The sequence below is a fragment of the Solanum verrucosum genome, unplaced genomic scaffold (assembly GCF_900185275.1).
Source record: "Solanum verrucosum unplaced genomic scaffold, falcon-dt-bn FXZP01000261.1, whole genome shotgun sequence".
Lineage (NCBI taxonomy): Eukaryota > Viridiplantae > Streptophyta > Magnoliopsida > Solanales > Solanaceae > Solanum > Solanum verrucosum.
The window spans coordinates 694,390-762,429 of record NW_026019969.1 but is presented as its reverse complement, the minus strand read 5'-3'; the positions used below and the strand labels follow the sequence as shown (position 1 = coordinate 762,429).

The 68,040-nt window shown below is 34.6% G+C and overlaps 11 protein-coding genes, 1 non-coding gene and 1 pseudogene across 15 annotated transcripts in view; 4 read left to right on the top strand and 9 right to left on the bottom strand.

Moving 5' to 3' along the window:
• The window catches only part of LOC125816113 (subtilisin-like protease SBT1.1), a 3,541-nt gene extending 935 nt beyond the window's left edge, over nt 1-2,606 (top strand). Inside the window, exon 2 of the mRNA XM_049495706.1 lies at nt 241-2,606. Coding sequence (XP_049351663.1) covers nt 246-2,543 — 2,298 coding nt within the window. The 5' untranslated portion in view covers nt 241-245 and the 3' untranslated portion in view covers nt 2,544-2,606. The remainder of the gene's footprint in view (nt 1-240) is intronic.
• A 2,025-nt stretch (nt 2,607-4,631) lies between these two features.
• Nucleotides 4,632-5,474, bottom strand: LOC125815453 (uncharacterized). Its single transcript, XM_049494925.1, has 2 exons — nt 5,295-5,474; nt 4,632-5,234 (listed from the first exon to the last, which is right to left on the bottom strand). The coding sequence occupies exons 1-2, from the start codon at nt 5,343-5,345 to the stop codon at nt 4,851-4,853; spliced, it is 435 nt and encodes a 144-aa protein (XP_049350882.1). The 5' UTR covers nt 5,346-5,474; the 3' UTR covers nt 4,632-4,850.
• On the top strand, nt 5,291-16,002 carry LOC125815452 (phospholipase D beta 1-like). The gene is made up of 10 exons (XM_049494924.1): nt 5,291-6,682; nt 7,373-7,489; nt 8,133-8,327; nt 9,433-9,681; nt 9,778-9,846; nt 10,178-10,325; nt 14,469-14,617; nt 14,765-14,932; nt 15,216-15,413; nt 15,622-16,002. Exons 1-10 carry the CDS (start codon nt 5,582-5,584, stop codon nt 15,913-15,915), a joined length of 2,688 nt encoding a protein of 895 aa, XP_049350881.1. The 5' UTR covers nt 5,291-5,581; the 3' UTR covers nt 15,916-16,002.
• A 350-nt stretch (nt 16,003-16,352) lies between these two features.
• Nucleotides 16,353-17,195, bottom strand: LOC125816232 (transcription factor TCP9-like). The gene has a single exon (XM_049495809.1). It carries the CDS (start codon nt 17,193-17,195, stop codon nt 16,353-16,355), a length of 843 nt encoding a protein of 280 aa, XP_049351766.1.
• A 2,757-nt stretch (nt 17,196-19,952) lies between these two features.
• On the bottom strand, nt 19,953-25,031 carry LOC125816209 (peroxisome biogenesis protein 16). 2 transcript variants are annotated; one of them, XM_049495791.1, is made up of 8 exons: nt 24,676-25,031; nt 22,392-22,449; nt 21,854-22,070; nt 21,461-21,759; nt 21,105-21,373; nt 20,465-20,532; nt 20,290-20,351; nt 19,953-20,174 (listed from the first exon to the last, which is right to left on the bottom strand). In XM_049495791.1, the coding sequence occupies exons 1-8, from the start codon at nt 24,742-24,744 to the stop codon at nt 20,113-20,115; spliced, it is 1,104 nt and encodes a 367-aa protein (XP_049351748.1). In that variant the 5' UTR covers nt 24,745-25,031; the 3' UTR covers nt 19,953-20,112. The 2 variants fall into 2 exon arrangements, with proteins under 2 accessions (XP_049351748.1, XP_049351749.1); XM_049495792.1 differs by having other exon boundaries at nt 22,375-22,449; nt 24,676-24,788.
• Nucleotides 25,032-27,067: 2,036 nt separating this feature from the next.
• LOC125815716 (ubiquitin-related modifier 1 homolog 1-like) lies at nt 27,068-29,507 on the top strand. Its single transcript, XM_049495260.1, has 4 exons — nt 27,068-27,224; nt 28,681-28,756; nt 28,867-28,949; nt 29,230-29,507. The coding sequence occupies exons 1-4, from the start codon at nt 27,202-27,204 to the stop codon at nt 29,345-29,347; spliced, it is 300 nt and encodes a 99-aa protein (XP_049351217.1). The 5' UTR covers nt 27,068-27,201; the 3' UTR covers nt 29,348-29,507.
• A 616-nt stretch (nt 29,508-30,123) lies between these two features.
• On the bottom strand, nt 30,124-30,204 carry TRNAL-AAG (transfer RNA leucine (anticodon AAG)). The gene has a single exon. It is a non-coding gene; the product is annotated as a tRNA-Leu (tRNA).
• A 268-nt stretch (nt 30,205-30,472) lies between these two features.
• LOC125815984 (ATPase GET3A) lies at nt 30,473-35,705 on the bottom strand. The gene is made up of 7 exons (XM_049495564.1): nt 35,298-35,705; nt 34,669-34,793; nt 33,414-33,564; nt 33,129-33,239; nt 31,460-31,598; nt 31,059-31,174; nt 30,473-30,858 (listed from the first exon to the last, which is right to left on the bottom strand). The coding sequence occupies exons 1-7, from the start codon at nt 35,559-35,561 to the stop codon at nt 30,682-30,684; spliced, it is 1,083 nt and encodes a 360-aa protein (XP_049351521.1). The 5' UTR covers nt 35,562-35,705; the 3' UTR covers nt 30,473-30,681.
• Nucleotides 35,706-36,949: 1,244 nt separating this feature from the next.
• Nucleotides 36,950-47,375, bottom strand: LOC125816360 (SPX domain-containing membrane protein At4g22990-like). 2 transcript variants are annotated; one of them, XM_049495957.1, is made up of 11 exons: nt 47,347-47,375; nt 43,869-43,947; nt 43,286-43,406; nt 42,824-43,135; nt 42,516-42,620; nt 41,327-41,781; nt 40,302-40,603; nt 38,583-38,767; nt 37,904-38,094; nt 37,387-37,520; nt 36,950-37,286 (listed from the first exon to the last, which is right to left on the bottom strand). In XM_049495957.1, exons 2-11 carry the CDS (start codon nt 43,919-43,921, stop codon nt 37,048-37,050), a joined length of 2,097 nt encoding a protein of 698 aa, XP_049351914.1. In that variant the 5' UTR covers nt 43,922-43,947; nt 47,347-47,375; the 3' UTR covers nt 36,950-37,047. The 2 variants fall into 2 exon arrangements, with proteins under 2 accessions (XP_049351914.1, XP_049351913.1); XM_049495956.1 differs by having other exon boundaries at nt 38,583-38,773; nt 47,347-47,368.
• A 4,582-nt stretch (nt 47,376-51,957) lies between these two features.
• Nucleotides 51,958-53,018, bottom strand: LOC125816230 (uncharacterized; annotated as a pseudogene).
• Nucleotides 53,019-54,047: 1,029 nt separating this feature from the next.
• Nucleotides 54,048-60,865, top strand: LOC125815875 (uncharacterized). 2 transcript variants are annotated; one of them, XM_049495440.1, is made up of 16 exons: nt 54,048-54,212; nt 54,307-54,397; nt 55,096-55,270; nt 55,341-55,446; nt 55,684-55,766; nt 56,415-56,441; nt 56,568-56,734; nt 56,864-56,974; nt 57,889-57,969; nt 58,084-58,148; nt 58,576-58,632; nt 59,121-59,192; nt 59,295-59,543; nt 60,219-60,334; nt 60,496-60,591; nt 60,713-60,865. In XM_049495440.1, the coding sequence occupies exons 1-16, from the start codon at nt 54,162-54,164 to the stop codon at nt 60,855-60,857; spliced, it is 1,692 nt and encodes a 563-aa protein (XP_049351397.1). In that variant the 5' UTR covers nt 54,048-54,161; the 3' UTR covers nt 60,858-60,865. The 2 variants fall into 2 exon arrangements, with proteins under 2 accessions (XP_049351397.1, XP_049351398.1); XM_049495441.1 differs by lacking the exons at nt 54,048-54,212; nt 54,307-54,397 and having other exon boundaries at nt 55,334-55,446; nt 60,713-60,859.
• Nucleotides 60,866-60,873: 8 nt separating this feature from the next.
• LOC125815874 (membrane protein of ER body-like protein) lies at nt 60,874-62,210 on the bottom strand. The gene is made up of 3 exons (XM_049495439.1): nt 61,972-62,210; nt 61,597-61,808; nt 60,874-61,463 (listed from the first exon to the last, which is right to left on the bottom strand). The coding sequence occupies exons 1-3, from the start codon at nt 62,177-62,179 to the stop codon at nt 61,080-61,082; spliced, it is 804 nt and encodes a 267-aa protein (XP_049351396.1). The 5' UTR covers nt 62,180-62,210; the 3' UTR covers nt 60,874-61,079.
• Nucleotides 62,211-64,100: 1,890 nt separating this feature from the next.
• On the bottom strand, nt 64,101-67,472 carry LOC125816312 (UDP-galactose/UDP-glucose transporter 4-like). Its single transcript, XM_049495898.1, has 7 exons — nt 67,042-67,472; nt 66,115-66,143; nt 65,806-66,010; nt 65,094-65,336; nt 64,873-64,974; nt 64,692-64,799; nt 64,101-64,557 (listed from the first exon to the last, which is right to left on the bottom strand). The coding sequence occupies exons 1-7, from the start codon at nt 67,165-67,167 to the stop codon at nt 64,300-64,302; spliced, it is 1,071 nt and encodes a 356-aa protein (XP_049351855.1). The 5' UTR covers nt 67,168-67,472; the 3' UTR covers nt 64,101-64,299.
• Between the last annotated feature and the right edge of the window lie 568 nt (nt 67,473-68,040).

Sequence of the window (68,040 nt, the reverse complement as noted above, 5' to 3'; positions counted from 1 at the left end):
CTTGTATATATATTAAAAAATTAAAATAAATATATATGTATATTAACTTATGAACCTTCTAACAAAATTGGGTGAAAATGCCGTTTACACTAGTTATGTGGGTTCAAACCCGACTATCTATCTTTTGTCCTAAAATTTAAAACCCCCAAACTCCGCCTCTGTTCAAAACATATTATAAATGAAGTGTTGTATGTGTGAACTTTTCTCATATTTTTCTAATTTTGTCCCCTGTTTGGCCAGTGAAGATGAACTTCAGAAACTGCATGTTTTTGTTAGCATGTACAGTTTCAGTGATTTCATCTACTTTAGCAGAACGAGACATATATGTTGTTCATATGGACAAGACCAAAGTCAGATCATTAGACAGTAATCTTGGGATTTCCAAAAGATGGTATGAAGATGTTATTAGTTCTATATCTGCTGATGATAGTGAAGAGGAACAAGAAGAAAAGCCTCCTCAGCTTCTCTATGTATATGAAAAATCCATTTCTGGTTTTTCGGTGAAACTCTCCAAGAAACAACTTGAATCACTAAAACAAGTTGATGGATTCCTTACAGCTGTGCCAGATGAAATGTTAAGCCTACACACAACTCATTCACCTCAGTTTCTTGGGCTGAAAAGTGGCAGAGGACTTTGGAGTGGTCCAAATTTGACCTCTGATGTGATCGTTGGGGTGATCGATACTGGAATTTGGCCTGAACATGTAAGTTTCCATGATTCTGGCATGCCACCGGTGCCTTCTCGTTGGAAAGGCAAATGTGAAGCTGGAGCGAAATTTGCTCAATCAAATTGTAATAGAAAGATTATTGGTGCAAGGATTTTTCCCAAAGGATATGAAGCTGCTGCAGGGAAAATCAATGAAAAAGAGGATTACAGATCACCGCGAGACTCACAAGGACACGGAACACATACTGCTTCAACAGCAGCTGGAAATCTTGTCAATGGTGCCAACCTTTTTGGTTTGGCTAAAGGCTTGGCTGGTGGTATGAGCTATGGATCAAGAATTGCAGTTTACAAAGCTTGTTTCATGTTAGGCTGCTCAAGCTCTGATGTTTTAGCAGCTATTGATCAAGCTGTTATTGATGGGGTGGATGTATTGTCACTTTCTTTAGGAGGCTTGCCAAAGCCATTTTATGTTGATAATATAGCTATTGCTGCATTTGGTGCAGTCCAACATGGGGTCTTTGTTTCATGTTCAGCAGGAAACTCAGGGCCTTTGAATTCAAGTGTTGGCAATGCAGCACCATGGATTATGACTGTTGCTGCAAGCTCGTTGGACCGCAGCTTTCCAACTACCGTCAAGCTTGGAGATGGACATGTTTTTAAAGGGGCTTCATTGTACACAGGCAAGCCTACAATGCAATTGCCACTTGTTTATGGAAGAACAGCAGGTGGGGAAGGAGCTCGATTTTGCACCAATGGGACACTATCTTCAAGATTAGTCAAAGGCAAGATTGTTGTCTGTGAGAAAGGAATCAATGCCAGAGCTGAAAAGGGAGAGCAAGTGAAAATAGCTGGTGGAGCCGGAATGATTATGGTAAATAGAGTTGACGAGGGCGATGAACTTTATGCCGATGCTCATGTCCTGCCTGCCACATCCTTGGGAGCTTCAGCTGGCATTACTATTAAGAATTACATTAACTTGACAAAAACAGCCACAGCTTCAATCAAATTCGAGGGGACAGTTTATGGCAATCGCGCACCAATAGTGGCTGCCTTTTCCTCTAGAGGACCTAGTGCAGCTGGACCGGATATTATCAAGCCGGATGTTACTGCTCCAGGTGTGAACATATTAGCTGCCTGGCCTCCAAATATCAGCCCATCAATGCTAAAGAGCGATAAGAGAAGTGTGCAATTCAACATTCTTTCTGGCACTTCCATGTCTTGCCCTCATGTCAGTGGACTAGCTGCATTGCTTAAATCTGTCCATAGAGATTGGTCACCAGCAGCAATCAAGTCAGCACTAATGACAACTGCTTATACCCTTGACAAAGAAAGAACTCCAATTGCAGATGCTGTTTCCGAGACTTCAATATCAGCTACACCATTCGTCTTTGGCTCAGGACATGTTGATCCTGAAAGGGCTTCTGATCCAGGTCTTATCTACGATATCTCAACCGAAGATTACCTACATTATATCTGTAGCCTAAACTACAACTCTTCCCAAATAGCCCTTTTGTTGAGAGAAAATTATACTTGTCCTAGTCATTCATTTCAGTCACTTGGTGATCTAAACTACCCTTCTTTCGCTGTACTTTTCGACAGCAACAACCAACATCTGATCCAGACATTTAAAAGAACTGTGACAAATGTTGGGACCCCCAGGAGTACTTACAGTGTACAAGTGAAGACACCTTATGGAGTATCAGTTACTGTGAAGCCAAAAATTCTGAAATTTCAGAAAAATGGTCAGAAACTGAGATACAAAGTGAGGTTTGTTACAAGGGGAAAAAGGAGTCCTGGTGATTCAACATTTGGTTCACTGACTTGGATTTCAAGAACACATATAGTTAGAAGTCCCATTGCTGTCACTTGGCAGTAACTCAAAGGGGTAAATTTGATGACAGCATCCAATTCTTGAAACTGTCAATGTATTCTTCTGAATAAACTAACTATAGTATAATCAAATACTGTATTGCAGTTTCAAAGAAAAGGCAAAAAGTTAACCTTATTTGCCAAAGGAGGAGCCTAACACTCTGAAACATTCAAGGGATTTTCTTTCTTCTATTTGTGACATTTGAACTATTTCCCTATAGGGTCACTCGATCTTATCTAAGTATCACGAAAGTTGCTAAACTATTTTTTGTCAATAAAATGACTCAATTTTACCTTGAGTAGACATTTGGTCCGTGATAGAAATGGAACTTGCTTAAACTTTGTTGTTCTCCATATTTTTCCTAACCATTGTTATCGACACTACTATTAGCTATAACCATTAGTCACCACAATGATCAATCATCCAACATCAACCATCACCACCGCCACTAACTACCAAAAACCATAGCTAACAACTGTATAAATTATTTTTCTTTACTTTGTTGATAATATTAGATTGCTAAGTGACGAGAGGGAGTTGTTCGGATGGTAAGCACCCCTCACTTCCAACCCGAAGGTTACGAGTTCGAGTCACCAAGGGAGAAAAGGGTGGGAGCTCCTAGGGAGGGTAAAAAATAAAAAAAATTAGATTGCTAAGTATTTTATTTGAGTTTATATTTATTAATTTTAATAAAGACAAATTTCTATATTCAGATGAGAAAATGAACTAAAATGAATGTTATTACATTAGTTATTCTTCAAATTTTAGTATTATTTCTGAATAATCATATGTATTTTTAAAGTCAAACTTTTTAATCATTACAAAGAAAATGCAGGCCTAATACACTTCGATTTGGCTTTTACAACATATCATATTGACCGTTGATTAGCCTAAAATAAAGAAAAGCCCACATATTCATAAAGTACGTTACCATTACACCACTTAGTTAATTTTTAAATAATTTTAGAACCAAAAGTAAGAGCTAAAAGTCTAAAATTGGTTGAACTCATCAACAGTTAGATAATCTAACTTGTTTAATACTCTAATTAAAAACTAAAAATACAATAATCAATTAAATTAAGTGGTTTACCAGATACTTGAACAAGTGTCGCCATCACAAGACAAATCTAAAGATTTTATAATGTGACAAAATTAAACTCAATACAAAATTCTCATACTTTGATTTTTTAATCGGTATAAATTTGTTATTTAACTTGATTTTAAGTGATATTTATGTTATTTATTTTGAGTATTTACAAATAGATATTCAAATAGAGTATGAAATTGAAAAAAATAGACGCACGGGTTCTACGCGACATACATGCATAACGTCACGTAGGACACATATATCTATTTATTACTCCTTTCGTTTCTTTTTACTTGTCAAATTTTGACTTGACATACCTATTGAGAAAATAATGATTGGTATAGTGAGTTTACCATTTTATCATTATTAATTGATAGAGTCTCAAATATATTTATTCAGTACATTTTTCAAAAACATTAACTCAATGTTAATAAATTGAAATATAATAAAAAAATGTCTTTTCTTAATTTGTCAAAAATGATAAGTATAAAGAGAAATCAAATTAGGAAATATTTGACAAGTAAATATAGATAGAGGAATTATTGAACTATATACAAATTTAAGTGTTCAAAAATTAGGGAACCATATATAGGTAAGTTGAATCCAAATTAAATGACTTTTATTATGCCTTTTTAATGTTATTATTTGTAATTTCTTCTATCCTTGTATGAAACTGCCAGCAATGACGCTGTTAAATGAATTGAAATGTGCAAAGTAGCAGAAAAAGTCTCTCACCGTCAAAGAACCTTTCGGACTCTGTCAAGATAACGGCACCCACCCTGAATCCCTGTCATTCTTCAATATCGCCGAAACACCTTACATACACGCACAAATTCGCCATTTTTGTGGCACAAAGTTCAATTGCTGTCCTTTTTGGGAATCTTCTCCTTCTCACCTGATCCTGTTATTCTCTGTGATCTTTTTCTTTTAAGTAATTACTCATAAGGTACTTTCTTTTCTTGATCTTTTGCGTTTCATTGCTGTATTAGCTTCTAGTTTTTCTTTCACATTATGAATATATTTCAAGATTCAAGGATCCCATTTGATGAAATCGATTTCTTCGCATGATCAATTTTATGCATTTCGTCTAGAACATCTATCTTTGGCAATCCCCTCTTCCTAAAGGGGCAAGGAGGTTTGTTTAAGCCTTGTTTCTTGTAATGGTGTGTTGAATTTGGGTAAAATTCAGGATCTTGGACAGACCGTCTTGTTTCTTGATTTATTGTTTAGGTTTGATCAGTTTGTATGTTAGCGTACACCAAAGAACAAGAATAGTGCAACCTGGTAGTGTGTACTGATGGACAATTATAACAATTCTTCACATTCATACCCACATAACACTGGTTATGGGTACCCTCCACCACCTTCAAATCAACCATACCCCCCTCCCAGTTCTGGTGCTTATCCTCCACCAGGTTCTGGTGCATATCCTCCACAAGGTTCTGGTGCATATCCCTATCCATATCAATCCCCTCAATATCCTCCCCCTTACAACACACAACATTCTGGTCATTATAACTATCATCCCTATCCATCAGCTCCGTCAGCACCTCCAGCTCCCACTCTCCATCACTCCAGTTCTTTCGACTATGGTTACCCTTCGCCATCACCTTCAGCTCCCACTCTCCATCACTCCAGTTCTTTCGACTATGGTTACCCTTCGCCATCACCTGGTGCCTCTCCTCCCTATCCACCCCATGCATATCCACCTCCCCCAACATCTACTGTGCCTACTTCTGAACATCAAGGCGGTTACCAATATGCTTCACCTCAGCATTATCAACATTCCTGGCCAGAAAGGCCTTTGGAGAGCCAACCATCCAAAGTTCATGACTCTCTCCAGCGCCAGGATAGTGTTTCATCTATTAGTAGTTCTGGGGCAAGCTATGATTATGGTAAAGATGACTCCTCCACTCGCCCTTCAGCTTATCCACCAATACATGATCTCGTTGCAAATATGAATTTGTCTGAAAATCAACCTTCACTTTCTTCTCCTCCTGCCCCTGCATCAGCATCAGTTCCTAGTTCCCCTGCAACTTATCACTTGGGGCCGAACCCTGTTTCCGCAAAGTACAATGCTCAAGGGAATATTTATGGACACCCTAATTCATCCTTTTCAAGGTGGGAAGTTGAGTCAGCAAAACCAACCTATCCAACTTCATGTGCTGAACCACAGAGTACTCAAGCTATGCAGGTTGTGCCATTCATGCCTTCTAAAACCTCTTTAAAAGTTTTGCTCTTACATGGAAATCTGGAAATTTGGGTATACGAAGCAAAAAATCTCCCAAACATGGACATGTTCCACAAAACCATTGGGGATATGTTTGGGCAAATGAGTAATAAGATCACAAGTGATCCATACGTCTCAATTAATGTAGCTGATGCAACGATTGGCCGGACTTATGTCATAAACAATAACGAAAATCCCGTGTGGATGCAACATTTTAATGTCCCTGTTGCACACTATGCAGCGGAAGTACAATTTCTTGTCAAGGATGATGATATAGTAGGTTCTCAGCTTATGGGGACAGTGGCTGTCCCGCTAGAACAGATATATGGAGGGGGTAAAGTAGAGGGGTTCTTTCCGATCCTGAACAGTAGTGGAAGACCTTGCAAGGCTGGAGCAGTTTTGAGGATATCAGTCCAGTATTATCCAATGGATAAATTAAGTATTTACCATCATGGAGTTGGTGCTGGTCCTGAGTATTATGGGGTTCCTGGAACTTATTTTCCACTGCGGATGGGTGGAACAGTTACTCTGTATCAAGATGCTCATGTGCCTGATGGATGCCTTCCAAATGTGATGCTTGACTATGGAATGCAATATGTACATGGGAAGTGTTGGCGTGACATCTTTGACGCCATACGCCAAGCCCGACGGTTGATCTACATTACAGGTTGGTCAGTGTGGCACAAAGTCAAACTTGTTCGAGATGATGCTTCTGTTGAAGGTTACACTCTAGGGGATCTTTTAAAGTTAAAGTCACAAGAAGGTGTTAGAGTGCTGCTTCTAATATGGGATGACCCTACATCAAGAAGCATCCTTGGCTATAAAACGGTAAATGATAACATAATTATTTTGAACTTCTGGCTTTTTTATGTGCATAAAATTAATACTCAAGCATCATCTAAATATTAGATTAAATTTCAGTGCCTTAGGTTGTTATCAACAACATGCCTCAGATATAGGTTTGTTTATATTCCTTTTCCAAACAATCATTTAAAATGTCTGGAGAAAAGATTATGTGAAATCGTACATGTATCCTATACACACATCATCTGCTTATATGCTGTTAGTTACTCAACAACCCTCCTACTCAGAATTTTAACCATTAATCAGTTAAAATACTATTATATACATTCATAGACAATTTATTAATAAAGTAAATCAGAAGCCTGCTTTAAGTTAATGTTCTGTGGCTGCCAAGTCAAAAAACAGTCAAGGGAAAGTTTATCTTTTTTCAGCCTGTAAAACTAGTGCATCAACTAAGACAACTGGAAAGAATCCATGTCCTGGACGTGCAAGGTAGATTGTGATTCTGTTATACTTACAGCCTATGCATATCTTGATATCCATTTATTTCAGTAAGATTATTTGATGATGGACTTCTAGTTTAGCATTTTTCAGCAATGCTAATAGGTGGTGGCACTCTAACCAATTTCTGTTTTTATCTTGTTGTTATTTGCTGTAGATTGTCTCCAAAGGCGTCATTAATTGTAGTTTCTAATGCTTAACTTTGAGCTGCAGGATGGTGTTATGGCAACCCATGATGAAGAGACTCGCAGTTTTTTCAAGCATTCTTCTGTGAAAGTGCTGCTTTGTCCTCGAGTAGCAGGGAAGCGCCACAGTTGGGTCAAGCAGAGGGTAAGTTAGATTTTGACATTTCTTTCCATGGTTCTTTGTGTGGTAAGTTATATGAGACCAGTTATCAAAAAGATTTACTTGAGATCAGTAGCCCTGCAGGAATTCTAGTTTAGAATTATTGCCACATTGAGCATCATTCACTGTTTTAATACATCTAGAAATGTTTATACTTGCATATTTGTTTTTGAATTAGCTTCCTTGTTCAGTGGATGGATAACTTCCTTTTTCCATACTGTTTTTACTGAGCTTATAGTTTCTCCTAGTATTAATCCCATATCGTCTTTTGTATGCGAGGACCATCTAAGTAATACCCCCCCCCCCCCCCTCAAAGTAAAGTTTGTTCGAACTATAAATCTCGTTTGACTGCATTTCATTTCTTCCTTCCCTCTATGTTTCTTTGCTGGCATTTTCTGGTGAAGGTGTGCCCCGAGTCCCTTATCATGTGGATAGAACAATTTTGTTTGATATTATTTTTGTATGACATGCCTCTTCCCAGTAAATTAAAAGAGTTGAAAACTTTTGCTCGATACCACTAAGGTACATTTGATGATGTCTGATGCTGTTATATTGCTGGACAACTTCAATTAAGTTAATTTTCTTAAATACTCCATAAGACTAATCTTTTGTGAGTTTTGGTCTGCAGGAAGTTGGAGTAATTTATACACATCATCAGAAAACTGTGATAATGGATGCTGATGCCGGCAACAATCGAAGAAAAATCATAGCATTTGTTGGAGGACTTGACTTGTGTGATGGGAGATATGATACTCCGGAGCATCCTTTATTTCGAACATTAAAGACAGTGCACTCTGAGGACTATCATAACCCTACTTATGCTGTAACTTATCATCCTTAATATCCTTTTTCTTGTTTTCAGAGACATTCATTGCCGTTGTTAATTTTCTGATTTTCCACTGCATATTCGAGTTATATGAACAAGTATGACAATCTTCGCAATGAGTTTTTCTTGGGTAATTGCAAGTTCTAACTATATAGGATTTGTCAGTAATACGGACAGTACAAAACTTGCTTATTTTTTAATTCTTTAGGATTCTCTTACCCCAAGGTATCAATACCTTTCTTCAATATCTTTGAGCTTGGCCAACCCTAGCTATTGTAGAAATAATGGGTGTACATATCTACAATAGTTGGAGTATTTTTTTTGTGTGTGAAACTGAAGCAGTTTAGGTTTTCAACTAGTGAATCTTGTCTTCTTTAAAAGCTTATTTAGTATAAGAACTGTTATATATTATGATAATGACCATACATCAGGTTATTGTGATTTGTGGTTCCTGTACCAAACCATCTAGTTGAAAATCTCTTCCTGATTTCGAAATGAAAATCATTGTTCCCCTATTTTGATGTCCCTGTTCAACAAGTTAAATGAGAACCAATTTTTTCACTGGAGTAATATAAGATCTGACTCTTCGTCCTTATTTCCAAATAATATTAGAAATACATTTTCGACTACTATCTTAATGACCATGTCTGGTCAAAGTACGGTCTAGCATTTAGAAAATTGAAGACTGTGATTTAGACCAATACTGTTAAAAGCTTGTACCATTTTCAACCTTAAGATCAGATTAAAAATTTTGGCCAAACGAAGAGAATGAGACTTGTCTTTCTACATCTTCCTCTGTTGACATTCAGTTTCTTGCCTTAGTACTTATCCTTAGTCTATATAATTCAATTTTGCACCAGGAGAGGATTTTACATACTGATCCCTAGTGAACTGCATCAACTTAATTTGTTTTACTAGGCTTTACAATCACAAGTTGAAAAATGCATCTTCTGATGAAAACTTGTCTTATTACTTACCTTTCATTGTGTTTTTTCCCTTTTTGATATATTTCTTGGATGAAGAAGTTGTCTTCTCATCAATTACCCTTTCCCCCCTCAAGTAACATGTTTCTAAGATAGTAATCCATACCTGTACTTAACAGGGGAGTGTAGCTGGTTGTCCAAGAGAACCATGGCATGACTTGCACTCTAAAATTGATGGTCCAGCAGCATATGATGTTCTCACAAACTTTGAGGAGCGCTGGTTGAAGGCTTCAAAGCCTCATGGCATTAGAAAGTTGAAGACGTCATTTGATGATGATTTGCTTCAAATTGGAAGAATGCCTGAAATTGTCGGTATTTCTGATGCTCCATCTGTGAGTAGTGATGACCCTAACAGTTGGCATGTACAGGTTAAGTGATTAACTTAATATCAACAACTTAGAAGTTTAATTTGTGTGTTGTCTTTGATCTTAGAGTCATATATTCTTTTTTCAATCATTAAGCAGATATTTCGTTCAATTGACTCGAACTCGGTCAAAGGCTTTCCAAAGGATCCTAAAGAAGCTACAATGAAGGTGAGAAAGATAGATGGAAGGATTGTTTGCGTGCACCAAAACATATACTCCTTCTATCCCAATTTATGAGATGCATTTTCTTTTTTAGTCTATCCGAAAAAATGATACCATTCTATATTAGAAACAATTTAACTTGAAACTTCCATTTTTCCCTTAATGAGGTAATTTGTACCCACACAAATATTTATGGCTTGTTTTAGACCACAAGTTCCAAAAGTATTTCTTTCTTAAACTTGGTGCATAGTCAAAGTGCATCACATAAGATGGGACGGAGGGAGTACTTATTTACTAATTTAAAGTAAACTCGTTTTTTTCCCATCTTTTTTTGCAGAACTTGGTGTGTGGTAAAAATGTACTTATTGACATGAGCATACACACAGCATATGTGAAGGCTATTCGTGCTGCACAACACTTCATTTACATCGAAAATCAATATTTCATTGGTTCTTCATACAACTGGACTCAACATAAAGATGTTGGTGAGAAGCTGTTTTTATGCTGTGTATAAATATTTTCCAATTTCTGAATACATCGAAAAAGCAAATTCGTTATTGTCATTTGCTACTTACTATAGAAAAGCCGTCGGAGTAGATTTAAAAATTTGTTATTCATGCTCAGCGGTGGCAAAAACATTAGGTGAATTCTTCTCATATGTTCCAACCCTTGGTTGGCAAAGTTTGTCGGTGCCTGTGCTAGTGGGAAGTAGGCACCCGATAGAATAGTTGAGCTATGCTCAAGCTGGCCTGGACACCACCGTCATCATGAAAAGATAAAAAATACTATTCGTGGCCTATTTGCATCTCTGAGTAGATACTCCTACTTTGTCACAATAACTTTATGGTACCTTTACATCCTTGTTACCCACTAATGGATCCAATGTCAAGCTCATTCCTGAGTTTCAAGTCCAATCAACTGCATATGCAGAGGATTCTTTGGGAGGACAGCTCACTATGTGGGAGACAGTGGGTCTTTGGCACACCGCAAGGATAGTGAAGGAACTAGCTGGAGATATAAGAGTTTTGGCAACAAATAATGGCTGGGTTCGTGCATAGGTTCTGCAAGTTTTTGTCTGTTTTTTTAAAACTGGTAACCTTACTCTATATATCCACAGGTATACTACAACCAAAAGTGAGTTGCCCTTCAAAAGTATTACAATCTATCAAAGCTCAAAACTATATCTGTTGCCTACAAACAATCTAGAACATCAAAGATGTCTTCTGTTTGAGTTAATAAACTATGTTTACACCAAAAGTAAAATAGAACTAAACACTTCAGAAGTTTTTGTCTGATGTTGCAGGCACACAAGTATGGATAGTAAATTCTGATGCGTCTAACTGTTTGTATTTGCTAGTTATCTCTTTTTGGTAGTTGATTTTGATCCACTAAAGATTACTTGTGGAGACTCCTGCATGAATCACGTAAATAACTTACGTCCTTGGGTTTTGACATAACCAGCTTTAGGTTATGGCTAATATATCATCTTCTTCCTAGTCCTTTTGTATGCTTGTCTTCTTTATTATGTCGGGCTTGGAAGGGTTGGAAATGAAACAAAAATTCTTATACTTGCGAGATTAGATCTGATAGATTGACATGTTAAATTGAATTTCGGCTTCCCCTTATCTAACTGAAAGTCACACATAAGGATATAACTTAGCATTTGAGACTTAAACCAAAGCATTTGCGGGGTGCATTGGGTGATGCCACAAAATATTGGAGGTGTCGTGTAATGCTGGCAGACTCCAAAAATGAATAGAAGATGGATACAGATATGCAAAACGACTATTTAGTCAGAGAGGAATAAGAGATGCTTTGCAGATCAAAAACATAATTTTTTCCCCTAAAGAATATAGATGCCTACAGATTCCATACTTTTGGTGTAGGAGTTATATGATAGATAGTATGTCTCATTATTTTGATTTTCTTGACTTTGAGGGAGTGTAATTGTAACAAGCAATGTTGTAACTCCTTTTTGGAGTACCTCCTTGGTACTCTATTAGGGAAATTTATCTTTCCTATTGTTATTTTACCAATACACCTAGACCCAAGAGGGGGTAAATTGTGTCTTGCCCAATTTTTGCAAGTTAAACGTAAGAAAACTAGACACAAACAGAACGTGAAGTGTGGAAATTAAAGTGCACAAGTAGTTCTATGTGGAGAACTCCTTACTCAAGGGAGTAATGAAACACGACCTACACTTGTAGGATTTACCTCAAAACATCATTGACTTCAGGAGCGGTTTTAGGTTACAATTCTATAATCAAAGGGACTATAAACTCTAGTACCTTTTTTTTTGAACTGGTAACTTTTTGTATTCCTCAGCATTAAGGTATGTTGGCCACCTCCAAAAGATGATTACAAGAAAAGAAAATACAAAAATACTTAGATCCTATGAAGTCCACTAATTGGATCTCATCATCTATATCTTGTTCTTTACACCAAAAGCCTGGAGTAGTAATTACTTTCCATTTGATCTTCTGTATTGTACACTCCTTTCCTTAAAAAATTCTTTGATTCCTTTCCTTCCATACAGTCCATCAAATACATGCTGGAACTGTTCTTCACCATCTTTTCTGACTTCTACTGCCTCCTCTTTTGATCCAACAACTTAGGAGGTCAGAAGTGTGTTCTGGCATTCCAGTATTCATTGACTATGTTAGTAAACAGAGCCCACACCTGAGCAGTAACCTTACAGTGCATGAATAGGTGCTTGTTAGTCTCCAGAGCCTCTTCACAAAGGAGGCATCTAGATCCTAAGTTGATGCCTCTCTTCCTGCACTTCCTCTAAGTCCCCAATTGTATAGTCTGTTCACAGAAAACATCCCATCATTGTGATGTCTCCATGCTAATTTGTCTGGCTCTAGAGTAGTACCATGAAATCCACCGATCAAAGCTCAAGAACTCCACCACTCTATCAATCTCCCAATCATTAATCAACCTTCTGAATACTAGGTTCCAACCTTGTGGAAACCACATCTCCTCTAATCTGCCATCAGGGTTTGTGCATATTGGGAAAAGACCAGGTCCCTTAGAATCCCATTGCCACACCCCTCATCTGTCCAGAACTTGGTTTTATCTCCTCTGCCCACAATAATCTTTGAGCTGCTTTTGAGAGCCATCCACAAGTTCCTTATGGTCCCCTACAATCAACCCAATTGTAGCAATCCATTTCAATACTATCTCCTAGTCTACTCTAGGAACGAATGAACTTCACAATTGATCATCTACAATAATACTTCTGAAAAGCAAAATAGGTTACAATTTAGAACCAAACACTCAAGCCTAACCAACTCAAGAACTAAACAACTTATTCTTCTGGAACAGGTTCTTTTGTTGAGTAGCTTGAATCAACACCTTCTTGCAATGACTGCTATTTATCAAGAGTAATAATTGTATTTGTGCGAAATAGAACTAGCCTCCAACAACCACAATATGGTGCTTTATATAGGAGTGAGGTTGGTCGAATTCTCTTATACTTTATTCTTCAAAACCAAAAGTATTTTGGTTAAGGAATCCAATCCTACTTGGACTTGGTTGCCTCATTTGCTTTGACCTCCACATGTTTTCTCCTATTTCTTAATTTCTTTCCTTTTGTGCAAATGTATCAACATTTTCTTGTTTTTCACGAATTCCTTGATGCAACGTGTGTAGCCCATGAACCTAATTCTTCAAGAATCCAACTTGCAATAGGAATCAGCTTTGCAGCTTCTGATCAGCAGTCTTCTAAAAACTTTGTTCTTACGATATCTACGTAGCATTCCTGGAATCCAGTTAACAACATAACCAATAACTCACTCCAAGAGACCTGGTTCTTTTGTAGTTGTTTGTTTATTTATCAAAACCAATTTAAGCTCCGCTCAACATATATATAAGGATATTATAAAAAAAAAAACATATATATAAGGATATTACTTACTCCCTCTAACACACTTTCCTTTTTAGTCAGCCCTTAAAAGAATGACACATTTCCTAATTTGACACATGTTTAATGACACTATCAACATTTTACCCATATTGGGTCCCACTTATTTGGCAAAAATTCCAAAAAAGATGTACTCTTCTATTTAAAAATTCATTTATTATAAGGGTAGTTTTGGAATATCGCTAAGTCTTTCCATATTTCTTTAACTCCATATCTAGTCAAACAACACCACATAAATTGGTACGAGGGGAGTAGCATTTTGAGCATAATCCTAAAAGACCGGGAAGTGAATATTTTCTGGAGAGATAACTCAGAAGGTATTTCAGTAATGAAAACAGGGTAAGAGGCATATTCCTTTTTTTTTGGTGTGTGTGTGTTGGGTTTGGGGGGGTGTTGCAGTGTCAAGAGGGTAAGAGGCCTTGCATCATATGAACTAAGCGTGGTGTTTAAGTGGAGAAGCGCAGAGAGGCGGGCCCATTGTCCCCGAGTTTCGAAGGTTGCGGTTGGTCCTAAGAGTAGGACCCAGACGGATTTGTTGGTCATAAAGAAAAAGTGGTATTCCACTAGTCCAACACTAATGGTGCATCTTTATTTGGCAAAATGAGTCTGCCTTTTAACAGTTTTACATATCTTGGAAAGTAAAATAGTTATCTTCTGGTAGTCAGCAATTCCAATATTTGAATTACCTGTGTGCTGCCTGCAGGTGCAAATAATCTGATTCCCATGGAAATTGCACTTAAAATAGCTGAAAAGATAAGAGCACATGAGAGGTTTGCAGCATACATTGTCCTCCCAATGTGGCCAGAGGGTAATCCAACTGGGGCTGCTACACAGAGAATACTATATTGGCAGGTAAAGCTACTTAAAGTTTAAATTGCTTGAGGAATTGTGCCATACTAAGGAAGATAGCATATGCATTCAGCTTATTGAATAATCAGCTGCTCTCAAATTATTACAAGTTGTGTTAGTGAAACCCCATGTCTCTATGTTGGTTTGCAGAACAAGACAATGCAAATGATGTATGAGACTATTTACAAGGCTTTAGAGGAGGTTGGGCTTCAGAATTCATACTCTCCGGAAGATTATTTGAACTTCTACTGTCTTGGTAACCGTGAGGCTGGTAAAGTTGAGGGAAATGAGAGTCCTAGCGCAGCAAACACTCCTCAGGTACTTGCAATGACCTCCATTATCCTAAATAAAGAATCTGAAAAATTCTATTTATGTCTTGACAGTTAGTCCACTTACCTATTTGTTGAAGTTTCTCTTTATTTTAATTTTATTAAAATTCTCTTTTCTTTTTCCTAATTGGCCATTGCAAGATGTTTTTTTTTTTTTTTTTGAAGTTACTAGCTCTCTGGCAAGTTTCCTCCTAAAACTGTGCCCTCGACCTGTCGTGCACTGCATACTATTGATCAGTGTCAGAGTTAATGATTTGAATATGTTGTTGCAGGCGTTCAGCCGAAAATCCCGTAGATTCATGATTTATGTTCATTCTAAAGGCATGATTGTGGATGATGAGTATGTGATATTGGGATCTGCAAACATCAACCAGCGCTCTCTGGAGGGCACTAGAGACACTGAGATCGCAATGGGAGCATATCAACCTCATCATACATGGGCAAGAAAACAGTCAACACCCTATGGACAGGTGATTAGCAAATTCAATATTTGTGCTGAATAATTTGGTTACATTATCATTCCAGGAAAAATATTACTTAAACATCATATGATACTTTTTTGATGTGTGTGCTAGCTAATATTGTATGTATTCTAGGAAGCTTAAAGACTTTTTTTTTTTGTGTGTGTGTGTGTATCTGATCCGTTTACTGTCGTTGGTGCAAATTTATCTTCTGCAGATTCATGGATATAGAATGTCTCTGTGGGCGGAGCATCTTGGAGTTGTTGAGGATTGCTTCAGACAGCCGGAGTCATTAGAATGTGTAAGACGGGTTAGGTCCATGGGTGAATATAACTGGAAGCAATTTGCATCTGATGAAGTAACAGAAATGAGAGGGCACCTCTTAAAATACCCCGTTGAAGTTGATCGCAAAGGTAAGGTGAAGAATCTTACGGGATGTGCAAATTTCCCAGATGTTGGTGGAAACATAATAGGATCATTCCTGGCAATTCAAGAAAATCTTACCATTTGATTTCCCTTTTTTTTTCCTCTCTTTATATCACCCGTTCAGATTTTTGAACCCAGAAAAAACTATACATCCCTGATTGGGGTATCTCCAGCAGTTTTCAATCTATTCAATACAGTTAGCAGTTAGGCAGAGGAAGATGGTGATTGCGTTGAGTATAGTAGAAGTTGTACAGTTCGTTTTTTAAAATTTTTAGATGATTTTGAGAATCTGTACTAGCTACAATTTGTGAATTTTGGTCATAGATTGAACTATTAATCTGAGGAAATTTTAAAGCAACACTTATCATGGAAGAAGAGTTGTACTGGCAGTTGAATAAAGTGATCATTAGCATTAAATTCCAGTGTGGCCAATAATGAACAGTGAATTTGGCGCGATCATTCTAGACTCTCGAAATCTCACTTGTGAAACTATACTGGTATATTGTTGTTGATTCAGCGCGATCAACAATGACCGAACGAGTAGGAGGAGGAGGAGACATTGGTAGCAGAAGCAGGAATGAGTGACGCACTTGGAACACCCAAGAAAGTAGCTGCTGGCCTAACACTAACACAATTCACCTGAGCTGCACTTTGCCTTGATGATGGTATCAATGGTGTTTGCTGAATTAACCAAACCATTGACGGTGCTGCCATACTCGAGTTTATTCTCGCCGGAACGGAAAACATTGATCCCACTGGCATTATTGTCTGAGGTGATACTATCGACATCACCGGAGCTAAAATTGTTGCCGTATTGTTCGGTAATTTTGCTTCATTTTCCCGAATTGCATGATTATTTCTTTGTTTAACGTCGATAAATTTAACGTTACCACAATCACAACGTTTGCGTTTGCCTGTTAAAGTGTCATTATTTTCAGTGGTGGGGATTTTGGTGGTGCCGTTAATTGAGACGGCGGTAACGCCAGTGCCAGTGGCGGAGATGATGGACGGTTCAGCACGTTCTAAGAGCCACTGAATAGTTTCACCGTCGTTTTTGTGACCGAGTTCACGAGTAAGCTGGAAGACTCTGGCGGCGCATGTTGCCGGTATTCTTATCCTCCGCCCTCCTCCGTCTACCTTCGTAGGCCGATCCGCATCATTTCCACGCGGTGGAAGCTGTGGTGGTGGTGGTACCGACGGTCTCGGTTTTGGGGTTGGTAGTGTGACTTTGATAATGGATGGAGCCGGTGATTTCTCAGCCATGTCATGAGGCTCTTGCTTGGGAGATATCAATGGTGGAGCCACCTGTCGCCGCCACGCAGACGATGGCGCTGCCGTGAAGGACTTAATGTTTTTAGATTCCATTAGAGATACGCAATGTGTTATAGTGATGCGCTGTGGACTGTTTGCGCAGCTTACCTTATAAATAGAATGAGAACGGAACACCAATAAATGGGATAACTTTTTTTCAAACGAAAATAGCATAGATGAGTCAAATATTTAACGAACAATATAAATGAGCATTTTCTCAAAGTTTCCTGACATATTTGAGTTTTTTTCCTATAAAACAAATTAGGCCCTAGTTAATTAGGTGCCATCTCTAGTCTAGTTGATAAGGGGCTAAGAAGTAGAGCAGGGAGTGGGGTTATATAGTAGTAATGGTTTGTAGGTGATGGACCAATCTAGTACTTTAATGTGATGAGAGTGGTCCATCATCTTAACCTCTAATTAACTAAGATAAGATTAAGTTAAATCTATGAATCAATTACATTGTAACTTCTGATCTCACACTCAAAATTTTTAAAGATATGAAACTTCTTGTTGATAGGTTTCTATCACTTCAGTTTTGAAACTTAACCAAGTTGGTCTAGGAAATCAACCAAGTGTGCATTTATTCATACTCGATATTTACATCAAATTCCATCTTCTACAAAAAGCAAATCTAAAACGAAACAAAACAAAAAAGAATGCCACCAACATCTAATAGGACTTGTAGTTGGGTATGGCTCACCTACAAGACCAAACTCCATCATATATAGGAGAGTTAGAGTGGGGGACTTAACCCCTCTACTATATGGTCCCAAACTGTACTTGTAGCCCACTCCTAACTTAGCTAAGCCACGCTTAATTAAGTAATCTTTATACTATCATTATGTTTAATCGATTTTAACATGTTCCTTGCTTTATTTTTTTTAATTTGCATTCAAATTAGCTATGGCATGCACCTGTTATTGTACACCACTTTAGCCAAATGATATAAATATCTAACAACAGATTTAAAAGGGTAAAACAGTTATATGAGTATTTGAAAAAAGACGCAAATTATATTATCATGCATATTTTGCCCATTCCCGTGTTTGATATTTGTTTTGATGCTTAATTAATATGAATTTTCACTAAAAAGTCATATTTTAGGTGATAAAGCATCATAATCCAGATTCGTGATGAAAAATCTTACTTTGAAATAATTTAATCCGCAAACTAAAACCAAAGGGTTAATTAATCATAGGTGAGGACAAATTTTACCAGCAATAAAATCTAGTTACCTTTTAGTTTTAGTTACTTCCTCACATCATAGAGTCGGTCTTCACGCTCAAAAATTACTGTCAAAATTTTCAACTATTCACCAAGGATTCCAGTGAAAAAAAGTTTCATTAAATTGTTTTATGATTCAAATATAGTATGTTTCAAGCATAACTCCTTTTTTTTCACTCTCTAATTTATGAGTCGTTTCCACATCAACTAATTAAAAGATAATTATGGATTACCCCATCTATATTAAATGAAATTAAACTAAAAAATAATGCAAGTTACTAATGCTAGTATAGATATATTCATCAGACTTCCGTCTATATAATTTAAATGGAAAAGGTTCAAATATACCCCTGTACTATAAGAAATAGTTTATATATACCATTCGTTATACTTTTGGGCCAAATATACCCCTCCCGTTATACTTTGGGCCAAATATACCATTTATCCATTAAATATATGGATCCCAACCTTAGAATAAACATGTGAAAGGTTGTGATTAATTTTAAAAACCCAGATCATTTTTATTTGGTTAATACCCAAAATACGTAATTACATAAAGGGTTTGAGATTAATTAAAAGGACCCAAATAATTTCTGTCCCTGCCAACAAAAAAAATAACCCATAGCCCAACCCCAACAAAGCTTCAAATCTCAACAATGGAGTAATGTAAAAGTTGTTTTCTTCAAATCAGTTTTGATCACTTCAATAACAATAATTTTCAATACTCGGTTGATTTATAACAACTTTCAATCACAAACTTTAAAAGTTCATCGGCCACAAATTCGAAAGGCAAAAATTCAACAACTTTGTTTTCAACTTCTCCACCTAATGTGCATTCTAATTTTAGCACATCAATCCAAATCAATGGAGTTTCAAGCACCACCTTAATTGAAATTTCAAAAACTTCACCATTGAACTCAGATGATAAACTCAACAAGAACAATATAACACGCAATTTTTTTTTAATGTTCTGTATTTTAGAGAAAAAAAATGGGAACAGTAGTTATAAAATGAGTCTTCATGTATCAGTTGAAGCTAATCAGTTGACAATTTCGTTTTGATTTTGTTTGACTTATAGATGGATTTAGCAGGAAAGTATATTAGTGAGTTTATTTGGGTATTAACCGGATAAAAGTGATATGATTTTTTAAACTTGATCTCAACCTTTCCCATGTTTATTCTAGGAATAGAACCCACATATTTAACGAATAAAGGGTATATTTGGCCCAAAGTATAATGGGAGGGGTATATTTAGCCCAAAAGTATAACGAATGGTATATTTAAACTATTTCCTATAGTGCAGGGGTATATTTAACCCTTTTCCGTAATTTAAATCCTTTTTAAATAGACAGCCAGCAATAGCATTTAATTGCTGCTCCATCTGATGCAGGCTGCCTATGTTGCTCTAACTCTTCAAATCTGTCAAATAGTGTGTGTCAGATTCTCCAAAAGTATATATATTTGGATAATCCGAAGGAGTACGACATCAAAAAAAGTATATATATTTGGAGAATCCGAAGGAGTACGACATCAAAAGTGAAGAGTCCGCACAGCTGATGCAGCATGGAACCTCAATGCACTTGTGGATAAGAACAAAATTATACACCTTTATTAGTTCTAAATTTCAACATGCTACACCTTTTTAAGATTATGATATCAAAATGCTACAACTGAAGAAAAAAAGAGAAGTTTGTTCCCCATTGTCAAATAACAAAGAATGCATAAACACACATTCAGTAGCTTCCCTTCAAGAACCAGACATGTAAGTGTATCTAGTCTGGGCTCCAATAAGGAGTTCAATAAGTTTTTCTGCACATGATCAAGGAAAAAACATTTTTGTCAAGAAGGATAATGTCAATTTTTACTTCAACGATGTCAAATGAATCAACTTTTGAAACTTGGTAGGAAAGTGCATTAAAAATACCTGCAAAAAATCCAACTATAGGAACAGGTTCTACAGTCTTTTGAGTGCTTTCAAGTCTTCGCCTGAAATAATTTTAAGGCGTTAGCATTTGCTTTGATCCCCATTTGGTTATCTTTTCTGCTGTTTTCTTATATGAAGCAATTAACAAGAAATTAAAGGAAAAGAGTATCTTTACCGGGTGTATTTGGAGAAAAATGGATCTCGCATGAGGTAAAGCACCCACAACAGCTTCCTTCTTTTTAACTGCAGTGTTTGGAGTAAAACATATCATTTAATGAAGAAAGTTATATTGCTGCAATAGATAAACTCAAAAGCTATTGAACAAATCAGTTGGATCTTGAAATGGAATAAAGGGTGTGAAAGCAAGTAAGAATTGGAATGAGAATCTGCAGTTTCCCCAAGACAAAATAAGAAACACAGATTGATAAGTGAAGGATTCCTAGTGGAAAGGGCTCTCCTCCTCAGGCTGGAAGTACGAATCACCAAGGGGGGACTGGGAAAAAGACACGTTTAGCCCCCAGGGAGGTGGGGTATTTGCCATATCAAAAACATAAGATTTGCTGCAGATTGGTTCAAGAACTGTGATTTCCAGGACAGTCAAGACAGAGTGAGAGACACCAAATAACACGCTGTTCCATCTACCATTGAAAGAAATGTGTCTGAAGCAACAATGCAGAATGCTTAATATGAGATTGGGTAACCGGAACACATCTTACTTTTCCTTTTCGAGGGGATAGAGGCCTTCTTTTATTTGGGGTGAGGTGGGGGGTATATATATACAAAGATTCTGTGCAATGATCTATAATATTTCTTACCTCATCCTTCTCTGATCTAGAAAATTGAAAATGCTGATCTTTCCTGCTGTCTTGGGACATTGTTGTGGCTGATAGCATGCTGTTTCCTATGAGATCCACAGCCAAGGAGATGAACCAAGGAAACCATGATTGTGTTCCATACTTCCTTACCAGCAAGACATATATAAGTGGTCTTAGGACAAACATAGTCTCCCCAGTCACAAATAACCCTCCACGAATACCCTTCTCAGATAAGAAGGTTGACAGACTCGGAGTTCTGATTATCTTAGCTGTAATAATATAAGGAAGCTAACATATTAGAAAATTATGGCGTCATCATCAGAAGTAGTTTGAATTTAACTGAAACCAGCAATTACCTGGAGGTTCCAAAATTGCTTGCTGCTGTTGAACCCTGTGCAACCAAGTCGGCTCAGAAACCATCCTAGCATTCTGACCAAAGCTACTCAAGGCAGACATTGCCCTACCCTCAAGATTCCACGAGTTCAAACCCTGAGGGTGATTGACACCCAGTCCTTGATTTTGGATAGGCTTCCTTAAGTGCCCCATGTTTCCTTGGGGACTCAAATCATCTGAATGTTCCAAATTCTCAGTCTCCCCACCTTGCAAAAGCATTTTATATCCTGTAGTTCTGAAAGCAGCCAGTCTCACGCACACCCTGGCATCCATTCAAAACAAATTGTTATATTTTAATAAAAAATTATCAAATGTTTAAGTAAATAAGCTGCGTTAAAGTTAAATATATCACTTACTTGGCAGCCTCTGTAAGAGCAATCAAATTCCATTTTTTATCTTCGCCATAGAGCTGCTCAGCTACTACTTCAATTAATGTTTCCAAGTCTCTCAACAAAGTAAGGCATAATGACAAAGGGAGAAACGAAGTCTCTGCAGAACTAGTATGCACCGACGTTGGAGTTGTCTCTATAATATGCTCATTTACTGTGGTAACCATTCCAAGGATCGAGGAGACTGCCAAAAATAGGGCGCAATAAATATACATAGCCATGTGAGGTAGGAAAACCAACATAGCTAAACCAATTACTTATCTACATTACACGGCGCTCACGAAAACACTTACAAAGGGTAGTAAAACATTATATTAAGAGAATTAGAAAACCCAATATGTGCAAAACTTTCACAAGATGAAAGCAGAAATATTAACTGCCAATTGTGCATTACTTTCAAAGAAGATAAGAATGGGGTAGACTTATTTTGAAAAGAAACAATGTATTACGCTGAGTTTTATAAGCAGAAAGAAGAAGCTCAATGTTACCAAAATTTCAAATAAACCTGCTTCTGGCCCGATTTCTGATGCAGCAAACCGCTCTGGAAGAAGCCATGTCATTCCCTGGTCATACATTGGAAACGAGATTATCATTTATCAACATCTACTAGATTTTCATCAAATTGATGATTAAAGTGTGCTAATGAAAGTAATGGCAAACCTTATCAGTAAAAGTGAATGACAAAAACTACATGGTACATCATTGCATGAACCAAAGGTAAAAAACAAACAAATGTTTTAAAAAAGGAGACCAGGCAAATTTTGGTAATCTCTGCTTTATGTTCTGATCAGGCCACTATACTAAACAAAATGGTTAATGAAAAAGAGAGAGAATACATGTCCTTTTTTAATGATTGTCTTTATGCTAGAGTATATTTTTAGCAAAAGAGGGAAAAAATGTTTGCTTCATTTGTGTAAAAGTAAGATCTTTTAAAAAGATGGGACCCCCTATGTTTGCCATCACTCTGGCACTTCCTTCATATCACCTGTCATTGGTGAAGGTTTAGCAAGTGAAGTTATCAGTGAAAAGCATATATCAGAAAGGTATCTCTGTCATGACTGGATCTCATCATAGGAGAGTAGTGCAGAAAAATGATACTCCCTCCATTTCAATTTGTTTTCCTGGTTTTTGCAAGCACGGAGTTTTAAGAAAGTAAAGGAACTTTTGAATTTTGTGGTCTTAAACAAAAGATATGTAGAATGTACCAAAATACCCTTTAATCTTGTGGTCTTAAACGTACCATGTGAGTGGTTAGAATAAAAGAGTTGCCAAAAAAAGGAAAGAGACCATTTTTTAAAAATTAACTAAAAAGGAAAGTAACACAAAGAAATTGAAACAAAAGGGAGTAATATTTTTCAATGCCGTAGCAAAAGATTGACATGTTGTGATCTATTTCTTCAGTTTGATAGACCAATAGTCTAATTTACCAAAACTGATCTAATGCAACTCTAGGGGGGAAAGAATGTTCTGCTGCAATGGTAAGTCATCCGGAGTATCTTATACAATTTAAGACCTAATCTATGTTGCTTCAAGCTAAGAAAACCATTAAGCAAATAAGCATCAACAAGAATGGAAAAAACAACTTGTGCTGAATGATAAACATTTAAATCCTTAAGAGCATGCTGGAGATGAACTTTGGACTGCTTGGTTACTGTTTGTAAATCAGCGCCCAAGTAATTCTCCCCATATTGTCTTATATAAAAACAAATGTAATAAGACAAAGGCACCAGAACCCCTCTTTAATTAAAGATAAGATGCTCAATCTTATACCTATGATAAGTCTCCAAAATACATTATGGACAGCTCCTTGGGGCTGCTTTTTTCTTTTTGAATAACATAACCTGGTTAAAACTATAAATAATTTCCCAAAAGGCCCGTCTTTCCTCTTTCAAATTCTACTTTTTGAGAAAATGATAAATCTTTTTTTTTGGAAAAGGCAACATGGAATGATAATCTTTACAATCTTGACTTTTTCAATCCCAAACATAGGAATATATGCTTTTCATTTTCTCTTGATGATTGGCTCAACCAAGATAGAGTAGAGGAGAGGAGAGGTAGGGTAAAACATAAGAAGAAATTATAACAGCAGTAATATCAAAATTAACTTCAGGACAGAAATCATGTATAGACATCAGAGTTCCTTCAACTAACTAATCCCCAAGAAATATGCCTCACATGTTTGCAGGGTAACATTCCATAGCATCTTGCTAACAATCCATGGTTGTAACCAGTTTCATTTCTCGAGTTAAATTAGAAAAGCCTTCCAAGAGAAGTCTGAATGGAGATTGAAAACCAACCCTCTGTTACTGCCCGCTAACTATATCAAAACCTAGATGACGAAACAACCCGTTCTTCCTTATTTAAATCCAAAAGAAACATATAACCCCAAAAGAAAAAGGAAGCATCCAACTTAATAAAGATATTTTGGCTCATTAAGAATATTCAAACTATGCCTCAATCCCCAATTAGTAGGGGTCTGCTATACATATCCACTATACCATTTCATTCGAGACATGCCATTCCAATAACAAACAATTGGTTCATCAATAATCATCTTAAATTAGGAGCCAGCTATGTAACTACCCATACACCCACAAACAGTGCCAATCTGAAGCAGAATCAAGAATAGCTCTCTCTCTCTCACACACGCACAATTGCCACTAACAAAACTAATATCAAGATTGCAAGTTGACAGAAGCCAAATAATTAACTCCATTAAAAACCAAGATGCAAGAAAACACTTGTTGTAAAAGGTACTTAAAAACAATAAATGTTAAGTAGGGGCATACACTGGCTAGAGAACTCAATTGGCGGACATAATCACGATTCCTTCGGACCCATCTCTTGTAAGCCTCCATAGAAGCAGAAATTATGAATCTTTTTTACAAAAACAGTGTCTTTTAGAACAGCCCTCGATTGGCAGCAAAAGAAACCTAAATATTGAAGCCTTTCGAGGATTCAGATCAAACCCAGATGGATAATACGCTGACGGAATTGCCCTTTCTGCTGAAATTTACAGCAAGTTGCAGTCTGCTCATGAAGCAGCCTGCAGAGAAAACCGTCTCGAACAGATGAAACAAGAACAGAAAGAGCGTTGTGGGTGATGAGAGGTGTCGTATTGTTCAGTTACAGTAACCTTTTTTTATTTCCTCTTTCATTTCTTTGCATAATCCAGAAATAACTAATTTAATTTTAAAAAAATATTGAATCAAAGAAAGTTACTCGATCTGTCTCAATTTATATGACATTTTTCATTTTTGAGAGTCAAAAAGTTTGATTTGATCGGAAATTTGCATTTGAAATATTTAATTTTTTTGAAATAAAATTTATATATTTGTAAATTACGTAAAAAATGTTATTAATTGATAATTCAAAATGTTTAAAAGATCTATGAAAAATTTACTGTTAAAAATAGATTTATTTAAATCTCGAAATTTGAAAAATGTCACATAAAATGGGATGGAGAAAATAGTATTTGTATGCACCAAAAAAATGATTTCTTCTTATTTTTGCACAAGCACTATTATTTTCATTTTCAATTTCTAGTTTAATTTGTAATTAGTAATAACGGTATAATTCATGACAATATCTTTTAAATTTCACTGACCATTTGTATTGCAATCAAGAATATGGTAACTAAACAAATCAACAAGATTGATATAATATGGTATTGTAATTATTAGAAAATATTTATTCACATTCCATATTTATATTCAAATAATAATATAATAAATTATTATTTTATTTATTATACTTTAAGTGGCGTGCGAAGTTAAATTAGACCAAAAAAATAAACGGAGAGGGTATAAATTATAGTTGGACCATTAATATATCTTTTTTTTAAAAAAAAAAAAACTTTGAAGTTATCTGTTTTTTTAACATTTAAAACTTCCTTTTAACTTCTTTATTTCAAATTAATTGAAGTTAAATTAATTATCACCTATTTTAAAATATCTATATATTAAAGAAAATTAAAATTGAAGTCCTTCTCATCTCTTATTAGTTAGGGAAAAATACCTCAATGTTGATTGAATAGAATGTGTATGTTCGGTTGGTTTGACCCTATTTTTTCATTTACGTGAGTTTTTAATTTTTTTAAGTTTAGTTTAAAAAACACAACTAAATTATTCATTATTTTTAGTTTCTTATCCAAATTATTAGGAGTGTGAAAAACACACCTAAATTACCAGTCATTAATTTGCATAAAACATATTCATATTGATTAGACCTTGAATTTTCGTTCATGTGACTTTTTTTTCTTATATATATATTTCAATTGATTTATAAAGAGTGAAGTTATGTGTTTCAATTTCATCCGAGATTGTCACATGTGTTAGTTATGTGTTGTTACTTTTTGGCACGGATGGAATTGTTTTTCATGTGGCAATTCATGCGACTATTTTTTTTTGTTGTTAAAAGAGACTAATGTACACATTCTCATATATTAGTAGTGGAGTTTTTTGTCAAATTATGAGTTATTGTTTAAAGTGTGTTTGTCATCCTCCAAATAATTCAAGTATGAAACTAAAAGAAACTGATAATTTAGGTGTATTTTTTATATTTGAATTGATTACTTGGAAAAAATTTGGGAAAACTTGGGAAGTGATGTTTGCCTACATATATTTGCCAAGAATTCAAAGTTTCCAAATACTAGAAAAAACTAGTTTTTGGGCAAAGTTCTAGTATTTGGAAATATTAAAAAAATAAAAAATTACCCAAAACTTCTATATTTTTTAAAGATACCCATAATATTTTAATTTGAGTGACAAAATTGAAAAAAAAGAACAATTTGTTTAAGTGACGAAATTGAGGAAAAAGAACATTTTTTAATGGATTATAATTATAATCGAATCAATGACAAGTTTGAATATGAGATTAATGTATTTCTCTTACATATATTGTTATTGTATCAATTATGTTATAAGGTTATTTTTAATAGAATATACTCATTATAAATAGATAATACAAATTTATGAGTATTTTTAATAAATTTTAGAACTTAAGGGTTTAAATCATGTTTGTTGAAATAACCAAATATTTTTAGAAAAAATTGAAGTCAAGCACATGATATAATTTCACCAAAAGCTTGACCGAAATATTATTTGTCAAGAATAGTTGGGAACTTAGGGCCAAATGTTAGCTATATTTTGAAGAAAAAGTGAGGAAAGTGAAAAAGGAAGAGAAAAAGCTTATAGGCGAATAAAGAGCTCTAAAAGGCTGCCTGTTTTAGGTTTCAATCCTCCTGATAAACCCTACAACATCAAGCCATTTATCACTCTAGGGTTTTGAGATTTTCAAATTCCGTTTAATTAGAGATGCAACTGACTCTTGAATTCGGGTAATTTTTATATTTTTCTTTTATGTACTACAGCCGTATTCAAGTAATTATCCATATTTGATCCAATTCTGGGATGTAATCCTTGAAAGACAAGATTTTTAGCCGAAACCCTTTTTAGATTATTTTGTAGAGTGATGATTGCTGAAAGGGGAATTTGGATGGGTGGATTATGAATTTTAGAAGCTTAAGTTAGAAAACTTACGTTTGGGACTAAACAAATTGTTGAAAGATTCAATCTTGCTTGCAATATATGTGTCTTTATTCTGTTTCCTTGTAATTCCTGGCTCTTCCCTGTGTATGATATTTATAACTTAGATAGTCCTCTTAACTGCTCCAGAAGTTGATCCAATATGATTTCTATTTCCATGTTTGAGTGACATTAACAGTCTATCGAATGATGAAAATTGGAGATACTCATATAGTCAATTCCTGCTGTAATATCACTGTGTGCTTGTTTGTGCTATGCGTAAGAGGACTGTGTTTGAGTATCAGCATAATGTTTGCAAAAGATCATTTGCTTAAAGATAATAGTTTCAGTTGTTCGTGCATTAAAAGATCATTAAATGTGATATTTGAGATAATCAAAGCGATTAATTAGTATGAGCACGCTATGCTGATACTCAAACACAGTCCTTGTGAGCACGTTAGTTTGGACACAAGCAAATTGGGATCTTAAAATTGAAGTGATTAGCAGTGGCAATTTAATAAACAATGAGCACGTTAGTATGGACAACAGAAATCTTGTCTAACTCATGAAACTTTCAAGAGATGGAACTTATACAGTGTTCGATGTCCTCTTTTTCTCTATCAGGTTGGTTAGTTAAACCGTGTCCACAATCCTTTTTTTGGTTGATAATTAGGACTTTGTTCTAACATGTGACATGTAAGAGATGTTGTTCTAATAAACAGCCCTTCAAGGCTTATTCAAATTTGAGATATAGCTATCTGCTTTTTAGTGTAATGATTTTGTTCAACACCTAGGAATGTTTGAATTTTGACTCCAAATTTAAAGGCATCCTTATTACCAGAGTGGGATCATTTACCATCTTTCGCAAATGCTTGTTATATATGACGTGATGGTTCAGTGACTATTGCCTGTGATTCTACCTGATTACTTCTATTGTAGTTGTCAGCAACCTGGCACTGTTTCAAGGGATAACTTCTGTGTTCTGCAAATGTGGGTACAGTTGAAAAACTCATATATCTAGTGACATTGGTTGTTGATAAAACAGCGTAGCATTCAATCATCTAGCACCAAACTATTACACCACCAAACTTCGTGACCTTAAAATGAAGTACTTGAGAGTATAGTCAGAAACTGTCATTTCTCGTCAGTATGACTGATTGGTTAGCTTTTGTACATTCCTTAACTGTTGGTCTTTCTGCTTCCTTTTAAAATGCTTTACCATGATCTCTGTTAACATCTCTCAATTATGTTTTTACTTTGAAAACACAGGGGAGGACTGGAACTTCTTTGTGATTCTGTGAAGAGCCATAACATCAATGTTGACCCTCAAGATGGGGAGGAGCAGGTGCAACTTCCTCTCTAATGATCGTGTTCATACATAGAACAGATTTGGCATATAATTTTGTTTCTAGGGGAGTATTTAATATGATTTTAGTCATTCTTTTCTTTAACCAGTTGACGATGAAAAACTTGCTCTCTTGGGTACGCACCAATGTGATCAAGGAGAGGCCTGAAATGTTCATGAAAGGAGACTCAGTGTAAGTTGAAATATCTTTTTTACCCACCTCGGCAACACTTAAATATATGTCTTTATGCTGTTGTCTCGATAACCTCATCCCCTGCTAAAGTCCTCTTGTTCCCCCTCCAGTTATGCATACCTTACCTTATGGCATAGCAGAACATGTTAAGTGAAATGGTGCCACCATCAAATATAATCATGTTGAGACCTCCTTATACTCGTCTTGTTTGAATAGTACATACTTGCACAAGCTTAAAACATAACTGAAGAGAGCTTTTTAAAACTTGTATTTGTTGCAGGAGGCCTGGAGTTCTCGTCCTTGTAAATGACACTGATTGGGAACTAAGTGGCCAGCTTGAAACTGTGCTGGAAGAGAAGGATAACGTAGTTTTCATCTCAACATTGCATGGCGGTTGACACATTGATATTATACTTTGCAAACTCGAGTCTAAGAGAACTTTGGTCATTAATTATGTCATGTACTAGTCAAGAATGAAGTGTATTGAGTTTTAAAAAAACAAACAGAATGAAGTATATTGAATGTATGATGCTAATATAAGTGCATTTTGATGACTGATTCCTTTCTTTCCTGACAGAAGGAAAAATGATATAACTGATTTACCTTGTTTCATTATAAAGAAACTTTTTAGTTGAGAAAAATGCAATACAGATTTACTAGTCTTGCTCAAGAAATACCATAGCAAATATACCATAGAGCAGAACTAAGAAAATATCTAATCCAAAAGGTGGCGGTTAAAATCTATAGATTTAGAGGTGCATCCACTGCTCTCATTAGAGCTATCTACACATAGTTTGTGCAATACCAAAAAATTATGTAGCCATACTAAATTTGCACCCCCTGCCACGAAAAACATAGAGGAATCCATGGAAGTTGATGGACAAAAGCTTAGAGGAACATGGTAGCATTTTATTGGATACTGTTTTAGAGGAATATGGTAGCATTTTATTGGATACTGTTTTGGTTTCTTTGTTAATCTCTTGATGCTGCGGGTCCTCTGAAAACAATCTCCTCCACGAGGTAGGGTTATGGCTTGCGTACACTCTACCTTCTCCAGACCCCACTTGTGGGATTACCTCTCTAGAAATCTCGTGGTGTATGATTGTAAAAAATAAAAATAAAAATAGTATAATCTCGTGGTGTATGATTGTAAAAAATAAAAATAAAAATAGTATGTTGAGAGTGGGATTTGAACCCACGCCCTTTCGGACCAGAACCTTAATCTGGCGCCTTAGACCAACTCGGCCATCTCAACTTTGGTTATAATGTTCGTGAAATATTTATTTGTACATACGCCCCAACGTTTAAGTGTGCTGTAGCCAACTAGGGACATTATAAAAACACTTTAATTCTAAAAGAACAAATCGTTATAACAAGGTAAACATAAACCTTCACATTGTAATTCATGATTGGAATAAAAATTGCTCATCATCTTGAAAAAACTTCAATGCTTTAGGTTTCACTAAATAAAGACTGGCTTGATAAATCAGTTTACATCTAAAGAGAGCATAGTCCTCCTTCCTCTACTAGTACATTGTAAGACTAAATAACCTGACTTATTAGCTTTGTAAAGGTACAAATGAACTTCCTCAACAATAAATAAAACAATCATACATGAAAATCCTCTTGAGAAATACACAATTATTTGTTCAATGACAATTCCTAAAACATAAAAAAAGCAAAAGGCGACAGAAACAGCACACTCCATCGCCCAAGTTTGTATAGGATTTGATTATATCTTCTGTTTGCCTTTTTGAACTTTCTCTAATTCCGCTTCAGCATCTTTCAACTGTTCTTTCAATGCAGCAACTCTATTCTGCAGCTCCTCCACCGAGCCTCGAGCAAGAGAAGGCTGGTATGGCGTTACAAAATGATGCGAAAATTCTTTCAGGGCGTCAACGCCACAAACCTATCAAAAAAAAAAAAAATCATCTGTAAGCAGACTGGCAAAACGTTCTTGCGTTGGTGGTATACTGCAGTATTTTTCATGCTATGGCTACTAGAGAAGATTCATGAATTTATTGTCGGCACTTTTTTAAGTACAACGAATATATAAATCAGTAAGAAAAGGAAGCAGATATCTAGCTATGCACAACGGCATCTTCATACCTCTTGTGGCAGCAAAGGCAACTTCGTAATGTTAAAGTCATCATATAACATGTAGAACTGATCCAAGTATTTCTGTTGCATCCGCATTCTAGCCTTCAGCAGCTTGGATTCAACAACTGAAAAGGATTACATGCATACGAATTAGTTTATCACTTCAAGTGGAAGAAAAAAGAATCCCTATATAGTAAAAGATCGATGAGGAACTTAAAATATTAGTTTACTATTTTATATTAGGCAGTACTAGTTGAAGAACATATCGACATACTAATTGAATAGTTTAAAAAGTTGAAAGAATGTCAAATAATGGAGCACGGGGAGAATTAACAAGTGATATGTACAAGCCAAAGAGAATTAATGGAAAGAAAGGGAAAGAACTGCAGTAGTTAAGATGGGAAATGTACCTTCTTCGTCAAAAATCACCTGGTTAATTATAATGTTGTGTGTATCGATCTCAAATTTAGCAAGTTCCTGAACTAGTCTTTCAGTCTCATATAGGGAGAGGAATTCCGGAATGCAAACACAAACAAATGTTGTCAAGTCCTATTAAAAAAAGAAAAAGTACGTCGTGTTAATGCATCAGTTGAACTTGAAAACATAGAAGCGTAAGTGGACAAAGAATGCAAGGCTAATTGGCATTTCATTTGTAATGAGATATATCTGTAATCCTTTTTTTTCCTTCTTTTTTGAAGGGTAAGGTGGTGGACTCCAGCAATCAAAATAAAAGCCACAAAAATTTGAATCAACAGGCAGCAAGAGCAAATTCCTCCACAATCAAAGTAAAGGAAGTACAAGAAATGTATTGACTATATCAACATGCTTTTCTCCCGACTTCAAAATTACTCATTGTTTCAAACTTAAAAAGCACAAGGAAACCAGTTTGGTATTATTAAAACCTTGATGGTGTAGATTGAAGAACTAAATAAATAACGAGTGTGAACTATTTTCTGCTGAAACAATCATACAATAATTACATAACCAACAACACAAGGCTGGGTGAACTCTTCACCTAGAGACTAATTTTGATGACATTTCAAAGGCGAAACAGATATTTGAAACAGTAATAACATCCAACAGAAGACTTCAGAAAATTTAATGAGCCCATTACTCGCATTACTTCAGTATTTAGGTTTTAATGACTTCTGATCTCACCCATGGTACTCTAGCGTAGTACATGCATAATATAAAAAAATTAAACCCCCAGCTTGAAACAACGCCGAAAATAAAGTGAAACAGGGGAGAAATACTAAAAGAAAAGGTTTGAATTTCGTTATATAGATTGTGTTTATCTCTGATCGATAAGTAAAGGAGCTGTATTTTCCACTAAACCACAATAGATTTTAGTATACCAGATCCTGCTAAAGGATATTCTGCCACCACATTCCCTGATTTTGTTGATTGCTATATTAAACTTAAGATTCCCATCCAAGCAATAATAACTCCCTCCTTCCCAATTGTTTGGCAATATTTAACTAGACAGAAGGTTTAAGAAAGAAATTTAAAACTTTAAAGTTTAAGAAGGAAATTAAAACTTTTGATACATGAGCCAACATATATAAAGTACCAAAAGTACTTTTCGGGTGGGGTCCATAGCAAATCATGTCAATTCCTATAAAAGCATATTATTAAAGGCAAAATGGTAACATAAAGATCATGAAGTTACTAAACACGTGAAGGTGCCAATCTTTTTCGGGACAAAAAGAAAGGGAAGAGTGTCAAACAAATTTTGGGATAAAGGGAGCACATAAAAAAAATCTCTTTATAAGAATGACAGTTTTGCTCCCCGAGCTTTGATCCAATGGTAACGATGCGCAGCACGGGATATGTGGATTGGGGTGCACATCATGAGTTCAAAACCTATCACTGAAATGTAACCTGGAATTTATGTGGGAACTGAGTAGAGGGGTGGGTCATTACTCCCTGAGTTTCAAAGTTGTGGACCAACTGGATTGGGATAAGCTATCTCACAGCAGATTTCTCCGTTACCAACCCCCAAAAAATATACGGAACATTCAAGTTACCCGTTTCAAAAAAAAAAAAAACAGAACGACGATTTCGAGGTAAGAATCTTACTGGGTCCTTAAACTGTCTGTTCACTTCTTCAATAATATCTTTCATGCCTTCAAGCTTGCCAAGGATAGCAGCCTCCCCGAATTCCTCATCAACACCCAATAGTCGAGTCATCTGAGATAGACAGAAATTGACTTCAGTAAACTTCATGTTTTCCTTTCCCAAAAATAGCATCAACCTTGAACTTAAAATTAACAAAGCTTAGAGAGAGGCATTAATAGAAACAAGGAAAATGGATTTTTGTGTGTTAGGGGTTAGGTGGGTGATTTTATGTGGAGGAGAGATTACCTGACTCAGCATGCCCCCAAATCTATTCTTCAAACTCATCACTTTGGCGAGCCCTTTCTCTAGAGTCGACGGGAATTGTAACAGCCGAAGAGTATGTCCAGTTGGGGCCGTATCAAACACTATTACTGAATAGTCCATTGTTTGCACCAATCTGGAAAGAAATAAATGCCAAGAATTTATAGCCCGATTTCATTAACAGCCCAGCAGTGTTAAGCTACCAACAAACAAATATCTCCGCCCTCTAGACAAATGTAAGAAAGTAGTCACATTTAAGCACTACAGATGTACCATAAGTAAATGCACTTTGAACTAAATATGTTAGAAGGATCTAACAAATTATCATTTTTGATAACGGATAACCGTGGTGTTTAGGCCAGCTTGCATGTACCTCGACTAATTCCACGGGATACCTGCCACCTCCCACCAGCAATAGGTAACTCTGCCCACTAAGGTTAGAAAAGATATCATCTAGCGCTTTTGTCTCTGCTAGGAATTGAACTTGAGACTCAACCCACTTCATTGACCACAATGTTCAGGAAAAAACATATTCAGGATGAGTACTTTCAGTTGAAATAACATCCCTTGTCCTATTTCGTTAATAACTAGAGGGGTGTGAATACAAGGGCCGTTTCATGTTCAGTTTGGTACCTCCTTAAGGTGATGCTTAAACATCATCTAGCGGAATCACTCATGGTCCTTTCAAAATAAAGGAGAGCTCTTTGAATATATGATGGGGGCAGGTATTATAGATCCACATACACCCAATCGGGTAGGCTTCCTGGATCATGTAGAGGTTATCCTTAAGTTGTGGCGTGCTTTGAGAGAGTCCCTCTTCTAGTGGGGTATAGTACAGTAATGATATGGCTCCTTTAATACGGGATAAGGTCTCTTGGATTACACAGATCATGGCAACTAGGTCTACACACTTTCTTGATAAGTAACTAGACCTAAATACTTAGAGATTTTTATTTTTATTTTTATTTCATCTAGATAGGAAGATTTTTATGGGATCTCCTAAAGTAGATCATTATTGAGTCTATCGACCACATTACAAAAGCAGATCTTGATTCATGGATGCATATATAACCATTGAAGGCCGGCTTAATATCTTGTTATTTTGATAAGCAAGTGAAGGACAATTCAATTGTGAGGAGCCAAGAAAAAATCTTTATCACTTTCATTGGGGATTCATAAAAACATTTCTTATCAAATGAGTTAACAATCATGGGATTTATTACAAAGGAATACCAATTACTTTAGCATCTCTGCAAAACTCATAGCTTCATCAATTCCAGGAATTGCGTTTGTCAAATCAGACAAAAAATCGTCCATCCCATCTGAACTGACTGAGTCTTCTTTCTCCACAGTAGGATCGATTTCCTAAAGAACACGAGTTCAATTAAAAGATCATGACCATCAACAGCATATCAGGGATAAAAAAAAGAAATTGAACATACACTCAAACTGCCAAAAAGTTGTCACCACACTTTGAATACAATTATACACCACAATATAAGCACAAGACTTCAGAAGGCATGGTAAGGCTGAATATTACCTTAATTCAAAGAGCCAAAGTTTAATCCCAAACAAACAACTCCTTCACACCCCAAAAAGAAAAAAAAAATTACATGCCTTTTGAGGTCTAACAATTTTATTTTATTTGTGTCTCAATTCATACCTGAAGAAAACCCATATCTTTTTGTTACATTAACATAACATATAACAAAATTGTACAACCTTTCATTCCCTAAACAGAAAAGGTGTCATTTTTCAACATAACAATAATCAATTCACAAGCAATACAATTAATTTCAAGAAGTAAACAAGATCCAAGTAAAAATTCAATCTTTTCAAGAAAAGTGGATTGGGTGTCAAAGAAAATACCATGGCATACAAATTGGAGAAGCCATTAACAAGAGTGGGGGACTTGGTAAAGCGTTGCTGGAAGGCATCACTGAGATTGTGAGCAGGGTCAGTAGATATGATAAGAACAGAGGATCTGAACTGAGAAAGAAGAATACCAAGAATTGAACTACATGTAGTTTTTCCAACCCCACCTTTACCCCCTACAAATACCCACTTAAGGGTATCTTGTTCTAGCACGTTTTGAACTGTGGCTTCTGGTAAATCTTGATTATTGGAAGCCATGGATATAGGGGAAAATCCAAAAGACTAGGGAGAGTAAATAGAGAGACCAAAGCAAGAAGAGTCTGGTTTGTTATAGTTGAAACTTGAATTTGTTTGTTTGAGACAGCGGCAAGGGATCTGGACGACTTGTATAAGAGGTTTAGGGGTAATTGTATATAAAGATTTTCGCAATCTAGTCCAATTTAACTGGAAAAAGGCTTCATAATATACACACGTATGTTCTTAACTTCTTATCATCAATACTCAAATATATCTTTTTTGACTAATGGAAGTAAAGAAATTAATTTTAAATTAATTTTTTGAATTTTACTAAAATAAAATTCATATAGAAATATATTTGATCATTCTATATGTAAAAATTTTTATGACTTCTTTAATTTAATGCTTAATTTGATTTTAAATATCTCAGTGTATGAATCTCTTTGTTTATTATTAGGTGAGTTTCTTGTTCTTATTTCATTTTTTACTTTCATTCTTAAGTGTGAAAATATGAGAAATAAAAAGTAAGAAATGTGAATAAAATAAAAGGAGAAAAATGTAAGAAAAAATTAATATTATTTATAGTCCTATTGTAATTTATTTTTTCTATATGTGATTTTTTTTTTGAGACATATGATAGATTTTACAAGAAGATGTGTGGGAAAAATTGATTATCAAGATAATAAACTCAACTTAGTTGGTGAATTAAAGAAGGTAAAAAAAAAAACATGTGTGAGAAGGATTAAATATACCTCTATATAAATTAAATTTAATAATTTATTTATTTTTAATCTCTCCCTAGGAGCTCCCACCCCTTTTGCTTCCTTGGTGACTCTAACTCGCAACCTTCGGATTGGAAGTGAGGGGTGCTTATTATCCGAGCAACTCCCTCTCGTCTAATAAAAAAATTAAAATATACATTTATAATGAAAAAATTTGACTTTCATAAGCCAACAAGGATATATTTGATCATTTGTATAACAATAAGCCAACTAGGATATATTTAATAATTTGTATAACAATAAGCGTATACATGAATTATTTTTTTACCGAGTGAACTTTAAGCTATCGATTGGTCCATCTCTTAAGAAGGATGCTGAGGGTGGGGGTGGGGGAGGGGGGCATACCTTGACTTTTTTAAAACAGAGTCAAATAACAATGATCCAAAGCACTTTTTTTTACACAATTTTCGAAACCGCCTTAAAAAAAAAAAAAAAAAAAAAAAAAAAAAAAATCGCCTTAACATAAGGATTGTAACTAGAAAGGAAAGGCGATAGGAGAATGAATACCTTGCACATTTTTGTTGTGATATCACAACTATAAGGAAATCAAAATAAAATAATAGACTAAAAGCTAGAGAAGCTGAAAACTGAAATTGATTGAAAAAGAGATTTTGGTAGTCATAATATATTTAACTTTATATTGGTAGTTTTTCAAGTTAGATAGTCTCTTACATGTAGTTACTATGTACGATATGTAGAGAATTAAAGGTTGTATATGATGATAATTAATACATAGAATTGTAAGTAAAGCAAGTGGCTATGATGGAGAAGATGCAGATAAATAGTGAAGGTAGCAATGTGACATTCAAAAGCCTACTCATTCCCCAGTATCCTGCCAGAGTTATTGTACTATCTGCAAATACTCGAGCTAAAGTTCCCGCTTCTGTTGAAAGTAGTCCACCATTATAGGTTCCTTTAGAAAGCCTTGAAGACATGACTCGAGATAGAAGGTTAAGGTTAACGCCTGCATGTTTGAAGAAACAAATGTGTTATTGTATATCGTTAACCATGATTAGTTATGTCTGTTGCATTTGAAGTCATTGGTGCTATATATCACGAATTACCTTCGAGTACTTCAGCAGCTACAAATGTGATTAGAGCTGAACATACATATTGTGGTACGGAATAAGGAATTATGACATGGAAACTCAGAACTATTCCCAAGCATACCAAGATTTCTGATGCAAGCAAAACTTGTCTGCAGGAAATCATTGAAACTCAGTATCAGCACCAGATAATAGACAAACTTGTCTGCTCTTCTCGTACAAAGCAAAATTGACTTTGATATTAGTTCATTGGGCTATTCTGGCAAACCAGTGGCTGCTGATGGATTACAAGTTCAGCTAATTATGATTTGAATCTAAATATGAACTTAGTTATAACCTAGTACTATAGACTCGTTCAAATTGGATAAAGGAATATCTCCCGGGATGAATAGCAGTTGATTCAACCAATGATACAATGGAAAACAATTTCATGCATATTGAGTTTTGTTCGATGATTACTTTCTTTTTAACGTCAATGCATGTGTTATTGACGAAAATGTCAGGAAATTAGAGACAAGATAGCTTCTGTGTTTACCTCTCCTCAAAAATGTTGCTGAGGTAGCTTCCAACAACAATGTTCACTGGAAGGACAGTCAACCCAAGAAATGCAAGAAAAACGGCCACATTGCTTGTTGACCATATGAAGTAGTACGTGGTGACAACACTTGATTCAGCAAGTAAAATCTCCATCGCATACTTCAGCATAAAGTATATGAGCAGTTGAACCTGTTCAGAAAGTCATGAGTACATAAACAGTTAAATCCCGTCAAAAAGACAGAGAAAGAGACAAATATGCAATTTCAGTCTGCACAACCCTCAGAAAGATGCAGAGGCATCAATGTGTTCCTAAGGCTATGAATTTGTGTACAACGTTGAGTCTCGAGAATCTAATGGATACAACCAATTTAGATTGACTTTCTAACACACACTTAAACAATTCTCTGCACTATAGCCTCGTGTTTTCATTTCACCTGAACCTAACAATTCCATTTACCAAGAAATCCATGGTTAAAATATGCACAACGGTAAGATATTGAAATTTGAGATAAAAGGGTTCAATATCACACTGGTAACTATCATCATTTTGACATGTAAGAAGATCTTCAATAGATGTCAACAAACCATATGTCATTTATTAAAATTATTTATTCGCAATTTGGTTAATCTCTACTTTTTAGCATAAGCTATCATATGAAATCAACTGAAATTCAAACCTTCACTGATGGGGTAAGCAACTTATACGCAGAGACGATGGAAGTAACAGATTTTTGGATCTCCTCTGCAGATTCTTCACTATTATCGCAATCTTGGTCTTCATCTTCGTCTTGTTTCGTCTCCTCTTCACTTAAAAGCAGTGGCTGGGTAATACCCTTCTGCACAAAGCCATTTTCAATCTTCCCTGAAACTTAAAAAAGAGTTCTTTCAGATGGAATTCTTATTATAGCAGATGTTAAATTTCCTGAGCGAAATTCATAAACGACAATCAAGGAGTTGTTGCATATAATGTGCCTTCATCAATCACAGATATTGGGTAAGAGTAAAACTGTTGAATGAAGTAGCTATATTTAGTAAGGATCAGTGTTATCAAAGGCGAAAAGCGCAAAAAAGCTCCAAGGTTCGTGAGGGCTTTAAGCGTAAAGCGCAAATAAAGTGTGGGCTTTAATGAAAAAAGGCGCAAAGGGAGAAAAGAATACAAATATATATGATTAGTCCAAGACTAATAATTATAAACATGAATGACAAATATATGACCAAGAAATTGAAAAATAATTATGATAAAGTGAAATATCAATTATTTAGTGTCACTACTTCATACGAGGTTCATTGGCAAGGAAACGTTTGCCTTAGAACCTTGATGACGACACTGAAGCGCACATAAAGCGAGGCGAAGCGCTCAACACGTTTTGAGCCTCGCTTCAGGGCTTAAGCGCGCCTTTGATAACACTGGTAAGGATTACTTGAAAGTAATAACAAGCACACAACAAAGATGAGATTAGATAACAAATAGCTATTGATGTCTCCACATGTAGAGTTTGGTTTCGTTGCTCCGACTCAAATGTCTACCTAATGAGCATCAAAATTCAATAGGCTTTGATTATTGAGGAGCAGAGGAATCTGGGAAAACTCACCAGCAGTAAAAGGGATAGATCATCTATTAAACCATCAAACCAGGAAAAAAAAAACAGATCTGAGCCATTTACTGTCACCTCAACAATTTGGCAATTTATATGTTGTGTTTGTTTGACCCATGCAAGGACTAGATCTACAAAGCCTCCTAAGAGATTCAAACAGTCCTCCAGATGGAAATAAACAAACAGTAAACAACAGGTTTGAGACTTTAAGGAAGAAACAAAAGAAAATGAATAGAAATATTTCTAGGTTTCAAATGATCATAAGAATAGGAAATGCATACCACGAGATCATGACATCTCTAGTGTTATTCACAGGTGGCAACAATCATTCTGCTAAATGAGGCGCATGAAAAAGAAGACTATAAAAATCTGATTTGCTCCATGACTGAGTTCTCAAAGTAATGCGTATCACAAATGCACTTGTGCATAGTATATATTACCACAGATAATTTCATCATCTTCTTTTTCTCTTTTTAAATAAAAAATTGGGGGTGGGGAAGGGGATTGAACCCTCACCAAATTGAAAGTTCAAGTAGCCAACCAACTGAGCTACTAAGATTCCCCAATAGATTCATCTCACTGTGACAATCATGTGACTTTTCTATCAAACAGATTGTCCATTAAACTTGTCTATGTATATAAATTGGGAATACATGAGACTAGATATGCAACAAGTAATTTGCAATTAATCAGGAGGTACCTGGTGTAGCAACTTATAGAAGGTTCTCAAGAAGTGAATAACGAATCAAGTGAAAGAGCCCAGAAGGAAGAGGTGACTAAGTGTTAGTGTAGATGACATACCACTATTGGATTTTGGTAGCAGAACATCCTCTATTTCCTCCATTGGAGGTTCTCTAAAGGTAGTCCACACGCATAACAGGTAAATAAACCATGCAAGAGCCATTATCCATCCTGGTAAAGTGTCTTGGTTAAAAGTGATATTCAGGAACTTAAAGTTAGTTTGAAGCAAGCAGGCAACAGCTGGACCACATGCCATTCCGAGTGCACTTGCACTTACAAAACCAGCTGAAGCCTTCATTCGCAAGTGCAGAGGAACACAATCAGTGATATAACGCCTATTCACTGCCCTTGCTGAACCAAGCCTGAAATAGTAAAAAGCCAACTAATGATAAAACCTTACTGGTCCTGAATATGCAATTGAACTAATTAATTGAAAGTTTTAATCTCGATGAAGTGGAAAACAAGCAAGTATCGCATCGATAATTAGATGATTCCAATTGAACAAACAGTATTAAAATCAATCGCCATTCAGATAAATCTTTTAAGACCAAGAAAACAAGAATGGAATAGATACTTAGAGCTACTCCCTTTTTTCTGATATAGACAAAATCTCTATTTTGGAAACCAAGAAGAAATTATTGTCCTGACTCCTGCTGATGGATATACTTATAAGACTCCAACAAAAAGAATACAAGAGGTTCTTCCAATTCCTTTTATGTTTTTCCCGAATATTTCCTACGATCTTCTGCCGTCTCATCCAAAATGTCCAGACTCCTCTTCAATAAATTTATATATCTAAGGTTCTAGCTTATTAGGGGACAGATCATTTCCATAACTCCAACTATATACCAACTTATGTTGATTATGCCCAACAAAGTGCAAGTCAGACTTGTCAAAATGTTCAATATTACTGTATAACTTATGAACAGTAATGATTATATCCTCCTTCGGTGAATAAGGAATATCCTTTCAAATAATTACTATCATAAAAAAAGCTAAGACCAAAAGCTAAAAATATGATTGTACAATAAGGGATACGGAATTACAGATTACTTAAGTAGCACTATAGTTCGTGTAACACTTACCCACAAAATAGACGTCCAACTAGAAGTAAGCATATCGAGTTGAAGTCATAAGCCAGTGCATATAAGGTATTCCCGACAAGAAGGACAATGCTGCTGAATATAAGAGGCTTCATGTAGGATTTATTTGACCATGCACTAAAATACACTGAAGAGAACACCTGAGCAACAGCCATAGACCCAATCACTGCCCCACAAAGAGTTGCTGCAGCTCCAAGACTCATAGAGTAGTCATCTGCTGTTGGGACTATTATGTATGTGTTAACCATATACAAGAATGCATTTGCCAAGTTCAGCAGAAGTGACATCAAGTGATATCTCTCATTGGCAGCATGATCCTCAGAAGGAGTTGGTAGTTCTTCTGGTAAAATGAGTGCATGTTTCCCCAAATAGTGAAGGAAATCAGTTGAATTTGTTAGTCTATCCACTGCTTGATTAATCGAACCAATGATCGGGTCCTGCATCATAGCAATAGGCTTTTTTCACAAACAAAATCAGGATGAATGAAACTACAGGTAAGTGATATTTATATTAGCTCATGTCTCCTTTGGATATTTCATTCTCTTGGAGGCAATCAATTTATTAGAAGGTATTTTTCTTTCTGATACCACAAACCTTGACGGATTTCTGTAGTTCTCACACCATATGAGAAGTGCAACTACACCTGACCAAGACTCCGGTGGAAGACTTTTTTTAACACAAGAAGTTCGAAATTTCCACTTAAATCACTAGAACATACAGATATTGTCCTAACAAGTGGAGTAATCTCAGGTTACAGACTACAAACTATTGGGTGGCATAAATATATTGAGTAGAATTATTTCATGTATTTTCTTAAAGTTGTATCTCCTGGGGAAAATAAACAACGAGAAGTATCTTTTGTGATTTTTTCCATGGGATATACTTTTTAGAACCAAACTTAGTTTTAAGTATAGTCAAACTAAAGGTTTAACTAATGATAGAGTCGTTGTGCAGTTGTGTCAAACATGAATTTGTGTGCGAAAATGAAGAGGAGTCAGTGTAATCTTTTGAAGATATTAGATGTAAAGAGTGAGTTCTCTTTCTATCTGCTCATAACTCATAAGTTACAGAGAAGAATAGCTGACAAATTATGTAACTAAAATGGAATAACAAAAGAAATTAACAATCTTGTGTCAAAGTAATCTGATTGGTTAAAAGGAAAAGAGAGAACCTGAAGAGGCAGACCCGGGTGATCATATATTGAAGTATAATTCCCCTTGTTATCTTGAAGATCCGCCAGATTGCGAGATATGGTTCCAACTACAGCTGAAACGCCCTGCATGTGACTTGCGTGGCTGTAAGTTTAAGTTATGTTTTTAATTCATTCTAAGGATTAAAGAAATAATGTCTCAGCTAATTCTGTTTACAATTTCAATTATCCAAGAAGTTGCATTTTAAAGTAATTTAGAGAAAACAAAATAAGTTACTAAAGAACTCATGAGAAAGGAAAAATAGAAAAGTTGAGTTCAGTTGTCATACCACATGCTTAAATATTTGTCTCAGCTGGGAATAAGGATGATTAGCTCGAGTCTTGACATAGTAATTGGTGAATTTATAACCACATCTCTTGTCAAACTTTTTCAGTATCTTGCGCACACCAATGGCATTCATTTCAACGAAAAAGAGAAGCTGTAGCAGTTCTCTGCCTACATCTCTATATGACTGTTGAAGTTCAGATAATTTTGAACCATCTTGTTGCTGTACTAGGACATCATGCTCTTGCCCAAGAATAAATAACCTGCTTGCCAGTTCCCCTTGCTGCTCCAACAGGAATAAGACAATCTTTTCGATCTGAAATCATGAGGTAATGTTTAACTAATTAACAGCAGCGGCAATTGTATAACATATAAAGTTCATTTGCACTCCTGTTATGAGTACTCCTTCTCTTAGCCATACATTTCAGTCCAAAATTTTCGTACTACGTTCTGTTTATGTTTGTACCTGCTTATCTAGAATCCTCGAGAAGTCCTTGAGAACATACTCACGACTTTGTTCAGAAACTTCAATCTGCTGCACATAGTTCTTTACTTTCTTCTTCATCAACTTATAGTTGATGTAATATCTGAAACAAGTCAGTGTTACCATCAGCATTAAGCCACTCTGCGTTTAATACTGTTTGAAGCAAAAAACTTAGCAATGTTTAACTAATTTACAGTTAAGTTGTGACAGCTAGGCTAAGGGGATATTTGTTACAAGTGTACATCATCCTGTTTCAGCATAGAAAGTAATGTAAAAGAACAAAAATAGTGCTGGATAAAATAAACACAATCTTAAGCTACCTGCATATAAACTTTCCTTGAATACACCAACCAAACCAAAAAGGATAAGAAATAATCCAATATAACTAATCTCAACATTACTAATACTGGAATACACCATATACATCAAATAAATGACCCCTTAAAGTTTCTAACAAATGAGATGGTAATTACTAATACTACCAAATTAATTTTCCAAAATACAAATTACAGAGAAATTAAGCATTGAAACATGATATGAAAGATAAATGAAGTGATAAATGTACCCTTGCCATTCTTGAATTTGAGTTTCTTTCAACCTTTTCCCAAAGGCAACCATCTTTCAGAAGCAGGGGAATGTTAAATCTGAGAATATGAAGAAAAAATAAATTAATAAAAGATTGAAGAGCTGATACTTCAAACTAGTAAAAAAGTGAAATCAATTGTGAAAAACATGTAATACAAACTCCATAAAGTGTTCCAGATAACATAAACTTATCACTGTTTCGAATATTATATTAATGTTGGGATTAGTTACGCCAGAACACGACTAAAATGTCCCCGTGTATATAGAATCGAATTGCATGTACATGTGGCCAACATGCATGATTACAAATTTTACAGAACACGCCAAAGTTTCCATCTTTTCTGTTTTTTTCCTCTCTTTTCACACACAGAGAAATCAATTTATGGAACCACACTAAAATTAAAACGCAAAATAACCATGCAGGAAATTGGGAAAAATAACCTCAAAAATCTGCAAAAAAATAATAATAATAGAAAAGCTGTACTGATCTGCATGTAGAGTACAAAAACATAGATTCGTTCATAAGGGCAAAGCGATTTTGAAGTTCCGTTGAGTAATCAAATACTCAAACAAGTTGCTCTCATAAATCTCACATTATATATTTTTTAAAAATATATATAAATTTTATTTTAAAAATTTAAATTTTCAATAAAAATAAATAAATTCAACTCTCGATATTCAAATTATGCTAATATAATTTTCCGTAAAATATAGCAGAGAATCCCCTTCCCATGCATAGGAGAAGGGAATAAATTTCCTCCAGAGTCATCCATCTCTTTTAATCCCTCCATTCCTATTTATATGCTACCATTTCAGATGTCACGTGCATTAAGAAATTAAATAAATGTACTATTCTATCTTTATTTAGTTTTTTTGAGAGTCAAGTTTTTTATCAATAAATATAAATTAATTTATTTTGATTAATTAATTTGTCCAATGAACGTGAATTATTTACTTAATTTTTCTAGGTTGGATAAATGTCTTATTTCAAAGCTAATTAACTATCAAGGGTATAATAGGAAAAATATTATAATTTATGCATTGATTTTATAAAATAACAAATAATTATGGACGAACTATTTATAATAAGGATGACATATTAAAAGAAATGAGAGAAATTAATTTATCATTCTTAGACTTTAATTACTTTTCTGAAAGAGAAATCCACCTTGTATTCAGTTAGAGTTTTTGGCAAAAAACATCCTTAAACTATACCCTCAACTTAAACTACGTCCTTAAATTATTTCTCTTAACAGAAAACATCCCTCAATTATTTAAACTTTGACAACTTTCATCTTTTTGTTAAAATTTGTCAAAAACTAGCAAATTCTTCACAACATGTACGGTGCACGCTACTCTCAACAAATTAAACTCCCTAAATCACCCCAATAAACCAATTATGTTCATTCGACATACATCTAAAAATATATTATAATTTTTTTAGTAACAACGTTTTGCATTGTCTTCCTTTCAATTAGCAATTTTGTTTTTATTTATTTTTCATTTGATTTGATATCAAAGAATTATCAATGGAAATGCTTTTTTTCATTTAATCTGCAAAAAGTGGTGTTGATCGATGACTTTTACTTCTAATAATGGAAAACGAAACTTGAGTACTAGAGATCAAAATTAGTTGAATCTTGATCACTTCAATTATTAATTTGCCCCAAAAAATTATTGATCTAACAACATTTTGACTTTGCAATGTGAAGATGGTGTGAAATTAAGCTTCAACTTCATTTAGTTGGTAAAGGAGAAGTAAAGATCATATCTTCTCGTAGACTCACACCGTCCTAACATTATTTTTTTAACAACAAACATGAGTCTCAATTTTTTAAAATTTTTTTGGATGCTTTTTCCAACCGGTAATAATATTGTAGATTTTTTTATGAGAATAGTATGAATTGCATATGTTTTTGTGTGGAATTCACTAATTTTTTGATAAATTTAAATAGAGGAATGAAAGTTGTTAAGTTTTAAATACTTGGAGGATGTTTTTTGTTAAAAAAAATAATTTAAGGATGTAGTTTAAATTGGGGGTATAATTTAACAATGTTTTTAGCCAAAAACTCTATTCAGTTATGACTTAAACGTGGCGCTCGCAACTTGCAAGTGGGACATATGATCCTTTTTTTTTAAATCTTTTTTCTCTCTCCTAGATTCTTGATGTTGATTTTATAGTATTCTAACACAATTATTAAATAACAAATGAGAAATCTAAAAAAAACAAAGAATTAGTAGTAAGTAGTAACATCACCAAAAATATTGAAAATTTATTATATGCTTTGTTCATTTTTATTTGTTATCTTTTGTTTTTCGAGAATCAAATCGTAAATATATATCAATTATGTGAAGGGATTTTAAGTTGCTACTTAAATCTTAGTAGTTGCAATTTTTCATTCACCTTATATATCAGAATCAAAGTGCACAATGTAAACTCGATCGACATATCCTTGTCTATTTTATCTTTTCCCACTTCCACTCGAAAGAAAAAAAGAAGAAGATAAAAATGAAAAGGCAAAAAACAAAGCAGTAGGTCCACACAATAATTAATTAGTAAGAACTGTATTTTTGCTTACATTCAAAGTGGTCAAGCAGAAAAAATGAGTCTACAGATTAAGATATAAAGTTACTATAAAGCTACTCTCGATTTGAAGAGCATTACTTTTTTATTAGTCTATATTAAATAATGAAAATACATTCTAATATTTCCTTAATAAGAAATTTTTATAGTCATATATATATATATATATCCTCGTGTTTAATTAACACCACACGTCTCAAAAATCTCAGGATCACAAGTTTAAACGTCTTTTTCTAACAACAACATTTAACAAGTTTGTATCAAATAAAACTAGTGAAAAACAAATTGGAACAAAGGGAGGTACGTAGTACTTTTCAACATTCAAGAAACAGTAAGAAAATATGTTAATGCAGCTAATCATGATCATGATTCATGAACAAGAATTACTATTAGAATAGGTATCTTTATTTATACGAATAGTCATACAAATTTATTGCTTACTTTTTCTAATCAGTATACATAGATTATACATTCATTATACATGATCATAATACATGGATTATACATATATTATACATGCATCCACCAGGAACTTTTAGTTTATAAGGCCACTACAAGAAAAGTGTGAATTATATGAGGATTTTCCTGGGAATTAGTATGAAAATTTGCAGGAAAATAAGTTTCCTACGAATTTTCATACTAATCCCCAGAAAAATCCTCATGTAATTCATAGTTTTCTTGTAGTGGCAGTTGGATGGACAGCAATTTAGGTTTGGTTTCCAAGATCATTGTATGGGATAAGTGAGATTTTCTGAGTAAAAGTTAGTACTCATCATCAGAAAGAAGAAATGCATGGAGATGATATAATTAATATGAAGAGACATATATTTATATATATAGAGAGAGAGAGAGAAAAAAAAATAGAAGTGCTTACATTTTTAAAGCTGCTTAATAGAGTAAATGAAGATATATATTGTTGATGCAATCTCTTCAGTAGTGTCTAATGAGAGTCCATACTTATAGGGAAAATGCTAAAGTGAGTGTGCACAATAAGAATTTCAAGAATCTTTTTTGGGTTTTTGTAAGCAAAATTAAAGAGGAATTGTGGTGGGGGTGCGGGGTTGTTGAATATTGAGGCCTTTTGGGATTTGAAGGGCCATGTAAGTAGGAACAGTTCCAACCAAGTAACTCATTAATCTATAAGATTTTGACACGTTTTACAATATGGACTAGTTAAATAATACTAATTCTTAAAAAAAAACAAAAGAAAGTGGCCATCCCTTTCAATTTGTTTGCTATATACTTTAACTGAAAGTAAAATTTAAATAAAAACATGATTTTCAACACTTGTGTGAATAAATGTTATACGGAGTAATATTTATGTGATTATAATTTTTTAAATAATTTATGGTCCTAAAATTACCATAATATTTGTGTAACTATAGATTTTTATAATCTCCTAATATTTATGTGTTTATTTCTTATGAAAAGTTTGAAGTTAACTGTTTTCAAAGATAATAATATATATTTTCTTTTAAATTGGACAATAAGAAAAAATTCCTTTTATTACAATTGTTTGTCTAATATATTAAGAATATTTTTTTTTCGTCATTACGTTACCAAAATCATGTAGCACATTGATCTTGTCACATTACAATTTACGGGGAAATAAAAGGAAAGAGAGTTAATGAAAAGGAGAGTGCAAAATAAGGGTTACAGTGGAATATTGAATAAATATGGATATACTATCCTCTAGGGGTGTGCACTATTCGGATTAAACCGAATAACCAAACCAAACCGAAATTTTATTTGGATTGGTTTTTTGGTTTTTCGGATTGGTTTTGGATTAATAAATTACTTTGTTTGGTTTTGGATTTTAAAAGATAAAAACCGAAAAACCGAAAAAAACCGAATTATATATATATATATATTGCGTGGAGTTGCGTGGTGTGCCACATAAGTCAAAAGGTGTACAAAATTACAAAAAAAAATGAGTTCAAGGGGGTAATAGGACCTTAATTTAGTTAAGGTGTGTCTCTGGGATTTCGGTCATAGTCTAGGGATACTTGTGTCTTCTCCCTTTTATGTTTAAATTACATCTACAATAGGTATACTTATAAGTATTGTGTTTAAAGTTTTACTTATGATTTATATTAGAAAGTATATTTAAGGGATTAAATATTATTACTTTGGTTATATATGTTATTAATTATTGACATAACCGAATAACCAAACCGAAAAAAGCCAAACCAAATAGAGAAAAACCAAACCAAACCAGATTTATTTTGGATCGGACTGGGTTATACTTTTACAAAACCAAAAACCAAAAATCCAAACCGAATAGTGTAAAACCAAACCAAAAAACCGAATGCACACCCCTACTATCCTCTCAACCAGGGTGACTCAACAACATTGAGGGCCTAAAGCTAAACTTAAGAGAGGGCCCTAAATTTTTTTTCATCATATGTACTTTTATTTTAAATATATTTTTCTAGTTATTTCAGATGCAAAGTCATTAAGTATTGTTTTATAATCAATTTGTTTTAATAATTCCTTTTCAAATGATAATATAGCTAATTCATTCAATCTATCTTGAGACATTGTTGATCTTAAAGAAGATTTAATCAATTTTAATTTCGAACGAAGAAAAATTTGGTTGAGGCAACGGTTATAAGAACTGTTAACACAATATGTGTATTTGGAAAAGAATCAAATCTTTTATTTGATTGAGTATTTTCATTACATCAATATCTTCTACTTGTATTGTTTATCTTTAACACTTTTACTTTAAAAAATAAATCTAAACCATCAATTCAGAATAACTAGTATGTGTTAAAGAAAGTTCAAGGTTAAGACAATATTTTTAAAAAAAATTCATCATCTAGTAATCTCAATATTTTACCACTAAATAAGAAATCAAAAATATTTTTATATGCTTCAATTGGTTCAAATCTATTTTAAAGTAAAAAAATAGTTTGATCTACTCTACATATATAACGTAATCAACTCTAAAGATTCTTCGAGAGACTTAGTGATTTTGTTATCCATATTTTCATCAAATTGTTTCTTACAAAAATCATATTTATATTCATGTCATATGCAATTTCTTTAGTAGAAATCATAGCACTCATAGTATATATAATATTATTATTTTTTAATAATATATATAAGTAATTGTTTTTTAAAAATGGGGCCCCAAGCGATGACTTTAGTGGCCTAGGGGTTAAGACGGCCCTGCTCTCAACTTTAACAAGAGGTCTTGATATAATTTTAGATATTATGGAAAAAATTTCTTAATTAGGAAGTATTTCTTTTTTAAATGGTGTGCAAATTCAATCAATCAAATCTCTAATTGAGATAACTACTATCGGCTGGCAAATGAAAAATTAAAGAAAACATCATCTTACCACCATTTTGAGGTAGTTCATCATCCTGCAGGTTGTACTTGTACATAATGGTGGAGTCATATGTGAGTGTCAACTAATACTTTTTCTTCGAAAATTATACTATGTAGCTAGGTAAATAAATTTTTCTTAAGTATATATATGTTACATATTGATACTTTTTGATTTTTTCGTGAATTTATTTCTTTATAGTTTGACATTTCTTAATGAAAATTATGGCTCTATCATTGATCATACATTTTAATTCTTTTTTATGTACAAACACAAGTGGCAAAGGAGAGCCTTGACGTAACAAGTAAAGTTATTTAATTTTCATGTGATCAGATATATGTTTAAGCCGTGCAAACAATCTATTGTAGGAATGTAAGGTAAGTCTTTTATATATATACACAATATATTCTTATGATTCGGCCTTTTACCAAACTGTAACACACAAAAAACAAACTTAGTGCATCGAATTTTATGTTACGTACAAGCGGTCCGTGACTGTAAATCACTCTAGTGGAAAGGAATTGGTCATGAAATACAAAATCCATTGGTTCTTATATTTCAAATATTAGATGATATTATATATGGGCTAATTCATCTTGGAGACTCAAATTTCAGACAATAGAATGATACTATGACTATGATTTGCATCCATTAAAAGGTGAAAGGAATATACCATCTTTTTACCCGGCTCAAATAGTGACATGACACTTGACAATCAATAAAATATGTGAAAATGTACTCTGAAATTTACGTTATTAAGATTTCAATTAAAATAACTAAGTGCCTTAAATTTTGACGGATAAAGTTTTTCAATGCACATAAAATAATATGGACATTAGTTATTGAAAAAAGAATATTCTTCTTTTTATCCCAACGTTACGTACAATTGCCCAAATTAAGTCATTTTCTAACAAAAATCAACATGGATATTTTGATTATTTATTAATTTAATAAAGCTCTATATTGTCTCCAATTGTTAGGGACAAATATAGCCAACCTAAAACCAGAGTTTAGTAGTCACAAGCAAATACAATATTACAACTAGCTACCTAGGACCACTTTTCTCATGTGCGATTAAGATTTTTTTATTTTTTTGGGGAGTTTCTTGCCCACTTCATTGGTAATATATTAAACTTAAAAAATGATTAGTAAGTGCGTTAGGTTTGATTAAGTGTATTTAAAAATTGGTATATAGTTAATTTGCCTTTAATTAGGTGCAAGATAATATGTACAAAGAAACTCCACAACTTTCTTAGTCAGGTATGGATGTATGATATTAATTTAATTTAATCGCAAGATATTTATCTACAATTAGCTTAACTTGTATTTTTTTATTCTTTTATTATATATGGTCGAACGTGTTTTGTTTTTTGTCAAAATAAAATGCATCATGAGTCCAAAAACATAGGCTTCTTTCACTAATAATTTGTATGGACCTGCACCAAAGATTCTCTCCCACCAAAATCGATCTTATCCATTTGAATAAAGTAATAAATTCCTCCGTTCGCTTTTACTTGTCCAGATTAAAAAATCAACAGATGATTTATTATTTTATAGTATCTATTTTACCCTTATTATTAGGTATTAGGATTAGTAATTAATTATCTCAAATTCATTTTTCAACGAGTGAGATGGACAAGACTGAATTGTTTGGATGATAATTTCTAAGGTACTGACTAGTGAGTTCGAGTCACCAGCAAAAATGAGGTAGTAAAAAACATCAGAAAATGACCATTTTGCTCTTGTACTTTCAGGAAAATGTTATATTTACCCTTGTCGTACTTTTTTGAATATATTTTCTCTTACTATCCAACTTTGGATACATATTTATTAAGTCTCATGTCCTCACTCTTAGTATCCTAGGTTGGAGAAATATTCAACATATTTTTCCAAATTTGTTAGGCTTCCATTTTCCTAGCCAGAAATTTCCTATGATGACCCAAAATGTGGATTTTGTTATACTTGTCTACATAACATGAAAGTAGAACAAACATTAGTAAAGGGAAGAAATTGCATGAATTTAATGGCTCTATTGCTTGTTGTTTAGCCTACTCCAGTATTCACCCTCCCATGCCTCCACTTGTTCTTTTGTTCAACAAATGACTTAAGCTCTTGAGGTTCATAAAAGTGTACAATATGGATTTGTATAACTAGGAGATTTCTCTAACCCTACCTTCTTCCATGAATTTTCTCCATATACCATCTGAATTGCACGCCAACGACGACTCCGAACATATTTCAACAGCATTTGCAGGAATTATTGGTTCAAACTTCAGCAGCTTTGCGTATTCGTTCAGCAAATGAAACATGTAATCATACACATATTCCATCTTCAATTCTTCGTGAATGAAATAGTCAAGATGTGTGCAAGTGATTGTTGCCCCATCACATGACTTGAAGAGATCTAATTTTCTGTTAGGAGAAACATAAGGATTTCCCAGCTTCCAATAAGCGAAATTTGGCGCTCTATCCTTCCATTTGATTCTTTTATTACCTTCCTTAACCACACTTCTCCATGGCTTTATATTTACTTCAGCCCCACAAAATTTAATAACAAATCAAATTATTAGTATATTCAGGGGCAAAGCTACCCTTGGGGCAAGGAATATATATAGGTCAAAATTTGGTTTAATGAATATATATACAAGTGTTTGACACCTATTGACACAAACTAAAAGTTTAATGTTTAAGAGGCGGCAAAAATTGCGTGTTAGTACTCGAGGGCAAAGGAAGGTTACCACTTACCAGCCCCAAAATGACCAATCTGGGAAGACAATATCCAAACTTTGCTAATCTGAACAATAACTAAACAACGGTGGAGGGCCGGAGTTAGGTCTCTGGTAATGTTTCAGTCATCGATCTTAAACATGATCTATAAATTAGGGAATTTGTCAGGGTACCACCTAAGAAGCTGTACAATGCCATACATAGTGAACAAATGTCTACTCTGAAAGTATTGTATCAACATATATTTTGCCATCTACTATAATTATTCTCAAATAAGCATTCCATTTCTCTTTCTCCAACATTTTCCTAGTGATTCCTGTTTCCTTCCATCGCTTTAAATCTAATTCATGAATCCATCTAAAATACTCAGGACATGTTGAGTTGTGTTAGTGTTGAAGGGTTTATATGATGTAGGATAGTGATCTCTTGGGCATGTATTCGACCGATTCCATGAAGCACTGGTATTCCAGAATAGGGGATTCATCGAAAAATTACTACTATATTTTACCTGCATATTGTACTCCTTCTGTTTCATAAAGAATGATCTCCTTTTCCTTTTAGTCAGTTTCAAAAAGAATGACTTTTTTCCTTTTTTGGTAACATTTTACTTTTTGTTTTCCACGTGACATGTTTAAGACCACAAGATTAAGGACAATTTTTACATTTGACATAACTTTAATTTAGGACCACAAGATTCAAAAGTCTTCTTTATTTCCGTGTTAAATCAAACCAGGTCATTCTTTGTGAAACGGAGGGAGTATCAAATAGTATACTTGACTTACAAGATCAAACCATCCAGTCAAGGACAAGAAAGAAACTGCGACCAGACTAGAGAAGAAAAACAACAAAGATTTTTTGTTCTTCAGATATCTCCATTTTTTTTTGCCATCACTGAATTATTTGACATAAGGTATAGTATAATAATATTGTAAGTACTTAATATTGATAATCAGAGTATATAATACTACACGTTAAGATTCGTGCTGCTTCCCTTGCCGTTTACGTTAACACTAGAACATTTTTTGCAACTATTTAACCACTAGACTAAACATTTAACTTGTGTCAAGAGGTGTCAATATTTGTATATATATTATTAAAGCAAAATTTGACCTCTATATACAATGTAATTTTCCGACAAAAGGGTGTCAAGCGACACCCTTTGGCCAACAGTGGCTCCACCCCCGGACTCACTTGTACATGCAATATGTTATATGCATGAGACTTTAATTTAGTGACAAATTCATGAATGATAATTTATAATTTTCACTAATTTCCTATTTCTCGGCATTAATATTAATTTATGAAATTATGAAAATATTAAATTAGGGTCTCAATGGCCTTATATTCGAGCCGATCCTGCATTATTCCCATCATATAAGGAGATGGATCACCTTTGACCTAAAAAAAAAAGAATATACTTAAGTGAACTGTAAAATAGTACCTAATTGGCTAATTCAATTTAATTATACAGCTATTAAGTAACATTTGGAAATCATAAGGGATGCATTATGAACTCGGAAATAGTTGAGGGTAGGTTACTAAATCCAATCCCTTTATCAAAGCCCTTCACACGACAATTTTTTCTCCTTCGAAGAGCGACACAGAATCTCCAACACTGTCTTCAGCAATGGCGACTCCTGAGGAAGCTAAGCTCCACCAGTTTCTTCAATGGCTAGAGGTCCCAAAATTGTTTCTTGGAAACTTACCTTTATACCCTTTAACATAATTTTACATAAATGATAATGGGTCACTAACTTGGACTTCAAATTCAGTTAAACAGAGCAGAACTACGTGGTTGCAGAATCAAATACAGTGAATCCAGTAAAGGGTTTGGAATTTTCTCATCTAATCATGCATCTGATGGTAAAGTTTTGATTTTTTTTGTTTTGCTTTTTCTTGCACGAACTGTTTAATTTTGGCAGCATTTCTTGGTTTAAAGGTTATTTGGTTGGTAAGAAAATGTGGAATTGTCGATAGGATAGCAAGTTTAGATGAATAGAGAGCTCGTTTAATTATCTTGGTTTCTGTTGTCCATTTTTTTCTTTGTGAAAATTATGCTTTTTTTCTGTTGGGTTTTTAGGGTGAAGAGGAGGGAGATAATGCTTTATTGCAACTCTGGAGTTTGAGTATTAAAATTCTCGATGTTCGTTTAAATTTCTGTGATTTTTACTTGAGCATGTAAATGCTTTGATTGATTGATTGAATGACTCTTCTACGAGCATTTATTGTTCAACATGATCCTCTGCTACTGGCGACAAAAGCAATGATCTTTTGTTCTGTTTAATGTGGTTTGGAAATCACTGGTCCCCAGTTTTATTTTATCTTTTTCTTGTGTATATAGGATTTTGTTGTTTAAAGATGTATTCATGTTTATGTGCAACATTACTTATCAAAAATAGTGGAAGGAAAATCTGTATTGAATACTGTATAGTGGGGCGTTTTTTCGTTTGTATTGTAGTAGTGTTGTTTTGTGATCGATGAAAACTTTAATGTTTGGGGAAAAAGACGGAAATTCCTCTCAATCATGCATGTGCTTATTTTGCTGTGTCAATTTGTATCAGGGATACTACTGGTGGTTCCATTAGATTTGGCTATAACTCCAATGAGTGTACTTCAAGATCCTCTTCTTGGACCTGAATGTAGGGCTATGTTTGAGGAAGGGGAAGTAGATGATAGACTCTTGATTACCTTATTTCTAACCGTGGAGCACCTACGAGAAAACTCTTCATGGAAGCCGTAAGTATTAAATTAATCAGTGTTCATTTCTAAATAGAAAACTAAGGCAATAATTGCTAGAAGACAACAGGTACTTTGATATGCTTCCAACCACATTCGGAAATCCACTTTGGTTTTCTGAAGACGAGCTTTTAGAGCTTAAGGGAACCACATTGTATCGGGCTGCTCAGTTGCAGGTATAGTTTCTTAATGTATGGCGTACTTTTAATAAGGTCTTTCTATTTGGCCATACATAAATCCCTGATAAGTGATACCTGCCACTATGCCATTGTGAGCTTAAGAAAATGAGTTGGCGACATTCTTTTCCTCTTGGATTTGGATAGCTTATTGTTTTACTACTTTAGTATGAATGTTAATTCGTTCTTTACATTCAGTATTAAGCACATAAGAACTTAAGCAGGTTTCTGTTGCAGAAAAAAACATTGCAGTCTTTATTTGATGAAAAGGTGAAGAGGTTGGCTACGAAGCTTTTAACGCTCGATGGACATCCAGAAAGGTATGTGCCATATCAAACTTTTATAACTAGTGGTAAGTGTATAATTCACCCTTGCCTGCACAATATTATACTGCTAAAAACAAACTTATACTCTGTAATCACCATTTTTACAGTGGAGACTACATAGTGTATTACTGTGCTTAGATTAGGTGCAAAGGATGTTACATAATGTGCTAACCACTTCTTACCTATGCATACAAGAAAACTTTGTAGCCTCAGTTTCATTGTTGTCACTGTGAAAACCTTTTGGCTTTTTGCTTGTACTTTGAATCATAATCTTATTAGGGGTCAGTGTTCCTTCAGGTGGAAAATGACATAATACATACTTCAATGCCTTCATGGTTGGTCTCTATGCTTCATTCATGACTGATGGATTGATGGTTTCTTGAACAATTCATGCTAGATAAAAAGCTATATGCTGTACTCACCAGTGTATAGTGGAGAATGCATATTAGATTAGTATACAGTATACTTAGATTCAGTGCAAACAGTGTTACATAATACTCTTTAGTTGGCACTTTCATCTTTTTGAAGTTGAACAGCTCGCTAGCCCAATGTGTTGGTCTTGTAGTTTTTATGATGTGTTGGACTTTAAAAGTGCATCGGTTATTTAGAAATCTTATTCTGAACTTGTTGCTTTTTTGGCAGAGATGTGAAGTTTGAAGACTTCCTTTGGTATGCATCTCTCTAGGAACTAGACAGTCATTCTCTTCCTAAACAATGGCCCCTCATCTTCACAATTCAATATTATATTAATTTTATGTAAGCTGCTGACACGTTTTAATCTCGTGGACATCATAGGGCAAACTCCATATTTTGGAGTCGAGCACTAAATATCCCTTTTCCGCGCTGCTATATATTTCCTATGGATTCAGAAGGACAAGATAGTGACATTTCTAGCAAAATCGTCAATTCTGCAACACAAACTAATGGTTGTGGCAGTTTATCTAATGGAGAGTCTGCAAAAGGTGAGGTCAATGTTCATTGTCTTTAGTATGTTTCTTCCAGCAACGTCCCCTCTCCAACTAAGGAACCTTATTCTTACTTGGTAGAATGAGATCTAGTTCTGACTATAATTTAAATACCTATGATTTCAGTACCCGAATATGATGCACTCCAAGATAAAGTTGCTTCTGCTGCTTCCATTTCACAAGGAGAGATAGTTTGGGTGGAAGGTCTGGTCCCAGGCATTGATTTTTGCAACCATGGTAATTTAGCAGTCCTTTGGTACCACCTATTCCTGGATTAGTTCACTGATATTCTACTCTGCGGTTCTTTATTTGAACTATTTAATAATTTCTGTCTAATTAATGTGATTATATGGATGTGATGGAGCCTATGAATACACAGAACGAGCTAAAAGACGTCTTCCATCTTGCTTCTCCACTGAAATCTGTAATTTTTAGAGGCTGTTTGTTTCGCTTGTTTCCTTTCTCCGTTGGCTTCAGCTATTTCAAATGTCCAAGATACATGTATAATGCTATCTTGTATCTCCAGGACCATAAAACAAAGTTATTCTTAGCGCTTTTTTCAATTAGGAGAAAGTATCAAACTATTGACTCCAATTGCAATACTTGTGCAGCTGTTGTTTACTGTCATACTATACCCTCTTTTTCAAGAAATTATGATTTTGGCTTTATTTTGATAGATTTAGCTTCCGTTTTGAGGCACCTCTATTATCTCCAGAAAGCTGTTGTTGACAGTAGACAGTGTCAATTTATACTTTACTACAATCGTCTATCAGGCACACTCAATCAAGTTTTTGCTTGGATCTTTGTAGCTTTTCATAGATTAACATCTTACTCCTTGTATTCTTTTCTTCACTACTTGTTGTAAAGAGCAGATGTATAATATGAAGAGTGGATATATTGGTAGAGCTATTTCAGCTTCGTTTTCATGGCAAATTTCCCTTTGCATCAATTTACTTATAGCTTTTTTGATGGTGTTCTCTGCCTTCTAAAAGCTTTATCATTTAATTTCAATTACTGGGCCAAATTAGAGCGAACTGGATAGTGTGAACTCATATGCCAACCCTAATTAGCTTGGGAATGCGTAGTTGTTGTTGGAGCACAAAAGACTCTTGTATTTATCTATTTCCTTTTCTGCTGAAATTGCTGCATAGATTTCAAAGCTGCAGCAACATGGGAAGTTGATGGAACAGGAGCAACAACCGGAGTTCCTTTCTCCATGTACCTTCTTTCTGGTAGAATTTTTAACCAATTTGATTTCAGTATTTTAGTATATGCTATTTTTTCAATCCATACCATACACTCTTTGCTAGTTAGCCAACTAACTCGTGTGCTTCCTGATCAAAAAGCTGGAGAAAATCCTTCCCTGATTGAGAAAGAGATATCAATTAGTTATGGGAACAAGGGAAATGAGGTACATTCACCTGTTATGTGACATTTCATACACCAAATTTAGCATCGGAAACATTGCTTTGCTTAGTTTTGCTGAGAATGCTGGCCTTTTCCATTGATGAGTTATCTGGTAGCTTTAGTATGTTTACCACTGTTCGTCATCACTAATTATTAAAGAGGATCCTGCTGAGTGAGAAAGGTACATTCATAATGGTGCCTGAGCTGCTATATTAATGAGCTCTCCGCTGATGTCTATCTGGTTTTGGTGTAATGTCTAGAAAATAATGCAGTTTTTAGTCGTATTGCCCTTTTCTGGATCATGAAGCAATAGAAAAGCATTTTTGGATCTTTGTTCTGTCCTTTCCACAATTCTGAGAATAGGTTCATCTTTTTCCCCCCTATTATTCTTTTCATGTTTCATGCTAACATAGGTGGTTATCTTATGACAGGAACTGCTGTACCTGTATGGATTCGTCATGAATGATAATCCTGATGACTACCTCATGGTAATCTATTTAACGAATAATTAATATTATGAATCATTACCGGTTGCAATGCATGCTTGATCTCGTCTTCGTCCATGTTACAACATGACCCATGTTAAGAAGTAGAGGTCTTTGTCGATTAAATTGATTCAGGGTCTTAATTAAACTTTTGGCTTCACCTAATATAGTGGATGCATTGCTGGCATTCATTAACAACATATCAAGCCTAGGGCCTTTGTTTGGTATGCTGTACAGTCCATGTTTAATTTCAAGCCTCATAGCTACAACTGAGTGTGCTTCATCTAGTCACTTTGAGTATTATGAGGCCTTCTTCGAGTGGAACCTCATGGAGCACTTGGCATTAAGGGTCCATATGGATCAGAATTAAGTGCCGAAGGTTCTTAGTAAAGACCTCAAACTACTTCATCCTCATTAATTTGCTTGGATGCTTACCTTCTTTAACTGGTCAAATCTGGATTAAACTTACTCAATTGGAAAACAAATTTCAGGTTCATTATCCGGTGGAAGCTATTCAAAACGTTGATTTCTCAGATTCCAAAGCTCAACTTCTTGAAGCACAGGTCAGCAGGCTTTATCTTACAAAATAATCTCATGGAACTCTCAAGCAAGAGTCAGGGTTGGTGTCTCTCTATGTGCAGTGATAAGCTCATATCTGTCTGCAGAAAGCTGAATTGAGATGTCTCTTACCTCGAAGTTTGCTAAATCGTGGATTTTTCCCTCCATCCAACTCATCTGAGGAAGATAAAGATAAACCCGTCAGTAGTCAAGTTTGCAATTATAGTTGGAGTGGTCAGCGAAAGATGCCCTCTTACGTGCATAATCTAGTTTTTCCTGCAAACTTCTTGAATGCATTGAGAACCTTAGCAATGAAAGAAAATGAACTTTATCGTGTTTCTTCCCTACTTGAGGAGGTAAGATCCATCTTCAGCAACATCTCTTGGTCTTTTTTCATTTTATTTTTTTTAGATGGAAAAGAATAGATAAAAACCAAAATCCCCAAATATGCTTCTGGTTAATAGTTCCTACAACTCCAGTTTCAGTTCTGTGAATACCTGGTCACTCGTGAATCTCTTATGTTAATTAGATATTTTCTTTTGACTTCTGCTACTACGTAGATTCATTTTCTCCATTGTTGGGAACTAGGCATCGTCTAAATTCTTCTACAATCATGAGTAATCTTGATACATGTGAAAGGATGTGTAAAAATTTTGCTATAAATGAACTGAAAAATATCATGGAATTTAAACTGATGATTTTAGAAAGAAGTATTGAACTCTCGTATTTCTGCTCTCCCTTTGGTCGTCACCTGAGAAACCAAGATGTGAACACTGCCGTGTCTTGTAATTAGATTAAAAAGAGTACAGATGCTTCGTTAGTACTGCTTGTGAAGGTGTTTAACAGAAGTACATATAGGAAGGTGTTATTGTTCATGGAACAGACTAAAAATTAAAGTGTGAAACATAAAATGGTAGAGGGAGCGGTAGGTTTTCTCCATTGGTTTACTTGTTGTCTTATTAATCTTTCTAATCGCTTAAGCGAAAAAGCCATTACATACAGATCACTAATTTTTTTTATATTTCTCAAAGCTTGTTGGATCTGGAGGAGAAAGGCAGCCAACTGACACAGAAGTTCAAGCAGCAATATGGGAGGCTTGTGGAGATTCTGGAGCTTTACAACTTCTTGTTGATCTGCTTAACATGAAGTAATCTTCTTCCTAGTACTACCATATGGTGCCATTGGCAGTGTAGATTGAAAGACTTGCTATTAGATTCTTTGTGCTACTCGTATCTCTTGGCCTGTTGACAATGTATTTTTTTTTCTTTACTTGCTTACTCACTCTCTAAACTTTGTTTTCTCTTGAAGGATGTTGGATCTAGAAGAGGGTTCAGGAACAGAGGAGAATGACACTGAATTACTTGAGAAAGCTCGCACTGCAGAAACCTCAGAAGATTGCAAAGAGTAAGATCGAAAACTACTCCCATACTTTTACCTTTAAGAGAAGTTTTTGTTACTTGACTTCCCAACATGAAAATAGCATGCAGGTTTAACTTTGTTAAAACTAACTTTACTGCAGATCCAGGACCAGTGACATTGCCCAGAATCATTTGCTGAGTAGAAATAAGCAATCTAGCATAATATACCGGCGGGGACAGAAACAACTAACTCGTCTCTTCGTTAAGGAAGCAGAGCACGCGTTGCAATTAGCATTGACTGAGGAACTCTAGATAAATCTTGGGTTAGAACTTTTACCTAAATATTTGCTCTATACATTAGAACTTTTAACTTACTCTACATTAGTCAGACAGAAAGAAGTTAAGAACATTAATATTTCAAGATCATTTAGAACACGATTTTGTCCGTCACAAAAATGGTTAAAACTGGGAAATCACCAAGTGCTTCTCTCTTTCCATGACCAGTTTTGAAACATAATAGTGACAAGTGAGTGATCACTCTTCCAAGCCAGCAACATTCCTGAGTGTCCAGCCAATACCATATGCAGCAGCCCCAGCAATGAGTCCATTGAAAAGGGTGATGCCTGCAGAAAGTGCATAATTCTGACTAGCAATCTTGGCCTTAGCTATCCCCAACAGTGCCAGGGCAACTGCAGAAAACACACAGGCACCAATGAACTTATACGTGTCATTTTTTGTGAACGGGATGAGCACGATGAATGCCAGAAGCGGGGCACAACCAAACACAATGAAGGCAGTAAATGTGATTAGCCCACTCTTCCATGGCTTGTCAGCTTGATCTGGTGGCAATAATCCTTTCTGTATTGCCATCTTCTCATCTATCATGATGTCCCTATACTTTGCAAATATATTCACCACCTTGCACCAACAGAAGAGATTGTTAATCTCGTGCAGGGGATAACTGGTGTCTGCGTGCAGCTAGAACTTCATACTGAAAAGAATGGGAAAAAAAACAGAGCATTCAAGTATAGGATGAAAACTCAAAACATACTGTATTAGCATCAGTATCATTCATTCCAAGTTGCTGATAATGTCGAAGTAATTCCTCCTTCTGAGGCCTGTGTTGATTAATGACATCCCACTCAGTTACTGTCCTCTCCTTGGCTGCCACATCTTTCTCCGTGCTGCTTGACACATAGTCCCCAAACCCCATAGATATTCCATCCGCAACTAAATTAGCAAAACCTAGCACCAAAACATCAACTGCAATAACAAAAACAAACATTTACACAGTAAGCTAGCTGCAATATTCTCCATTGAACAAACTCATAGATAAACTCTATGGCATCATATGTAATATTTGTTGCAAATTTGATGATTTTTTACACAAGACCAAATGTGAAATCAAATCATTTTTCTTGGGTACCAGAGGAAAGATGGCCAGCAGAGATGGAAGAAATGAGGGAGAAAGAAGTGACAATGGCATCAAGCCCTGCATACACGATGCTCTTCACTACTTCTCCTTTCCATGGCTCTTTCGGTCTCCCATTCTTCCCCTTCCCTTTCTCCAATTCTCCATCTAATGATCTCAGTAATGGCTCCCTAAATCCACCGTTGCTGTTTGTTTCCGCCATTTTTTCTGATCAATTCACTTCGACTACTCGATCGGGGAGGGTAAAAAGTGTTTTTATGCAATTGGTATGTACACGTGTTAAGCTGTTATTTATTGTTGTGAAGAATTTGTCATCGAAGCATCTTTCTTCTTCCTTCACGTGTCCATTTCCACTTTTTAGCATCTTGTAAACGGCGTGTGGCAGCCACAGTACCCTTCACCTAATGTTCCTTAATTTACTAGTAACAACTTTAGCCCATTTTAGGCCTAATTTGTTTTTATTATTAAAAAATAATAAGATGTATGAATGGATATTTGATATTAAAATTTGGGAAAAGGGTCAAAAAATGTACTTAAACTATGTGAAAGGAATAAAAATGTCCTTTGTTTGTAGTTTGGTCCAAAAATGTCGTCAATATTTTGATCCAAAAATGCCTTCATTATCATTTAATGGGCCAAAAATGCTCATTTTCCAAATAAAATATATTATTTATTTTCCTTTTTAATACATTCTTTTCTAATAATATTTTTTTAAATTAACAAATATTTATCTTACTTCAAATCAGAAAAAAATGAAAATATTTCTTATTTTATTATAATTATTTTTTATGATGGATATACTATGATCTTAGAAAGGGTAAATGAAGTTATTCTATTTTAATTGATAAAATGAGATTAAGAAGAAAAAAAAACTCCTACATTTTTATTTGTTAAAGTGATTTTAAAAGAAAGAAAACAAGAACAATGTTCTTTAATAATATGTTAATTAGGAAGAAGATATGTTTAAAAAGAAAAAAATAATATATTTATTCGAAAAAGGCATTTTTGATCCATTTAGTAACTATAGGGGTATTTTTGGATCAAAGTATTGACTGTAAGGGTATTTTTGTTCCTTTCACATAGTTTAAGGGCATTTTTGACCCTTCCTTAAAATTTAGATACGTGAATCAAAGTATAGACATATGAATATATTTGAAGAGTAATAAGTGTGATGATTAGTGATGGTTAATGTAAATTGGTGATGAGGTTGACTAATAGAGATGGTTATTAATAGTATTTAGCTATGATGGTCGAAGGCAATAGTGAGTAATATTAATTATTGATAGTAATAGTTGATGATGATGATGGCAGTTAATTGTGTGATGGACTACAAAATTAATGAATCATAACGGTGGTGGTTATTGATATATGAAGTGATGATGGTTAATGATAGTGATTATCACTAATGATAATGGTGATTGGTGATGTTGATGGTAAATGACGACGATGGTTGTCAATATATATAGTGGTGATTAATGATGGTAATTGTCGATAATAGTGATTGGTGGTGAATATTGGTGATGATCGTAAAAGATGGCAAATGACAGTGATACGACGATGATGATTGTGGGTGAGTTGGTTGATAATGATGCACAGTGACAACAATAATGGTAATTAGGGGTGAAAGTAGATGAAATGGTGATGAACGGTATATTTATAGAATCTTTTTAATGGATATTGATATTAAAACTTCGCTATAATCTTAATCATATAGATCTATTTGACTTATTAAACAATTATAAAATTAAATAATTATAAAAACACTTAACGATTAAAATTGAATAATTAATTCAAACCTAAAAACAAACTGATACAATTATCAACTAAAATTTCCCTTACGTGCAAACAAATAAGGTCTAAGATAATTTTCGCGCTGAAATAAAGTTCATAAGCTTTCAATCTATAAAGTGGCTGGGTTATCTTCTTATGGAGGAAAGGTCAAATTGTCTCTACTAAGATTTTAACTCAATCTCCAAAATTTTCACTCACTTCATTAATCGTTAAATCACTCTCGAATGTTATTAGAAGTTAGATCATACCTTAGATATTATGAAGACTCGACTTAGATCGATAAAGAACCTAACCAACTGTCTGACCAAAAATTAGCAATTACTGCATCCATATTCATCATCTAAAGATGGACTAAATTCCCTTAGAAGAACAAATCTGATAAATATTTACCACCTTAGATGAATTGCAATAAAGTATATATATATATATTATATTTTTTTAAAAGAGCCTAGCATTTTGTTGCCATATTACAACTATAAAAGCTAATCAAAATTGAAATAATAGACTAAGCTAGAGTGTCTGCTTTTTGTTTTAGACCAAAGGTCTCTTCTCTTCTTCCTCTTCAATGCCTATCTGAAATCTGTTATCTTCAGTCTCGCGAGGTTTTTCAGTTTGTTGAAGAGGGATAATTTTCTGCGGCCTAGGATGCGGGGGTTTGTTTTCAGGCAACATCTTCATTATGATGCACATACACATCAACAGCAATCCAGTACCATGTTGTTCGGTCAAAGGCTTTGTGAATATCAAGTATGAAAGCAATAATGTTACAGCCTTCCTTGCAGTTGTAATCTGATAATGTCGATGCAGTTAATGATTTGTACAAATTCAAGCAAATGCGAGTTCAAGTTGGAGATGTACACACACGGTCATAATGAGATAATCAAGAAACTTCGTTAAAAGGACAAGTCTTAATAGAAACAAACCATTGTAGTAGTGGCAGCACCAAATATTGCTACGAGGGAAAGGACAGACACTTGCCCCACGAAAGTAGCGCAGGCTTCAAACACCAAGACTCCGTAAACATAGGGATGCTGCAGGAGAAAAAGAAACAAGGTAAGCAGGAAAAAAGGTTGAAACAAGATGCATGTTTCTGGTGATGATTACCTGAGCACATGCAGGCCATGCTATCCTTAGTTCTCCTGTTACAATCATAGCCACAAACAAGATAGGAAAGCCGACAATTGTTGAGCAATAGAGCATCTCCATCTGTTAAAGTTAAAGGTTAAACAAACAATCCTAAAGGTGTGAACTAGTCACAAGTTTGTCATGAACGAGTATTCTCGTGATTAAGCATCGTATTGAATGCAAAAGCACATTAAATAAACCTGTGTTGTGTTAGGATTAGAAGTGAAGATGGCCTCTTGATAATTCCCCACAAAAGAATCCATAACCAAAGCACCAGATATCATTAGCACACCAATTAAGCTGAAATTTGGCGAGGTTTGTGCATCAGCCAAAGTGAAAAGAATCAGGCCTGCTACCAAGAGTACTGCCGAAACATATTCATGGGGTGGATATTTTCGTCGCAGACCGGGCACGAAAGCCCCCATTACCATGACAGGCAAAACCTGAAATATTTGTAAATGGAACATGAAGCTTGTAAAGTACAACAGACTAATAAACTTCTATCCCACTAATCAATGAGACGCACAAAATTGTTATTCCACCAAGATTATCATTAATCATGTTGTGTCCTGGACTATGAAGAATAAAAAGTTAACGACTCTAATTGCACAAAATCTTATGTTAAAAGGAAAGGCAGTTGTCAAGGTGCGCCAAAAGGCACTTGGTTAACTGAAATATCATATTTGTTTATTTTGTCCCTTATTGTTCTTATTGATAAGTTTAGCATAGGAAACAACTTAAAAGTCCTTCGAGATCTGTCATAAAATTGGTCTACCATATTTACCAAAGACGGGGATCTCTGATTGGTATTCTTTTCCTACTAATTTCATCTAGGCTGCTTATGTAATTTTATATATTAGAGACGAGCATCTTCTCTTTGCGAGAAAGAGAGGAATTGACTTAGGTATTCACCTTGGCAGATTTGAACATGATTTGTGCTGGATAGTTGAGGAAAGCCAAAGACCCTTTCGTTAACCCATGTGAGCCCATGAGAACGGCAGAGAGCTTAACATAATCCTTCCACGGGTTCACCATTTGCTTAGGAGTAAAACCATTGAGGAAATGAATAAGAGCCACATAAACCAATCCTTGAACAAAGGTAAAGTACCATCCATAGCTGCATTTAGTCAAATACCCACCACATAACCAAATTAATCTCTAAACGCAGATCAAGTCCAAAATATTTAATGATGATCCTAAAAAGGAAACATGTCAAATTACCTGAATTGAAGCCTATTATATACATATTCCTGTAATTGATCATGAAAATTAAGGTAAAATCAGACATATTCATAACATTCTCATCATGAAAGATACAGAACATGCTTTGTAACTCTAACTGCAAAAGAGAAATACTTCGGTATATAGCTTATAAGCTAAGAAAAACTGAGTAATGTTCTACAATGCTCTCGCCCCCCAACATACTAGATATTCGAAAGCATTTACCAAATTCTAAATCATGACATTGGAAAAGCTAAAATTAGCTTCACCTTTACAAAGGAAATATACTCAAGTGCACTAGTAAAGTCCAATATAATGTCAATTGGTACCAGTACCAGGAATAACATGGAGCCAGAAACAACTGTAATAAACATCTAGCTACGCTTGCGTATTAAGGAAAAAAGCAAGGGCCCTTGAAGTGAAAACACAGGCAAAAGCTGGAAAACAACAATTCCTTTATCTAACAGTAAAGAGAATTCTTCTGCAAAATGGACCACAAAGGGGTCCCAAGAAAAAGATTCAACACTGTAGAGACATTAGAAAACAACAATTATATAAATGAGTTACTCTCATGAATGATAAAGATCTCCACAATATGTTACAAACTTAGTGCATTCAATCAGTATTGTCCTCTAATATAATCATTTTTTAAAAATTGAAACTCATAACATGAAACCAAACACATTTTATGCCAGAAAAATTAAGCCCAAATCATAGTACTAAACATGCAAAAAGGAAAAAAAAAAATCAAACAAAAACTTCCAACTACTGAAAATTCTTGTTGACCAAAAATCCCAAAAATCAAAACCCTTCCTTTTATGATGATTTCTCAGTGACCAAACACCAAATAAAAAATGGGCAATTCTTGGTGACCAAACAGCAGACAAAAAAATTGCAGAACAAAAAATAGAGATTCATAACACTTGCCTCACAGACGCCATTAACAAGATACCCAAAGAAGAACCCAGAAGAGCATAACAGGAATTGTTGCCATCTGGGTCGGGTCGAAAGAGAAATACCAAACAGAAACAGAGATTGATCATCATTCTTCATCTTTAATTTTTTTTCGTTTGTTTGTTCTTCCCCTTTTCGGCAAACAATTTTATTAAAAAGGGCGGCCTCAAAAAGTGTTCTTGGACTTCGTAATAAATCAACTTAGCTGATTCAAAGCTTGCATGTTGACTTTGGGTACACAAAAAACAAACAAATTCTAAGAATTTAAGGAAAACGTATCGGTTCCATTACGTTAACAAAAAAAAAAACAAGAATTAATCATAGACACACATGTGGGCTTCAATAAAGAATCAAGAAAATGAGAAGCTTTGGTGAAAGCAGAGAAGAGAAGAGGGTGATGGGGGTGCGGGGTGGGAGGAGCCTTGGAAGTCTACACAGTTTTGAGATGACAGAGTATTAAGGGGAAATAGAGAAGAAGAAGATTCTGTTAATCTTCAATTGTGATTATAGACCTCTTTCTTAAATTGTGCGACTAAATTTAGTCCTCCTTTTACTTCTAAAGTAAAAAATAAAAAAATTACTTGCTCTATTCCTTTTTACACTTTGTTTGATGGTTACTTGTATCGTTAGTTTAAATATAATATTTATTTTTATAAATTTTTCATATCATATAATTAAATTTATCATTAGATAACGAAGAAAAGTCTCATTTTTATGTAAGGACTAATTCGATGTAATTGTGTTATTATCTTAATATTTTCTTCTCATTTTGTTTTTATTTATTATTTAATAATCATATTTTATTTTCTTGTATTACCTTTTCATAATAGTTCTACCTCATTCCTTACTTTTATTATAGGTTTATCACTCAATAATTTCTAATGTATGATATTATATTATAAAGGAGAACGATATAATCAATCTAAATATTGTATTCGTTAAAATAATGCAATATGATATAATATAATACGA

What these genes read in the sequence shown, in the direction of transcription:
- LOC125815453 (XM_049494925.1), bottom strand. Translation starts at nt 5,345, where the DNA reads ATGTTGGGGGAGGTGGATATGCATGGGGTGGATAGGGAGGAGAGGCAC. An exon ending in ATAGGGAGGAGAGGCACCAG is followed by an intron (nt 5,235 to 5,294) that starts GTGATGGCGAAG and finishes TGGGAGCTGAAG; the next exon opens with GTGATGGCGAAGGGTAACCA.
- LOC125815452 (XM_049494924.1), top strand. Translation starts at nt 5,582, where the DNA reads ATGAATTTGTCTGAAAATCAACCTTCACTTTCTTCTCCTCCTGCCCCT. An exon ending in ACAGTTGGGTCAAGCAGAGG is followed by an intron (nt 7,490 to 8,132) that starts GTAAGTTAGATT and finishes TTTGGTCTGCAG; the next exon opens with GAAGTTGGAGTAATTTATAC. An exon ending in CTAAAGAAGCTACAATGAAG is followed by an intron (nt 9,847 to 10,177) that starts GTGAGAAAGATA and finishes CTTTTTTTGCAG; the next exon opens with AACTTGGTGTGTGGTAAAAA.
- LOC125816232 (XM_049495809.1), bottom strand. Translation starts at nt 17,195, where the DNA reads ATGGAATCTAAAAACATTAAGTCCTTCACGGCAGCGCCATCGTCTGCG.
- LOC125816209 (XM_049495791.1), bottom strand. Translation starts at nt 24,744, where the DNA reads ATGGAGGCTTACAAGAGATGGGTCCGAAGGAATCGTGATTATGTCCGC. An exon ending in AGAAATCGGGCCAGAAGCAG is followed by an intron (nt 22,071 to 22,391) that starts GTTTATTTGAAA and finishes TATTTTTGGCAG; the next exon opens with TCTCCTCGATCCTTGGAATG. An exon ending in AGCAATTTTGGAACCTCCAG is followed by an intron (nt 21,374 to 21,460) that starts GTAATTGCTGGT and finishes ATATTATTACAG; the next exon opens with CTAAGATAATCAGAACTCCG.
- LOC125815716 (XM_049495260.1), top strand. Translation starts at nt 27,202, where the DNA reads ATGCAACTGACTCTTGAATTCGG. An exon ending in CAACTGACTCTTGAATTCGG is followed by an intron (nt 27,225 to 28,680) that starts GTAATTTTTATA and finishes TTGAAAACACAG; the next exon opens with GGGAGGACTGGAACTTCTTT. An exon ending in TTCATGAAAGGAGACTCAGT is followed by an intron (nt 28,950 to 29,229) that starts GTAAGTTGAAAT and finishes TATTTGTTGCAG; the next exon opens with GAGGCCTGGAGTTCTCGTCC.
- LOC125815984 (XM_049495564.1), bottom strand. Translation starts at nt 35,561, where the DNA reads ATGGCTTCCAATAATCAAGATTTACCAGAAGCCACAGTTCAAAACGTG. An exon ending in TTGGGGGCATGCTGAGTCAG is followed by an intron (nt 33,240 to 33,413) that starts GTAATCTCTCCT and finishes TGTCTATCTCAG; the next exon opens with ATGACTCGACTATTGGGTGT. An exon ending in TGCCTTTGCTGCCACAAGAG is followed by an intron (nt 30,859 to 31,058) that starts GTATGAAGATGC and finishes TTTTTTTGATAG; the next exon opens with GTTTGTGGCGTTGACGCCCT.
- LOC125816360 (XM_049495956.1), bottom strand. Translation starts at nt 43,921, where the DNA reads ATGGTTGCCTTTGGGAAAAGGTTGAAAGAAACTCAAATTCAAGAATGG. An exon ending in GACAAATATTTAAGCATGTG is followed by an intron (nt 42,621 to 42,823) that starts GTATGACAACTG and finishes AGTCACATGCAG; the next exon opens with GGCGTTTCAGCTGTAGTTGG. An exon ending in ACCCGGGTCTGCCTCTTCAG is followed by an intron (nt 41,782 to 42,515) that starts GTTCTCTCTTTT and finishes GCTATGATGCAG; the next exon opens with GACCCGATCATTGGTTCGAT.
- LOC125815875 (XM_049495440.1), top strand. Translation starts at nt 54,162, where the DNA reads ATGGCGACTCCTGAGGAAGCTAAGCTCCACCAGTTTCTTCAATGGCTA. An exon ending in ATCTAATCATGCATCTGATG is followed by an intron (nt 54,398 to 55,095) that starts GTAAAGTTTTGA and finishes AATTTGTATCAG; the next exon opens with GGATACTACTGGTGGTTCCA. An exon ending in CTCCATGTACCTTCTTTCTG is followed by an intron (nt 57,970 to 58,083) that starts GTAGAATTTTTA and finishes CTGATCAAAAAG; the next exon opens with CTGGAGAAAATCCTTCCCTG.
- LOC125815874 (XM_049495439.1), bottom strand. Translation starts at nt 62,179, where the DNA reads ATGGCGGAAACAAACAGCAACGGTGGATTTAGGGAGCCATTACTGAGA. An exon ending in TGCTGGCCATCTTTCCTCTG is followed by an intron (nt 61,809 to 61,971) that starts GTACCCAAGAAA and finishes TTGTTATTGCAG; the next exon opens with TTGATGTTTTGGTGCTAGGT. An exon ending in ATGATACTGATGCTAATACA is followed by an intron (nt 61,464 to 61,596) that starts GTATGTTTTGAG and finishes TGTTGGTGCAAG; the next exon opens with GTGGTGAATATATTTGCAAA.
- LOC125816312 (XM_049495898.1), bottom strand. Translation starts at nt 67,167, where the DNA reads ATGAAGAATGATGATCAATCTCTGTTTCTGTTTGGTATTTCTCTTTCG. An exon ending in TATAATAGGCTTCAATTCAG is followed by an intron (nt 66,011 to 66,114) that starts GTAATTTGACAT and finishes GACTAAATGCAG; the next exon opens with CTATGGATGGTACTTTACCT. An exon ending in CATGGCCTGCATGTGCTCAG is followed by an intron (nt 64,800 to 64,872) that starts GTAATCATCACC and finishes TTTCTCCTGCAG; the next exon opens with CATCCCTATGTTTACGGAGT.